A 69290-nucleotide genomic window follows, 5' to 3' on the forward strand; every position below is an offset into this window, starting at 1 on the left:
GCAGTGGACTTGGTAGTGTTAATTTAATGGTTGGACTCAATGATCTTAAGGGTCTTTTCCAACCTAAATGAGTCTGTGGTTCTGTGAAATATACATAGGTAATGTTTTGTAGTTCTGTTGCACAAAACTATCTTTGTACTTTGTGTTCCCAGAAAAGAATAATATGCAATAAAAGGGACCTGTCTAACAGAATGAGATTATTTAACTGGTAGGCTTAAAAAGAGCTAGCAATTGCTTCAGTGTAGACTGGGAAAAAGAAGAGGTTCTTCTCCATCATATGATACGGAGCATGTACTTTACCACATTAGTGGAGTCCAAAAAGGAGACTAGGACATTGGACTTCACTGTTGGTAAGTCCACTTCTGGGGTCTAAAGATGTTTTTAAGAAAAGTGCATGTATTCTTGTTTTTCTCATAGTGCATCAAAATACGTAATGAAAGCCAACTTCTCTTATTCTGTTCCTCTTAAGATACTAGGATCTGGTCTGTAAGCTATTTGTGACTGGTGTAATCATGGAGTCCTGTGGGTGACACAAGCAGAAAAGTGCTGCCTACTACCAAGAGAAATTAATGTGCTAGAAAAGTAGGCTTCAGGTTTCTGTGGTCAGCCAGAGATCTGGTTAATGCTGGTTTTGTAGAATGCCCTAAGAATATGTCTATCTGAAGATAAATCACTCCCATCTTCCATCAAGACTGGCTTTTTAAGTCTAAAATGTGATTTGATACGTTTACAAAAACCCATTAAGATGTGTTGAAAATCTCACAATCAAAATGATACTGTTAAAATATTTGGTTTATCTTAATATTCAGTAGTATATGATTCGCTGCCTGGATGAGTTTTTATTTTGCCAAATGAATCCATGGTTTTGTTCCTTTGCCAGAATAAATCCTTTGAGCCTTTATCGAAGTGAAAGGGTAATAACCTGCTAAACGGTATGAAAGAATTAGGCGATAAAGTATTACAGTAAAGAATGAATTTAAGTACACAGTTCTCAAATTATACCTTGATTTTAAGTGAATACAGAGACCTTACCCAACAGTGATTTGATAATTGTTGTAAAGTATTAACACATTTTCTTTATTTCAAAACATCTACATGAAGTGTATTTTTAAATTATACATTTTAAAATTCAGCAAAAGATCAAACATCGAAATTAACTATGCTGACTAAAAGCATATATTCTGTAATGTGAAACAGGCTGTGAGTAATAGGAACTAGATGGAATAGGAATAGGATGTCTACCCACCAAAGTACAGATAACTGATTTACCTTGTAAGCTCTCAACAGCTGGAAGAAATAAATTTATCTAAATACTAACCAAAGTAGCTGGAAACTATAAGCACCACTACAAATTTGTATAAATTTTAAGTTTTAAATTATCACATAATGTTTGCATAATAAATGCAGGTCTCTGATATTTTTATTTTAACAGTCTACAGGAATTTTGATATAGTTGTGTAAGTCCTATCTACCACATAGAATTTTATTATGCAGTCTGTTTATAGTTTTTATACTTAATGCACAGCAATTATAATGATACTGTGGGGCATGGGGAAGACAATGAAAAACAAGGGCAGAGCATGTTAAGAATAAAACATATGAAATTTAGCCTTAAAACATAGCTTGAATGAGCTCTGACAGAGCTGATATGGCTGGTTGTTTCCTGTGCCAGGAACTACCGTGGAACCCCACCAGGAAGTGTGTTACAGAGCAGGATCACATTACACCCTTGTTTTATGGTTCATTTCACTTATTTAATGCAATTTGAGAACCTGCAAAAAAAAGAGCACTCTAAAAAGTGTATGTTTAGTATTTGAAAATATGTAATTTCTTTGACTCAAGTAAGTTGGGTTTTGGGGACAACTAATGTGCTAATGCAAGGCAAGGCAAAACAGTATGACCATGCAACAGGTTGTATAGCAAAGGCGAAATGTTTACATACTCATGAAATGTAAAGAATGATGCCATTTATATCTGTCCGCTTTTGCTGGTTTACTTTAGTATACCAACAGTGTGCTACAACAACGAAAATCATAGTAGTTTTCCTTTACTACTCCAACTAAATTTTAATACAGTACAGCGGTTTATTAAAATTATGTAGACTAAAAGCGTTGTTTAGTGTTCCATCTGATTTATAGAGCGTGGTAAAACATTCCAAAATCTTTGGAAAGAAGGAACGTGCTACAGCCTGTATTTGGTTTGACAAAGCTATGTTCATACGAAAGAAGAGTGTTTAACATGCTAAAGAGATAATGATTCATCAGTTCTGGCAGAGGAACTAATTTTTGTTAATGTAGTACTTAAAAATGTGTGGAATGAGCAGCTGGATACCACAGTTGTGGCGTGCCATATTAAGTCTCTGTCTGTTTTCCCCTACAGTGATCTCAGTATGAACAACATTACTAAGCTGCCCTCAAACCCCGTGCACAATCTCCGCTTCCTGGAAGAGCTGTAAGTATCATTGTGTCCTTGATGGGCATAGTCAGCACTAGACACATTCCTGTGTTTGTCTCTCATACTTACTGTGGGAACCAGATAAAACGGTGCAGGAAAGCTGTCAGCCTGACACTTTTGGCACATGCGGAAACACTTAGTTGAAAAAAAAAACCCAAACCCGATTGCTTGTGATTCTGGAAATGAACTTATAAAAGAGTTACCGTGAGGCTACAACTTTTCTAAGCAAAGACAGAGCCAAACAAATTAAAATTTTTAAACAAGGGCTGTTTAAAAGAGCTGGATTGCTTTTTGGAAATAGTTAAGCAGCAGGATATTAAAAGTTTGAATACTGGCTCATGTTTATTAAAATCGCAACTAAAGCCATAATCAAAACCAAAACCTGCTGCCTTATTCTGACTGTGTCAAGGACAATTGAGTGCACATTTCATAGTATCAAATCTTCTTGTCCTAATCACTTTTAATTACTGTTTCCTTACATTTAGCATCCCTGAAGGCTGACTGTAAAATGCGGAATCCTGCTAGAAGCTTAGTTACGCTACCTAGTATATTCACTGAGGGGAAAAAGTACACTGCAAAAACTAGCTAATCAAGCACAACATCAAAAGAGGAATGCTGGTTTGAAGTGGTGGTGACTAACCAAAAGTGAAAAGTATTGTGCATTCATGAGACCTGGATTTGGCAGTGACCCTAGTTATAATGGCCCAGGCTTAAAAGAAAAGTTAGGTTCCTGAGGAGTGATGGAGACTCTGTAACTGATGCACCATCAGTCTTGTGGGAAAACGCTGACACCTGCATTTGCATGAGTACCTCTAAAAACTGATTAAAAGAATTGTCTAGCCTCTTATGAAATGTGGTTTATAAGCTTTAAAAAGGGAAAGCCTCTTTTTTATCAAAAGTTTAACTGCTAACATATCATTAAACCCATGTAAGATATGCAAAGTCATGGTGCCACCCTTCATGCAAAGTCATGGTCTACTTCAAGCTATGAAATGTGTAGAGTCATCTGCAATTTAGGTGGGTATTGCACTGAAAAATTTTGGTGTCATTGTTAATGCTCATTTGAATTTGCCACCCGGTCTTTCCAGCTGGCATCCATGAAAAAAAAAAAATCCATTTTGGTAGTGCTAACTTTGAACAATACCCTATTTGCAAGGGGATTTTCCTTTCTTGCCTTGTTATTGTTACTGGCAGTATTTGTATTTAGAAGGCATTATTTCTTTTAATTCTCTCTCTTCCTTTATTTCTTTTCTTTGGTTATCATTGTCTGTATTGTTGGTGGTGCAACTTTCAAATAACCTACAGATATGGACATAACAAGGAGGGATGTCACACAAATGTTAAGAGTATCCGGTGCATATGAAGTGAATCATGTAACAGAAACCCTGCTTGCAGATCTTTGCATCATGTTCATGTTTGCTTGTCCAATCTCCTGCCAACTGTAATAACCCTACTGGAAGCTTCCAATCCAATGATTTCTCTCCACTCATTAAGGAAAAGAAGAACAAAAGTTTGGGCTTTTCCTGAAAGGAAATTCTGATACATGATGCCAAGTTACCCTCGCTCTTTCATTTTACAGTCCAAAGTCAGATGACCCAAATAGTGAGACATATGCCACTGGTTGAGAACTGTTCTATTTCATCTTCCTGATCAAGACCTTTGAAAGTGTTCTTACCTTATTCTTTTACTGAGCCTACTTTTTCCACTGGAAACATTAAACTGTTATCCTTATAACCTTCTGTTCCAAATTAAATAATTCCACTCCTTCATTGCTGGGAATACCAGAAAAAGTTATTTCTTTATTATGTTATGTTTTACATTTACACAGTCAGCTCCTCCATTCGTTTCAGACAAGCCGATCATTTCCATTTTCTATTAATTCTGATGCTGTTTTGTGAAATCGTTCCAGTTTGTATTTACTTTTCAAATAAGAATAGAAAGCTGAAAGCTTTGAGGAGGTAAGGCAACTGATTACTTCTTAATGTAGATTCAAACCCATTGTGCTGAGGAACTCTGTGGTGTTCAGAGGCATGTAATATAATTCAGTCTAGCATTACATAGATGAAATGTATAGACAATGGAAAGGGAACTGAATATTAAATTTTGAAGTAGAGGGTAATGGCCATTGTAGTTCCCATACTCCCCTTATGCTCATTTCTGAGCAGTGATTGTGCATATGAAAATTATTTTGCCCATCCAGGCATTGCCACATGATATCTATTCCCAGCTTACCTGGAAATTCTGTGTTCTGTTTATGTGGCTCAGTTAAAGGGGACTATTGCAAAATAAAACTTGGCCCATAATGCAGACATTGTAAAAATAAGATTTTATGAGGTCTTTAGACCAAAGCAATGTTTTCATGAAATGCATCTTAGAAATGTCTATCTGCTCTTTGAAATACAACAACAGCAGGAGCTTAAAATACATATTTAGAGTTTTTTAGTGCTGAAAAAAAATGTTACTAATCCCTTTATTAGAGAGGCCTAATTCAAAATCTGATAAAAGCTAGCAATTGTTCCACTGAGTTTTAGCTTAGATGTTATGTGTGGTTTGGCAATACTGGTAAGTCATTACCCCAGAAGAACTGATATTTTAATAAGGCAGTTAAACCAATTGTTTTGACTCCAAAGCAAGGATCTGTTCATCCAGTTCTGACCTTCTAGGCTGTCCCAACCAAGGTTAGACACCTCTGCAAGCAGAATTCTCACAATCCTGATGATCATGTCTGGTATTTATCCTTAACCAAAGACTTCAATCACTGAAGTACAGCATATTGAAACTATGCTGTATTTTTGAGGTGCATGTTCCTCCAAAAATTTTTGAAAACATTGTGATACTTTGAAAACTGAACTGTTCTAGTTCCTAAAAAGTTTAGTTTTGAGCAAGATCTTTTATTTGTGAAAATGATGGGCCTTTCAGTCCTAATTTTGTCTTAAAGTGCACATGATGGAACTCCCACCCAGAAAGATAGAGGCTTCAGCTGCTTGATTATCAGTAAGTTGCTCTGCATGAACTTGTACAATATCATTAAGTCAAATTCTTTATTATAAATTCAAAATAACTGCAGATATTTATCAGTATGACTGAATGAAAGACTCAATCTCATGTGGAGTATTTCTAGACATATTATTCTACAAGATGTGTAAAATGCCCATATTAATAGAGCAGTAAGCTAGAGTAACACATAGAAAAAAAGATTTTTTAAAAAATGTAAATAATTATCTAGGGTGGGACTCTTAAGCATTTAGCAGGCAACTACATCTGAGTGTAGAGGTATCATTCTGTGATTACTAACACTTCAAAGCAGTGCCTGCAACTATTTTATTTTATAAATTAATGTCTCAATGAAGAGTGAGGAAGAAGGCCAATAATAATTTAAAACTATTTGAATCAGATCTAGCTACAAGTATTTCCAACTATATATATCTCCACACATACATACATATGAATGTACGTAAATATATGCATTTACACACACACATGCACATATATAAGGCTTTCATTTTAATTTTAAACATGGTAACACTCCACAGATAAGCAAAACTCCAAGTGATTTTCAGTACATTGCTATTTTTCAGCAACTTAAAATAGGTGTATTAGTAAAACAACACCAAATGACTGTTTTATAACAATTATTTTACCTACAGAGTAAGACAGTTCCGAATAACTTTGATTTCACAAAATCAAGCAACAAAGCCACCTTAAATTAGTTGCAACCTACATACAGGTGCAAGAAAGTTTACTGACACCATGTTATTTCTTAAAATAACCTTGAAGAGAATTAAAAGTGTTTACAAAGTTATTCAAATTGATCATGGTATTATTACAGTGGTTACTCAGGCAGAAGTGTCTTTAAAAGTGCATTTTACTGCAATACCGATATGCAGAATTACAAATACAATACAAAACAGACGTATTATGTGAATCTCAGCATAATTTGTGTGGAAACCCCTTTACATTGCAGAAGTGGTCAAGAGGCCACTGTATAGTGAAAATGAAGTTCTAAATTACCAGGCACAATCCATTACCATCTGTTCTTGTTTATTGTTTTCCCATTACTCCTCTCTCTGTTTGCTCTTTCTACCTATAAAGAGGTTTTCAAAGCTGTTAATGGGAATTAGGTGGTCTTTTCCCCACTGACTTTCCACAGTGAGACTGAGCTCTCTGGTCATTTACATCTTTGAAAACTGAGAGGTCTTGTACAGCCTTTATTTTTGTGCTGGTGTGGGCTCATTGTGGCTAGCACTGAAAACTCATTCTGTACTTTTTACTATTCTGCAAGCAAGTAGAAAACATGAAAATGCTGCAGCCATAGTCTAAAACTTTTTGGAGAAAGTGGCAATCTTGTAATTTACTTCAACAATCTTTGTATAGGATGCTTAAATACAGAAATCTTACCCAATGATTAATCTGCATCGATTTAAAAACCTCCAAGGCAAAAAAATCAAAAATACCTGCAGCTGTCATGCACAACAACAGTAACAATAGAGTATAATCTAGTGGTCTCAAACTGTCCACACATGCTTCCTTCTGACGTCACTTAAAAACCAGTTTTACAGTTCTTGCACTGCAGGTTTTAGTGGAGCCGTTCCTGGTGGAAATTGGCTTGTGTCACCTCCCTCAGCTCAAGTTTCAACAACTTTCACTGCTAAGTGACTTGTGGTCTCATAGGTAGTTTCAGAGCTGCACGTAAGTTGTGAATTCAGTTTCTTTATGTGAATTGTGAATTTGGTTTCTTCACTTCATGCCTGCATGCATGTAGAGGCGATATGTTCAGACTATGTTCAATATATGGTGTTTGTCAGTGAGGAGTACCTGTCACTAGCCAGGCAAGCAGCCCATGGCATATTGTAAATTCTGTTGCCATAAGACAGACTTTGTTAATAACTCAGGGCTGTGGCTTCTCAACTTTGCTTTAATACAGCCAGGGATGCACTCAAAGTCCTGACAGAGGGAAGCGCATTAACCATATATTGGTAAAAACAGTGAGATACTTCTCTAGTTATCCCTTTGGAAGCAATTATGGTAGTTTTCTCCACTATTTTTTTGCTTACGCAGTTAATTTGATTTACTAAACCAGAACAAACCCAAATTCAGAAGATTCTTGCTATACAGGATAACAGCTTATAACCTTTACAGTCACAAAGAAAGGGCCCTGATGTTCTGGAGCTGTCACCGCTTTTCTTGCTCTCCCTTTAATGCCACCAAAGCAAGTAACAACAAAGAACTCTTCTATGTTGGATGTGTCAGCCTGGCACTCTCCAAACTTACCTTTTTGCTGTCTTATCAAGAATGACAAGATGAGGAACAAAAAAACATCAGAGCAAATGCTTTACAAAATTAGAGCTGCCTACATTGCTTATTGAATAGTTTGTGCTGACAGACAATTATTCTGGAAAAGTTAATGCAAATTGCACGGAGCAGCCTTAACACTGGCACTGCTGTGCATTTGTGGTGTAAAGGGGCAGAAGGGGAGAAGGTGTCAGAATGAAGAAAATAAAAGAGAAGTGAAAATAGTAAGATATGCCTATGAGCAGAAACAAGAAACTTTGTCAGTGCTGCTGCATTACTCTTACTGAGCTCATGTTGAAGTTTAATTTTGGCTTTTAGATTTTAAATGCTTTCTGGAACTTGTAATTTATTATCCAGAAATATTAATTAGGAACTAGTTTAGAATATTAAAAAAAAAGTCATAGGAAGAGCTTTTTATGTTTTGCAATCAATACAGATAGTGAAATTATACTTAATTAAGCTCGTGAAATGATGCTTTATATCTGCGTTTAAACGTGCTATATATCTGTAGATCCTGGGGCAGGATTTTAATTTAAGTCATACACATTCTGTGTGTAATGCAGTAGCAAGTAGGCAGAAATAATTTTCTTTTCTGCCAGTGGAAGTTCAGTCTGTTTGTAGACTGCTTGATTTCAGTGCAGTAAACACTTCTGATACTTACACTGTTCAATATTCCACTTGCTTAGGATTATGGGTAATTCATTCAGCCAGTATCCCATTTATATCTAATAGGTTCACAAGCACAATAAAAGCAACTTCTTCTCTCCAAGTTGTTTTTTTGAGTTTCCAAACAAGAGTAGCAGTAATTTCTCCAGTAATTCTTCAGTGTTGCTTCTTTTACCACCCAGGGAATGCTAGTAAACTCAAAACCTGGTTCCACACAGTTTGTGTCCTTTGCCTATCACACGGGAATAACATAAAAGTTAACATGCTTTTCATTATGGATAGTTTTATTATGTTGTGTTGTACTGCAGTACACTTCAGCCAATTCCTGTTATTAATGATTATTAGTAGTTCTTATGCTTTCTAGTGGCACTGGCACTCCTAGGATAAAGCCAGAACCAGCATCAGAGTTGTAAATGACACTTTGAAGACCCAGCCTAGGAAGTGTGATGCCTGTGAGCCACCATTTGTTGCTCCATCTTGCTGTAACATTTAAACACTGAGAAAGGAATTTTAACAAATTTAAGATTGTTCTGGGAGCAGTGATTTGGTGGCAGCATTCTTCAAACACAGAAGTGAAGTTTTGTTTCTTACTGGTTATATCCTTCAGATCTGATGCTGGGAATCAGCATATTTCCTGACTGATGTTGAAGCGCCTTAAAACAGTAGGCCTTGCTGCAGCCAGAAGGCATGTACCTGGCTGGCTGCTTAGCAGAAGGGCCCTGCTGGAGCCCTGTAGAAGGCAAAAAGAGCAAAACAGCTTGTTCTCAGCACTGGCCATGGCCAGCTTCACGAACAGAGAGATCAGTTGTCTTTAGCAATTATTGGATCACACTTATGCCAGGTGCGGAAAGAGTCTCTGCCTTTTATAAGTGGAGAAAGAAATAGTACGTTTTAGACCATATCCTTAGCTGACAAAAATCTGTGATCTGTTTTATCAAAGCCAGCTCAGGATCAAATACACGCTGATTTCATTCCAACTGCTTGAGGTCAGTTGGATTTATTCCAGTTTACACCCTATGAGAATTTGGCATATGCATTTTAAAAGGCAATTAGGCCCTAAAGCAAGAGCAGACTATGTTATGTTTGAATTTCCAACTAAACTGTAAGTAGCAATAAATATAATATACTGCACAATTACGACTTGCACACTCCCCTTTTTTAAAGAGATTATCTTTTCGTTTTCTTCTTTGATCTCTCTGAGAATCAGATTTTTTAGTATATCATTTGACCCACATTTCTTTTTATATTACTATAATGATTACAGTTTTAATTAATGTGACAGATTGAAACATTTAAAAGATAATTAAAACAGAGTCACACTTAAATTCCTAGTCTCACAAAGTAATTCCTCAAAAACATTTTGAAAGATAAATGCTGATATAATCCATTAATTAATAATTAATACAGTAATTAATCACCCATTAATTCATACATTTATATGGCATTGGCCCAAGAATAATCACTAATAAATATAAATTAAATTCATCTCTTGAAATTTTAGTTGAGTTTGGGTAAGTGCTTGATGAGTATCCATCTTGTCAAAGCTTTTTTGATGTAAGAAGCAAGAACATTTTGTGTTACCTATTTATAGATTTATATATAAGCTGAAGAAATTGTGGTCATAGAAATATTTAAATTATGTATTGGCTACATATTTATATAGTTGGACTAAATATATGTGGAGCTGTGTGTTTGTGCATCTTTGATTAAGTTTGACTGGAAACAAAATTGAAACAAAATAATTCTTCCTTGAACAGAGGCATTTTTATATCCAGAACAAGTTGTTTTAGAAAAAGATTTGGAAATGTATGTTTTTCTGTTATAGTTCCGTGTTGTTGCTTCACAGACAGCCATTTCCTTTGTTAGAAATGGAGATAATAGTTTTAGGACTGGTACTAGTGCTATTGGTACAATTCCTCAAAGAAGAGGTAAATTACTGGCAAAGACCATACTGAGGTAGGATGCAAATAGGAGTCCTATTTATACTTGTGTCAGCACAAATTTTTCCAGAGACATCAATGAGACTAGGATTTCACCACGGATCTCTATCAGTTATTCTGAACAATTACAGCAGTTGAAGAGGCGGATCAGGCTTTTAAGAAAGAAGTTTCAAATTACAAAAGAGAATTTCTTATCTCTGCCCAAGGTATAAAAGAAACAATTCACGTTTACATGAATTTTAATGGAGTATTCTGCATGGCATACTAGTGCTTTAGCACCAAATTCAGGAAAGTTAATACCACTTGGCAGGAGAACTGTCCCACCTGTTGAGGCTTTTCCCTGTCTTGGGCCTTTGGTACTTTCAATTTCTATTCAGAAAAGCAAAGATTTTTTTCACCAGTCTCTAGGTTCTTCTATATAATTCCTGGTCAATTTTCTGTCTGGAGGGTCTGTTAGTTGTAGTAAGTAATGTAGCAAATAAGGAATGAAACATCTGTTTTTGAAGAAAACAGTCAAATATAAAGCTGACTGAGTTGTTACATTATTGATGTTAACCTACTCATCTTTAATATACCCACACACATACATATATAACCAAATTAATGATAGCATTCTTTTAGCATGTGCAGTCTTCGCTCTCCTTCCTTAAATAAAATCAGCAAACTAGTTAGTGAACAGAAGTAAAATGCAGAGTCAAAGGGACATCAAGGCAAGATAGTAGCTCATTAAATTATTTTTTTAAAAATCCCTCAGTATGTTTGCACAGTTGAAGGATGATTTCAGATTGCACTCGCAATTACATTCTGTATTGCAGTACATGTGGACTGATTAAATGTAATGCAACACAAGTGATGCAATGATATATAACAGAATCTGTTTTAAAGGGCATGCATTGGCACTAGTCTGGAAACATGAAGTCAGTCTGGTATTGCTATTGTAGTTAACTGGCATAATAATGATAGTTCAATATGTTTATCATAAATTTGAGTGTAATGCAGTTCTACTTTATCTGATCTGAAATAGAATTACAACATATTTCACTGGCTTTTCACTTCATAACAGTGGAGCTTGACTTTTTACACTGCTTATTCCTGTCACATGTTGAGCCACACCAAGATCCAGAGTGCTGTCTATTCTCCTACATTTCAGCACCTTGCAAGATTTGATCAGTAACTTGTTCCAGAAAATTCCATTGTGCTAATCCTGTTGGAACACGGCATGAATATTAATTAATGTATATGTATGCTTTTTCCCAAGGTGACTAATATCTTCCTTTCATGTCTGTCCTATAGGTTTGATATTACTAGATTTTGAAATGAACTTTACAGGTGCTTGTTCAGCACTTGCTGGCCTAGATCTTACTCAAGGAAAGAAGAAAAGCAGCCACTACCCATGTCATATTGTCACTATCTGCTGTAGACAGTGAATGGCAGCTGGGTTAGAATTGCCACAGCTTCATTCCGCAGTCAGTAGAGGTGTTTTCTTTATTAAATGACACAGTTGATTAGCTATAGAGAGAAGACTTCTTAGTGGTTCAAGTCTACCTTCCATCCCAGCAGGTAATGAGGAGACTTTTGGTACCAGGCAAGGCTTGTCATGATGCAGAGTACTTCCACGCACAAAGCAGTTTTGAGTTGGCAAAGAAAAATTAATGTACTAGAAAAGAAAGGAAAGGAAATAGCTGACTGTTCAGTCACAACTTCATGTTCATTTGCTTCTTCCTGAGGAATGAAGTTGTTCTTTTCAAACACAAGCAACAATCAAAGGAAAACAGAAAAAGTTTCTGATCATTTTCAGAGCTTTCTGTGGGTGTCTCATTACTGTGTTGTCTTTGGGAATGTTCTCCTGACTTGGTAACCACAATTTCTCAGAACTATGACACTGCAGGAGAGGTTGGAATACGCCAAAGCGGTAAACAGATGGAGAGCACTCAGAGGAGACCCAGATACACTTTTTCTTAAATCTCACCATAGACCATGAACCTGACCTGCAACACTGCAGCTATTCCAAAAGTGAGAAGAGGCTGCCAGCTGGGCCAAACTACATTTAAAGATATTTTATAAATTGCTGCGCTTTGAAAGTATGGAGGCAACATGCTTTTCTCTTAGTTCATTTATTTTGCAGCTTTTAGAAAGAAACATGCAGTAGGATAAAAACTTAGTCTATGCTTAAGCCCAAAGTATCCTACTATCTTGATTCCAACAGTGGCAAGTAGCAGGTACTGAGGGAAGCATGTGGTAATGCTTCCCCATAAACTTTTCAGCCTTCATTAATTTGCAAGGTTATATGAAGCAGCATAAGTAACATATAGTTCTAAAATAATATAGCTCAAAAAATATGATCCAAAGTAGCTAATGCAGTGTACTTTTGATTACTTTTTCATTAAAGAGATGTGATGCATTTGAGCCTGAATGTACTTAATGAGATGTTTCTAAAATAATATCAGAAATGCTGGAAATAAAATAAATAACTTTTAGAAGTTGAAATTCAAAGTTTTTCAAACAATAGATGCCAGTCATTTGGTTATGTAAGTGCTATAAACAAGCTAGTTCATTCCTGCTCTCAGAAATCATTAACTAAATGCTGAACTATGGAGACAAATAGTATGTCCATCCTCATCTGTTCAGGGAAAGCAATATTTACCCATCCAGACTGAAATCACTACCCAAAGTCCATCCAAAGTTCAGTAAAATACTGGGCAGCTTCCCTCAAATAATTTAGGGTAATGGAAAACAAAATCTGTAGTGTCAACAAGGGGATTAATTTTCCCCAATGCCAAGACTGAGAATAGAAACACAGTAATAGCAAGAAAAACCCACAAGGAAGGCATTAAAAATGGTCAGGAACAAATAAGCCAAACTTAATGAGCTTTGCAGCGTGCCTTGAAGTACTGTGTGCTAGCATTCGTCCAAGAATATTGAAAGAATTAGACAATGATCCCAATGAATAATTTTTGCTGATTTTTACCAAATACCACAATACTGGCAAATTCCAAAGGGCTGGGAACATGCTACTGTTGTGCCAGGGTTCAGAAGTCATTTCATGGAGTGTCTTAGGAATAGATAGGTGGTTTGCCTGAAGTTGGTTCCACTGAAAATCATGAAGAGAGTGTCATGAGAAAGAGTTGAATATGGTGACTGAAAGTCACACAACAGACATAGTCCTCTACTGAAAAATGTAGGGCTATATGTGATAAGCATGTTCTTCTGCTGCATAAGCAGAGGAGTATCATATAAGATAGTATTAATCACTGCCTGCAAAATTAGTGAGAGCTCTTTCCAAACTGAAAGATATTCAAAGCAGAACTTCAAGACTGACCTGAGATGTGAAAAGCCTCACAGGGAGTAAATGCAGAAGTTGTGTCTACCAAAAAGAAGATTAACATATGGTTTCATCTGTCTAAACTGTTTGTACATGACATGTAATAATTGAGAAATTGTGATCTACAGGGAAAAGAAGCAATATATAAAACAAGGGTTGGAATCTGAAACAAAAAAAAATAGAGGGAAAAAATTACATCTCAGTTTAACAGTGCATGTAACTATCACTTGGAACAGCTCAGGAGCATGGCTCAGTATCCCTCACTTGCAACTGCTTCAGATGTTCCTTCAGATGCTTCAGATGTGCCTTCAGATGTTCCTCTGAAAGGTGTTGGAGCTGGGTCTATGTGCAGAGGTCAGGCTCTTAGGGTGGTATATCATGGGTCACCAGGTGACACAAATGGACCTGACAGTCAGCTTGACAACAGTGTACTCTGAAAAAACCTTCTCCTGAAGACAGAAAAACCTGGCCACAAAAGGAAACAGGGAAAAAAGTTCCATGGAAAAGTTTGAGCCATCAGAGACTAGCTCAAATACAGCCCAGTGCACTACAGTCTCACTAAAACCATCCTGAATGTCAGTGAGACATGTAGCATGTACACGCATAGGTGTGTCTCTGTGGTTAGGTATTTCTTTCTAAGTATATTATATATTACAGGTACCATAAAAATGTCTTTAAAATTATGACAGTCCATTTTCAAAAAATGCCAAACATGAAGGTTACCACAGAAAGCCATGATGATGCTCTGAAGCAGAGAAGAGTGAGTATTGCACATTGAAACAAAACTTTAAAGCTGTAGAGTGTCCCAATTAAATTGCCACATTCCTGCATTTGGAGTAGGGAGGAGCATGCTTGGTAATTGCCATAGTCCTTCTCCAGGAGCTCTTAAACAGGTCTGATTTTCCTAGCTAGCCCATTTTATGAAGAGTATTCCAGTTCAAACAGGCTGTGTGAGCAGGTAGTGTTTTTGGCAGTTTACACTGTGACAGTTATGAAACAACACAGCTGCTCTTTAGAAGGAATGGTGGCCTGAAAGAGCACCAGCTTGAGTCTTTAGACATGTGGATTTAGTTCTCTGCTCTTTATCAAGCTTTCCATATGACACTCAAAGCAGTAACTTACAGCTGTAAGTCAAAGTATCAATACCCGTACCTACTTTTTTTCCGGTAAAGTTTTGCAGACTCCTCACTTTCTGGTTCATGCCAGGCTCACTTCCAGACTTATGTCCAGTCACATCATAAAAATAACAGAGCAAAAGGGTGCTGTGGGGGTGAAGCAGTCTTTAGTCTTTCCAAAAAATAGTATCATAAACTGAAATCAGCATTAGATAGGTCCTGAGCCTCTACTAGTCAATGAACCACAAATGGCATTTACTTTCAAGGACTCAGTCTGGTGTGCCTAATCTAGCGCACACCTGCTTGATCCAGCAACAACCCTAAAGTCATTGCCATTTTCTTTCAAAATGAAAGCTGAAGCTGAAGAAGCCACTTACACACCTAAAAAAAATAGGTGCAGCCTGTGATGCCTTACCTTGGAGCAAGAGTGAGCCAGGTTTGGTTCACTCATCAGCCTGCAGGAATTCAGGTGCATGTGCCCAGTTCTCAGATGTCTGAACATCAGACTCCAGCATGCTCCAAAGTGAGAGACAAGCTCTGCAGCTTTGTCTGACACTGAGCGTGTCTGCAGAGCACAATTAAATTCATTGAACAGAGAGACTGAGCCACTTGCTTGGGAGTTACAGGTCATGTCGCTCAGCAGGTGTGTGTGTACAGGGAAGAGCCTTTTCTACAAATTGAAAATGCCTGAAAAGTCTTTGGAGCTGGGATCTGGAATCACGTTTTCTTTCTTCATGGCCCAATTTGTATTTTTATTTTCCGTATGAAAGAGATGTCTAAAGAGAAAGTGTGCTCAGGACCCTGTGGTTAGCTTGGGGCAACTAAACTCCAAAGGGAGACAACATTTAAATGCTGGATCTTTGGGATTGCACTCACAAGCACCTGGCCTTTTCCATTAACAGTATTGGCAACTCTGACGCCTACTTCAGTGCTGTAAGTTCCTCCCTGACAGCTTGGTGCCTAAGGCATTTTCTGGATCTAGTCCTGTGGTCTTTCCTAAGGGGCCAGAGGCCAAATCAAATATCAACTCTGTTATCGCATCAGCTGGTCTATGGTAACTGTCTGCAATTTTGGTATGTGATATCTTAGCTGATGGGAAATACCAATTCCACTTTGTCTGCAAACAGAAGTGGGTTTACATCATATCAACCTGCATTTGTTGCTAGCAAAGAGCAGACACTATGGCTTTACTGGCACGGAGTAGCTTGGCTGGGAATCTGAACCCTGCCAGTCGGTTTTCCAGCTAGGTTACAGGTATCATAGCACATTCATGCTGAGCTGCAATGTCAGGAGGCTAAATGAAAGATTCTCTGGAGTTGCACTGATGAGGAACATGGAAATGCCATTATTTCGCATCAAATACATGATCTCTTTCCTAGGCAGAAACCTTACAGAATGCAGTTTAGGCTTTTTTTCAGAATAACACACTTTGCAGAGGTATTTATTGTACTTACCTAGGTCTGTAAAATACTTTCAGGCATTCTGAGAAGGAAGATGGTTTAGAATAAGGAAAAAAAGCCCTGCCAATTTTAGCAAATACACTTTTTGCCAATTTATTACATGTCTGCTCACAGGGAAAACTGTGATTCCACTAGTACAGCAGTTTTATGTGTAGTTATTTTAAAATTAACTGTGGTCATTACTGTGTGGACATATTTTTATATTAGTGCAAATGAGTTAACTGTTCACAGATGTCATACATGCACAATTCCAAAAGTGCATGCCTGTAAATCCAGTCTTGTTTTAGTTGCTGAGATTGCTCTAGTCCTTAAAATGAACATGAAGAATTCAATGTGCATTCTAAACCATAAGTTCTAGTTGCAATGAAATTGCATTTTGTCTCAGTAAATCAACTGTACAGTTAAGGGCTTCCCTTTTTTTTTTTTTTCTTTTAAAAGTGTATCAATGACAAAACAAGGCTCTTAAACTACTGCCTCTGGCATCAGTTGCTCAAACATAGTGGTGTTGCACTTTTTAACAACCAAATTAATTCCACATGAAGAGAAAAAGTATTCACTCTTTCTCTTTTCCTTTTTCAAACTTTGCAGACGTCTTGCAGGAAATGGCTTGACATACATTCCTAAGGGAGCATTTGCCGGCCTTTTCAGTCTTAAAGTGCTGTAAGTAAACTGTGTGTTGTTTGATATATTTCTGATTTCCTAAATGCTCCAGGGAACTAATTAACCAGTGAAGTTTTGATCAAGTAAATTACATATTTTGATCAGCTCATTCTGAACAGTTTAATTGAAGTAAAGATACATATGAACATCATTAAAACTTTGGTTTTTTTCATATAGAAAATATCCTAAACACAAAGATTGGAAAACATTAATGTCATTCTAAAAATAACTTGCTCATCAAGTAAATGTCTCTGTACAGTATCAAAGGTAAAAATTGGTTCAGTTAATAGTTTCTCTAATTGTCTCAAAAGTTCTGATTTCAAGTCTAAAAATCGTAGTGAACTTTTCTTGATCACACAAAACTGAGAATAAATTGCCTTTTCCTTTTCTTGAGAGCCAGGGGGAAAAACCATTATTATAGAACACCATGTAATTTAAATGCAGTTCGTATTTCGTATCTTGTTCTTTGTCGTGTAATTGCTATAATATAAATAATAAAAATTATTACAAACTCCTGTATTATTTGGAGCAGTAAGAAAGTACATATAGTTACTAAAATTATTAGCAGATCACATCTCACAAGATTTATACTAGAGGGGATCTTTGCCTATGTAAAGTTCACAGAAGCTGTATTATTAGCAAGAACGCCAACCTCCTAGGCAGCATCAAGCCAAGCCAGATGCTACTGTAAGAGTATACAAAGCTCTACTGAAAAAATACATAAGTGGGAAAGAAGCATGAAGAGCTTCCCACTCCATCTACTCTTAAGTTGGCCATCTGTAGCTCTTGTTGGCCTAAGGAGATTTAGGCCTGCCAAAAATGATTTCATTTACAATGTCCCATTGAGTATGCCTTATTTTGAAGGCAGCATGTACTACTTCAGTTTTACCCACATAGAATCCTTTTATATATGTAGGAGTTGGTCCAAACAAGGATGTTAGGCGGTGTGAATGAAACCATACTGAAAGGGAGGAAAAGATTCCCTTGGAATGAAAAGTGATTTTTCAATCTTTGCAAGCTAAATGATGTGATATTTCAGAAAAGAGATTTATCAGGTCATTGCCAACAACCTCCCATTTGAGAAAATGTATTTCATTGGGAAAAAATTCAGCATTTTTACAGAGATAAAATTTTATTCAAACCTAGTCATAAACTCCTCATACAGCTAAAAGTTCTGTTTGCCATAGTAGTATTTTCCTGAGTAAGGATTTCAAGAGTCAGTCCTTCACAGCTTTATCCAAATAAGAAACTGAAGCACTTCAGAATGAAAACAAAATCAGTACATGAGGACGATTATTTTGCAATCACTGGAGGCAATTAGGAGCTCAAGCCCTGTTGAAAGCAAATTAGATTTATTCTTTTAACTTCCTCAGCTGCTTTGAAAATCCTGCTCAAAGCTGATGTGTACCTGTGAACAAAGCTAACATGCTACAGGTATTTGTTTGCTTTGAAGAGAACTGGCATTTGACAGCAGCAGGGGAACAAAGTATTTGTATAGCTTTCCTTTGTTTGTAATCTTGAAGTACAACCAGTACAAAGGAGGTAAGCTTGGAAGAAAATCTACAGTAGAAAGAAATTATCTTTGCTGTGTTGATTCTGGTTTTTTTGCTACTCAAAATGTAGGATGCTGCAGAATAACCAACTACGCCAGGTTCCTACTGAAGCACTCCAGAACTTGCGCAGCCTGCAGTCTCTGTGAGTATACTTGATAAATCAACTTATAACCTTGCATAAACAATAACATATGATTGCCTATTAATTACCTGTTAATATAGCTTAATAATATGGGGAATCAACTTTTTCTTTTAACTGTCTTTGAGCTGCTTTTCAAGAGAATTGTATGCTCAATTAAACATCAAAAGTGACGGATTTCATTTTGGTAATTTCATTACACCAGCAGCGTCTTTGCAGTGTTATAAACTGCTTCACCATCAGAGAAGACACTCCTTGCCCTACAATGCTTTCTGTCTGTCAAGAAGGATATAGTCCCTTGAGCACTGGTCTTTCCCATGGTTTCTTGTTAAGATTCTTTACAGGGGAAAAGAAAGAATCCCAAATTACTCCCTTGGGTTTTTTTTGTTTGGTGTTATTTTTTTAAGTTTTAAGCAGTATGGAAAACACTATTAACTTGTGAAACAAAATGTACAAGAGGATGCTTAATTATATTCTGTGCTTCAGGCAGGCCTCCATATTTATAGTTCTTGCTTGTGCCATGCTGACTCAGTCCACGAGCTTCAGTTTTAACAGAGCTCCTGCCAGAACTGCTAGACCAGGAGTGAGGACTGGCTGCTTCGTGGTATGAATGAAATTATTTTGATGTGCTTCTGCCCCGTAACATAGGATTGATTGTACCAAGTTTTGCTAAGAACTGACCTAGCCCAGTATCCAGTCTTCAACAGCAGATGCCTAAGGAAAACTAGAAGGTCAGGCAAAGAATATAATAATACATCTTTGGTAAACTGTCTCAGCTGCCGGAGATTTGCACGCAAGGATTCACTGAGCCTATTGTGGCTTCTTTGAATTTCATAGCTCTTACAGAATTTTCTTCTATGAATTTGTATGTTTGCTTTTTGAGCCACTGTAACACTCATGATATTTTGTGGCAGTCTACTGACTGGCTAGCCCTGTGTAGCATGGTGAAGTACCTTGTATTATTTACATGGAACTTCCCATCACATTAGATGTCCCCTAAGTGCCACATCAGGATAGAGTAGAAACAGCAATTCCTTATTGATGTACACCATGTTTTATAGACCTCTGTGGTATCTCCATTAGTCGTGTTTTTCAAATATAGACTGTTAAATTGTTTCTCATGTGGGAGCTGTTCCCTTCCTCTGGTCATCCTTGTCACTCTTACTGAACTTTTTTCAGTTCTTCTGTATTTGATTTGAGATATAACTCAAGGAGCATTCAGACCCACACAGCATGTTTGAAGTGTTTGCACACCTTGGATTTATAAAGGGGAATTATATTCGCTCTCCAACTCCCCAAACTTTGTTTTGCTTAGTTTTTTAACCTTTACTGAACAGTGAGCTGTTATTTTGATATGTATTGCAACTGCAGGACTCTTTCTAGCATGTTAGTAGCAACTCAAGAGTCTGTCCTGTAAAGTTTGAATTGCAGTTTCCCTAAGTGCCTCACTTGACATGTATCTATACCGAAATTCGTCTGCCGTGTTCTTGTTCAGTCAATTGAGCATTGTGAGTTCCTTCTGCTGCACTTGCATTTCATGTTTTGCAACCACAAGGCCTCTCTTGCTGTCTGTTGAGACTGCAGGACGCAGTAAATAGAGTATATTTCTGAATTATCCACAGAATTCCATTGTTGCCTGATACCAAAATAATTACTAAATTTTCTAAAGGATCTACTGATTTTGTATGTGCTTCATAAAATATCTAGATAATTAAAGATAGACAGACAGGTTCTCTGGACAGGGGAAAATGTCAGCTAACTCTTCTCTGTGCTTTAGTTGACCACCTTATATTTTCACAGAATTACTTTAAAATACAATTATTTTCCTAGAAAGTTCCAGGATCCAAATATGGAAGTCAATCTGGAAGTTCAAATAACTATCACAAAAAAATGTTGCTACAGTATGCAGTGATCACCAATGTCACTGGTAAAAGTCTACAATGACAAGGATAGAGTGAGCATCTGTACTGAGCTATCCAGTCTGGTTAGAGTTAAGGAGTATTGATTGAAAAATGTACTATGTTGAACGTGGTCTTCTTTTGTGTATAAAGAAGTTCCACCAGAAGGTTAACATCTTTTGCATACGTTCAATTCAGCCAAAATCTGAAGAACATAATTAATTAAATGAATTGATTTTCGGCAAAATTATATCATCTGTGTATAACTTGCCACTACACAGACACACATTATGCTGTATTTGGTACCAGGTTCTTATGTCCGTCCTGAACAACATTTACCTCCTTAATATACAAAGCATTCGTTAAGGTTTCTAAGGGTGAAACAGTCCTAAGAATTAATAATCTTATAATTGTTATTTGGTCAGTGCCTTTTTTCTTTATTGACCAGACACAGACTGAAATATCTCAGCCGTATACTTTTGAGGTTACAGTTCTTTCCTTTGATCTTTTAAAAAGTCATGAGAAAATGCTGGTCTAGTGACTATATTAGATTTTCTTTCTGCTAAACAAACAAAAAAAATCTTGCTGAGATCACATCACTCTATACACATTCTGAACCAAAACACGATAAGCCAAGCAAACAAGAGTTCCTTTGTTGCTCTGAAAGAGACTGTTGAATTTTCAGCCCAGTTTCTAAACAAAATGACAGTCTCACTCAGGCTTTGTTGCAAATATTTTTTTCCTTGAGTGAAGAAGTTGAAGAAGTAAACCAAACACAGTTTGTGCAATCTATGTAAAGGACCAATATTTTGTGACAGAATTAAAACAGAGGGAGAATAGGAGTGGTCAGTGGAAACATTCAGACAGCTGTGTAGCAGACCCAAGATGGAATGATACGGGTTTGTACAGAAAAGCTACTATCACCTGAAAGACGATCACCAGCAAAAGAGACCTCTTTGAGGAAAAGAAAACTATTATTCTTTTGTTTGCTTAAACGAGGTTGTGCCTGTCAGATAAAGGTGTGCACAGATTCAATTTCTTGTTTCATACAGCCTGGGAATTCTCTGTCCGCAAGGTGATTCTTGCATTGGTTTCTGATTTACAATAGGAATTATTTCTTGAAACCTTTGAAATAGCAGGAGTCTTTTCAAGAGTGTAATTAAGAGGTTAAAAGCCTTCACAAAAGTAATTCCTATAAGATAGCAGCTTCTTGTATTTATTACGTTTAACTATGCAGGTGGCATGGTTCCTGGAAGCCTCATTAACCCTTTGCTTTAGGTTAGTATAGAAGCTAAAAGCTGAAAACAGGTGACAGGACTCAAATCTCTGCCTTTCATGGTTTTACTCGGGAAAGGCAGTCATGTAGACGTGCAAGCCATACTAAATACCTTGCCAACTTAATTAATGTGAAGGGGATTATCTTAAAATCATTTTTATATAAGTAAACATATATAATTGTGATTGTGTACTTGCACAATGTATAGATATATATATGCACATACAAATTGTCCATGTTCACTCATAATGCACATTCATCACAAATTTTTGCAAAAAAACACTGTTTGTGGATGATATGCTCTCCATATTTTCTAGTTCCAGGCTCAAAAATTACAGTATAGGTATCTATATTGATAGATACATTAATCTATGTGAAATGGCCTGTGGCACACAGAACAAAAGCTGATGTACTGGAGGAACGAGCAACAGTTTCTTCCACTTTCTTGTCCAAGTTGTAATATTGCTGGCATGCAGAATGATGTGACAAGTTTGAGCGATAAGTGTTCATAAATTTATTAAGGCTTGACCTACCTCTAGAACAGATTGGTCTTCTTCAGACAGCAGACATTATTCAATAAATACTATAAAATGAGAAATGGGCACCAAAAAAAATAACCAAAAAACCCTAAGATTTGTGCATTTCATCTTCAACGGCAAAAATCTATGAGAAAACCTTTATACTGTTGCTTCAAACAAATGACAATATGGGATTTTCTGTCACTAAAGCAAAAAATAAGATTAAACAATATTAAAATCTTCTCAAAGACATTTTGTAAAAGTCTTTGTAGTTCGATAGTCAGCAGCAGTGACGTGCTACTTTGATCAATAAATGAGTTCAGCTTCCAGAGCTTGGACAATGATTGCATAGGACTCCAGTTCCATTTGTGGTAGGAGGATTTAAGGAAGTAACCAGAACACATTGATTTTGAGATGTGGTTTTGATCTCCAAGTTCAGCAGAACATCTTCAACATATTATGTGGGCTATAATTTTCCTCTGAAATCTAGCATGAATACAAATTATCTGGATTACTAGTCCTAACAATTCAAATGGTGTTTATTTCCGTGAAGCCAAAAATGTGATATGTCTGTAGGTACTACGATTGAAAGGGATGAACACACCATCACTGATGTGTCACAGCTTAGATCTTGGCAGCAGGGTTTGAAGTGTCACTTGAATGCTGTCTTCCCTGTTACTTACCTTGAGCAAATGTATTTCTTTAGAATCAACTACAAGCAGATACTCTCTGAATTTTGTGTTTCCCATGGCATCAATGTCTCCATTCTGCTTTTAAATCAAGAAGCCTTTTGGTGATTTTAAATACACCAATAGTATAGTCCAAAAACCTTTTACATATGTATATTGGTTTGCTTTTCAAATATAGTTATTAATTAACAGCTTGTTTTCTGTCCAACTTTTTCATTTAATGTATATATTTGTTTAAATAGGTCTCTTTTATGGTCTAGTGTAAAAGCTGCTAGGCATCTGACTCTTTCTGTCTTCTGAGCAAACTCAAAAGTGGGTTTTTTTATCACATTTGTAATGGACAGACAAATTTCTCAACCTCAGAAATGCTAGCCAAAAATCATCCTGCATGACTGAAGCCAGCTAGGATGTACACCATATGTGGGAGGAAGACAAGAAGCCACTGTTGGAGTGGTTAGCTCACACTAGATGTCCGAGGAAATCCTCTCAGGCACCATACAGCCACAGACTTGCTACAGCCAACCTAGCAAAGCAAACAGGGTGTCAAGAGTGCTCCCAGGCACCGACCATGACCGTCTGTCCTGCTGCACTGCCAGCAGGGTCCTTGGCACACTTTTGGCCTGTGCCAACTAACATTTGCCTGAACTGTGTCCGGGGACCATGTGGCAGTTTGCACGTCCCTGGGACCGTCCTTGGTAGGCGCTCTGCATACAGCCATCTCGTTTGGGAGGCTAGAAGAGGTCACTAGCATAGCACCGGCCACTCAGAGCCAGTTGGCTGCAGAACCTGGGATCGTTGCCAGCCGCACCAGATGAGCCAGTCTAGCTGCAGATTCCTGATCTGAGTCTGCAGCCAGGTTCCTAAGATAACCCAACAGCTCCTGCTGGACCCTACTTTTTCCCACCTGTAGGGATTGACGGGAACCAGTATCAGAGCCAGTCTTTGTATACAGACAGCATTGCAACTGGCTGTTTATGCTTTATGCAATGGCTAGCATCCTGGCTCTCTGTCTTGAATGCAGGTTTACCAAAACACCTGAGCAGCATGTTTGGCTATGAAGAGAAATGCTAAGGATTGAAACTCACAGAGCTGTGGAGACCTCCCCCTGTAAACCCACTGTCCCATGAGCAGCAGGGCAGAAATGAATGCTCCTAAAGTGTGACTTGTGACTTTTCTTTTTTGGTCTTGCTGTTATCACATGAGGTTCTCTGTATCAATCCTGTAGAAGCCCATACAAGGGCAGAGCTGAAAGTGAGCTGTGGGAACTGCTGTGCTGGTATGTTGTGATTAAGCTTTTACAATAGTCCTAGCATTTTCCCCTGTGGGCTGAAGGGGATATCCTGCATAAAGGGCCATGTTTGAAAAAACGTGGCTTACAATAGCCAGATATATTCTCATTATATCCACCTTTCAGTGCCAGTTTTGATGTCGCTTGCCATTACTTAACTAGGGTTTTAGCCCAACTCCTGTGAACAGCCTGTGAGGCTGCAGGTGACCCCTCCCTGCCAGTTGTACCCTCCTCGGACAGGCCCTGTCCCCAGACTCTGTCCGTCATTGCTCCGTACCTTGTGGAGAGGCTTGTCAGCAGCTCCCTGCACAACAGAGCCAGGTCAGGAGAGGAGCAAGGGAGTAGGAAAGGGAGGAGCGCATCCCTTCTTTAATCTGCCATATGCACTTACTTCTGTGCCTCCCCTGCCTGTTACATATAGCCCCTTTTCATTTGGTTTTACCTCTCCTACTTTAAACTTAAATGTCAGAGGAAAGGTTTTGTCCTTAATTTCTTTATCTGTCTTTGTGGCTTTGCTCTTCTGTGGTCCCTTTGTTGTATTCAGGCCCTCATCCGTTGTAAGAAGAGATAATCCATGTAATAGCTGTTATTTCAGAGGAGAGAATGACCTGGGAGAAATCTCTCTCCTGATCCCATATCTGTTTACAATTCTATATGAATATGCTCTTTTCATAATATATGCACATGGTTGTAACATTCGCAATATGTCACAGGAAACATCAATAGGATACAGTCTACATATCTCAAGCATTTACTTTGAAAGGTTTGGACATTTTAAGTGAGCTCATGGTGAATTTCATACTGGCTGCTTTATTTACATGCTGCCTATCAGGAGAGATCAAGCTTTTCTGTTTCCCTAAATTGGCTCTCTCTGGTGCATAATAGCAGCTTTCAAACTCACCACATGTTATCTATATATTTTCAAGTATAAATAGGGTCATGTTTGTGAGTTAATGGGTTTAGTTCTGGAAGTGCCAAAACTTTGATCAACACATGTAAAACAATTGGCTGAAAAAAATTTTGATCAATGCTTTATACATCAGGGTGCATTATGTACAGTATGACAGGAAACATAACCACTGCTGAAACCTTTTAATATCTGCAAGAGGGAAAACAGCACTTGAAAATGTTAAAAAGATTAGATAACAAAAGAGCACCTGAGGCAGTATTTCTTACAAGCACTTGCAGGATATGTAATTCAGTTATAGAACGTGCAGCACAATCCATTGTAGCTTCTTGATTTCTTCTAAAGTTTATTTAAACAATAATCCAACTACCTAGAATCTCATTTATATCACAGCAGCCCAGTTTTTCTTTCTATGTTGTCTATTTTCTTTATATAGCACAGAATTTATATTTGGAAACTTTAGCTATAAACAAAATCAGTTCCTTGATTTGCTACCAAATACTGGTAAGGTAAAAATCCTGGTCTGAATTGCCATTGCAGCCCCAGGGTCACATATAAACAGCTGCCTGTTGGCTTTGCCATGCAGCCAGGCGTCCTGCGAGTGACTCCTCTGGAGTCGATGGCAACGTCAGAGCCGCGCAGGCGAGTTTCATATTGAACAAGATGTTAACCGTAATACAGTAACACATTTAGGCTGAATAAAGTCTCCATTCTTTAATCAGTGTAACTGTCAAACTAAGGCAACTGTAACTTCTTAGTTTACATACCAGCATCACCCAGGGAAGAAATTTACTTCTGACTGAACACAAAAAAACCTCATCAACTCATTCAAATTATACCTTGTTTGAAAACACAAGCATAGCATGGTTGTTGTCTGGGGAATGGGGGAGGTACAGCATGAGTATTTCTAAACATTCCCAGCCTCACCCATTTGTTGACAGACTCTTGAGTTATTTTGGAAGCTCTGTCTCTGCTGCCTGCCATGTCAGTTATTACATTGAAAATTTAATTGTACAAGGGCTTTGACACTGAACTTTATAAATTTGTTCCAACTGACCTTGTCTCAGTTATTTGCCAGCCTGGCACGGAGCCTTAGCAGTCATTATTTGTTCTCATGCAGTAGGTAGGAGCAGCATGGAGCAAGCGATAGAATGGACCTGACATTTTAACATGACTGTAAATGAAGAAGCAGCTTTAAATAAAGAGATTAGTATGCCTGCCACAAAGAGTATTGCATTTCTCTCAAACAGACCAAATTTAGGTTGTACAGAATTACTTCTTTGTACCCTGGGTGTGTCTGTTTGTTCTGTAATGTTTTCAAACATCTATTTAAATTTATTTCTGTTTCACCATGCACTTAATTACTCCTATGTAAAGACATCTTCAAGAAAAGCTTTAGAGCATGGCTTTCATGTTCTGAGCAAGGTACAAGTCACTACAACACATTAAAAGCAGAAAAAGTGTATCAAAGTACAGATCACCATTTGGATGTTTCATGAAGTTTCAGAAATCTGAAGCACGGTTTTAAATATTTCCCTGTAAACATCACAATGGGAAAGCAAAACAGAGCAAAAGCAAAAGCCAATGAATAGATGACATAATATTTCTAGCGCCACATCTGCAAAAGGTTCAGTAGATTTAATCCTTATTTACACAAGTGTGAGAGTGAGGTATCACCTGCAAATTCTGAAGAGGTACAACATGCAGTTGAGCTCCCTCTGTTGGCTCTGCAGCAGCTGAAATGTATTTCGTAATTTCTTTTTCAAAATAAATATATCTCATTTGTAACACTGATCTCCATTTGAAAATAATTCTGCTCCACTACTAGAAAACATGAATTTCAGTGCTCATTAGACTAATTGGAATAAACAATATATAAGAAAAGGTAAAATGGAAATAGAGTCTCAGAACTCAGTTTTATTTTTGGCCCTTGGAATGGGTGTCTATCACATGGAAACCCAATTCAACATACAGCTCAGAGATTTATAGGTTCTGAAAGAGAATCTCTGGGTGTGTTTCTTACCTTTTTTTATTCCACACTTTCAAATAATTGGGAAAGGAAGCAAATTCTTACCCAGTATGTAGAGAGTCTCCTCTGCTCAAAAATGATCAGTGTGTGCTCTTCGTGAGTTGATGGCTCCAAATCTACAGAGAGCCAACTGACAATAACACTGGTAATCATGACATGAGGTCTCAAGGGTGAGGTTGCAAACAAGATGGAAATATGGAATCTCCGGGAAATGAAAAATGGATGTGGCAATCCATGCCTATCCTTTAGGTTTGCGTTCTTGGTGATAACTCCTGATATCTATTGTGTAAATCCACTGTTCTTTTCTCAGAGTCAGTTTTCTCTATTTCTTTTTCTTCTAGACGTCTGGATGCCAACCACATCAACTATGTGCCCCCCAACTGCTTCAATGGCTTGGTCTCCCTTAGACACCTGTGGCTAGATGATAACTCTTTGACAGAAATTCCTGTGCAAGCATTTAAAAGTTTGCCAGCCCTACAAGCAATGACACTGGCACTGAATGAAATTCATTACATACCAGACTATGCTTTTGGAAACCTCTCCAGTTTGGTAGTTCTGTAAGTTTAATTGATTGTTTCTTAGGTACAACCTCTGCTTCTTTGCATGACTTTGACCATTTTGTAATAAATTAGTTGGAGATGCAATGTTTAGATGTTGCCTGAGACAACCATTAATAATTAAATATTCCCCTAGTGCCTCCTCAGTTGGCAAATGATAGGTAAAAAGAGAGACATACACAGGTTAATTAAATGCCTGTTTTGTCTTACATTCTTGGTATTAAATTGATATTTGGGGCTGTAAATCTGCAATTTTCCTTCTACATTTGAAGCAGGCTTGGTGATATGCCTTTACCAAGAGATCAATTCCATTTGTTGCAGAAAATGCTCTGTTCGAAAAATAAATTCTCTGGATTGTATATGCACTAAAAACCGAAATTTAAAAAAAACTATCCTGGATAAACAGATGTCTTACATCTTCCTATTAGCATTTGCTAAATCACTTGTTTTGATCTAGCTTAAAAGTTTCCATCTCCAGTAAAAAAGCTATGTAATGAAATTTTTAAAATCTATCTGGTCAGCAAAACAAACAGGAAGAGATGAATTGTGTGCCCTCTATGTGTATACTGAATGAGAGAAGATTAGAAAAAGGAAATGAACTGAAAGCTTTCTGGGTGACTTGGAAAGAATGCTGTCCAGTAGAAAAAGTATGCATTTCCCTTCATAGAAAGTATATGTAGGTTTGTATTTTGTTTTTGTATACCAGTTCAGTTAAATGAAACATGCATAGCTTACACCAAAATCTGGAAGGAATACTATGGAGAGAGGTTTCAGCTTTTTATCTTCTGGGAATGTACCAAGTGGAAAAAATTCTAGACTGGCTGGAGAAGCTGAGGAGAACTGAGGTGGAAAAGTTATTTCAGTACTTACTTTGGAAGATGTTAGCAGCATTAAAGAGAGAATAATATATTCAAGCTTTACAAGCTGTCTGAATCCATCATCTGTAAGACACTTCACATATTTTAGCATATACTAGCCCCAGTGTAAGCATCAAACCTGGCACATGCCAGGGTTCTCTATTGACAGTTGCAGTCACCATCTCTGCCTAGCGCTTAATATATTCATATAAGCAGATAGGGCACCAAAAATGGAGGGTAACAGCTGCTTTGTGTTGCAAAATTTTTGCCTCCTGTTTACAGTAGGTATCAATCTCATTCAAGGTAAAGAGTGGATGGACTTGTCATTTGACTGAGGTTCTAGACTTATCTCAGTAATGCTGAAGACAAAAGACTGTCCTGAATGTCATTCTCTAGATGCCCATCAGTAATATAGTGATAAGAGGACAGTTAAGAAATGCAGTAGAAAATTATTTCTTTTCATGCCCTCATTGTTTCTGCTCAGTTAGGTTTCCTTTGCTTATTTCTAATCTTCCAGGCTTCATATTGATTAATAGTTGAAACATTCCTTGTGATCTACAACATCTGATATTTTTGGCTCATCAATAACTTTATGTGTCCTTCTGCTTTCTTTCATTTGCTGCTCTATTCAGTTTGGCAAATTTTCAACTCACTGCAGAAAATGCATGGTCAACTGGAGCAGGTTTGAAGCTCTGTCATTAAAGATCAAACATAATTGTAATTTGGAGATGCACTCTTCATGCTAACTAAGGCATTAGAAGTCAGTGTAGTCATTAAAAAAATTGATTAGGTTTCTTCTTAGGAGAGGAAAAACCCACTGAACATTTGCATTCTGCCATCAGAATCCCTGCCCTTTATGGACAGGTAGACTCCATTTCTGTAGGTTCTGCAGAAGATTCAGGGAGCCCCTGGTCTTTAACATTATTTTCAGAGCAGAATGAAGCATTGAAGGGGAAGTACTTAACAACCTCTCATTCACAGCCCTTCTTTTAAAGTGCTACTCCCATAGTTTCCCTGCACTACAGGAGTGGAGTGTCAAGAATAAAATAAAGGGAAAAATCTAGGGAAAAGGCATCCTTTCTAAAAAAGTAACCTGAAGTGGCTTCAAGTGGTATCTACTCACATTGATGAGCTTCACACAGAGTGGTTTTTTTCCATGTCTGTCTTAAAGACTTAGAAATACTCAGCACTCTGAGCCTTAATGCAGGGCAGTTGGTTGAAATGTGTAACAAAATTGCTCTCAATTGCTAAACATTCGAGAAAATAGTTGTTGATTTTTACAGCTTCAAAGGAAGGCAAGTTTCAGCACTTTTAAGTCTGGTTAGTTTACTCACCTCAATGAAGCTATGACCTTTTTGTCCTATGGCTTTGTGTCTTCTTTCATTCTGTGAGTCTAATGCCCCTTTCCTGTCTGCTGTATTATCTGTCTCCTCACCTGCTCCTGTTCTGTGTCGTACCCTCTAACACCCTCTGAATATATGTCTACCATACATACACCTCACACCCCACATACAGTTTTTAAGGCAACCTGTTAATTAACCGCCACTGAGAATATGTCTATGGTTTCCCAGTATGCCACATGCAAACCCCAACCTGGAACTCCAGGTTATACCTTTTTTAAACAGTCCAGGTGATTTTAAAACAAATCCCTTCTATGAAACCAAATGGAAGCCTGCATGGGTGGGGCCATATTGGGAAAAACTGGGGAGAATGGCAGAGGTGCCTGCTATATACGCTCTTGCAAAAGCATGACTTGCGTATCATCAGTGCTGCCTGAAAATAAGTTTCTTTTGATTTAACCATCAAAATGTTTTGCTCAAGTCCAGTGTGTGCAGTGTGCTTTCCTGACTGTGTGCTTAATGTTCCCCTGCAGACATCTCCATAACAATAGAATCTACTCCCTGGGAAAGAAATCCTTTGATGGGCTCCACAGCCTAGAGACTTTGTGAGCTGACCTCTTATTTGTTTCCTTTTTTTTTTCAGTGTTTTCATTAATATTCTGGAAGAATAAAAATAGCCTAAAAGCCAAATGTGGGGTTTTGCTTGCCTAATCGCTACAGGATCTAAGTGATGGATTACAATGACTCTATGTAGCAAATCCTATTTTTTACTATAAAATAAGCTTGCCTTTTTAATAAGCACTGTCAATTGATAAACTGTTTGAAGGGCAGTTGAAAACTGTACTGAAAAAGAAGTGGATATTCATTAACAGTTACATTTGCCTAGTTTAGTGCTAGTTGTCTGTCGTGTTTAATCAATAAAGCTAATAGCTAGATTGGGAAATTGTCACATTGAAAAACTTTAACATTAAGAAACTGTTTTGCCATTGAGGAGGATTATAAAATTTGATAGCTTTCTTCTTTTAATCCCTGGAAAAAGCAAAAGTGCCAGATAGCTAAATTATGCATATCTTATGGGGCGAAGAGGAATGTTTCTCTTTCTTTAAAGAACTCTGATAGAGAACAGCACTGGTAGAGACTGAAATTTCTGTAGTTCTGTTCAGACCAATTCAAATTTCCTTGAGTTTTCTAATCAAAAATAATTCTACAGAAGAACACCAAACAGGAATGCAGTGCTGATATTTTACTACAGAGTTAATCGAATAAAGATGTTGTCTGCTAGAGTAGACCACAGACCCCAAAAATGCTACAGGGACAGTAAAACCTTGCATATCCTTCCCCCTTGGCACCTGCCAGAATCAGCTGCATCGTTTTCAGAGATTTTAGATCTTTCACTCAACCAGGACAGAGGCTAAAAGGCCCGTTACGAGGAACAAACAGGCAAAGTTTGAAATATGAATAATGGTAGTCTAAAGGTGACTGTTTGCTTTCTCATGCACAGAACTACATACTGCCCACTTTCATGTTTCATTACAATTAAAAAGCAAGACATTTTGGGCTTTTCTTTTTATCACTAGTTTTGATTACATTGATCCCTTGGCACTGAATTGCAATTCTACAATATTGACTTTTAGCCGGCTGTGAGTTGAGAGGAAGTCCCTTAGTGTAGCACCGGAAAGGGGGCTGGGAAAGCGAGAAGGAAAATGTAATCATTTGCTTTGTTTTTTTAAGTGAGATTCACATGGCACTTGGTCAAAAATGGGGAAAAACAGAACAATGGAAGAAGTAATTGCAAACCCAGTCCCAGCCACCTGGCACGAGAGAGATGAAAAAATAGAGGACAGTCATGAACCAGGGAATAAGTGTAGGTGCAGCCACTTTAACTGCAGTGAGAGGATGTAGCACTTGCCTCAAGCACAGTAATTGCATACCGTGTAGACTGGTCTCCAGATCGTTTCAAGATCATCTGGAGATCTCAGTGTAAATGGTGGACGCTAGCTTTAAGATCATTTGTTTGCATCCATGCAAAGCTCTGGAAATCACATATCACTGGAGGGCAAAACCAAGCCATACACGCCTGTAATCTCTTTTTGTCAATAAGCAGGAGAGAGAGATTTAAAAGCAGGAAGGAAAGCCTTGTTGAGTTCAGACAGGAGTTTCCTGCCTGCATTACTTCAGCCTGATACTATTTCAATTTCAATCTGTTGTAAACTGTGATTTGTGTTTTGCCTGTTTGAAAAGGGTTTTGCTCAAGTTTTTCAGACTATATTCTTCACAGGGTAGTGTCAGAGAGCATCACAGTAAACCGGCATATCTCAATTTTAGTTTCAGGTGTCTCCTCAATGCTAAAGGGTGTACATGTCATGCTGAGGGCAGAAGTAGGCTTATGGTCCATTCATCCTACCAGAATAAAGTCTAATTACCACTGCAGCATGAGTAGCTCTTCAAGCAAAGGTCACTACGCTAGCTAAACTACTGTTTTTACCATTTGTGTGGTGAGAAATATTCTCTGTATGAATATTGAAAAATCTTACCGACACAGTTTATGATAACGTTGAACTTAATGTATGTTTTCCTACTTGTTTCAGCTAGAGGAGTATTGTTTTACCCATTCATATTTTACCCTCCAAACTCCAGTATCTCTTATTTTTACCACTTAACCATTGGGAAAAATCTTTTCAGAGATTTTTTTCATCAGTGAAAAAAAACCCCTAAAGACTAATACAAATAGACAGTGAGTCAGAGGCAAATGAAACCTTTATAGTGTAAAATGCAGCTTACCTTACAGAGTTGTTGAATACTCTGAAATTTTTTTTTCCATTAGTACTTTCAAGTAATGAAAAGAATGGGCAATTTATAGAACAGCAAATCCCTTAGTAGTATCTGAATCCACTTATATTTTCTTTATTGAAGAATATCTGAGATATAATGAAAAATAAGATGTTTATAAAAAATATAGGAATAATAATGTGCCCTAAATAGATTTTGCTGGAAAACGTGCATATACTTTTGAGGATTTCCTGGCTTTTGGCTGTATGTATTTATTCAGTGCGTGGGATATGATATTTCATTACAAATGCCAACAGTTCTGTGTTATCTGTTATGCAGTGTATAACGTAACTAATAAAATCTATTTTCACGCAGGGATTTAAATTACAACAGTCTGGATGAGTTCCCCACTGCTATCAGGACACTAACAAACCTAAAAGAACTGTAAGTACAGAGATCATATTAGGAAGGAGGATGTTTTGTCTAGTGTGTGATTTTTTTGTTAGTGCTGGTGATTTTATCAGTAATCCTCAAAAACTGATATCCTAGGAAAAGCTAATAAACATGCCAACATGCATAAAAGATCAATTTCAACATGCACTTTAGAGCATTCAAGTTCTGACAATTTTTACTTTTATACTGCATTGTGCAGTGGGGTTTATGAGGAACTTCATCCTTGAAATACAGTAAATAATAAACACAGTTCATTCACTTTGTGTTCTAAACACAGCGGTTGGATTTTGCAAACAATGCAATATATCACAATCTTCTAGTCTAGGAAGAAGGTGTGGAACCCTTATTAGTCCATGAGATTTAAATGTCTTTACCTTCTTCCCTCCCTTCCTCTCATTAAATTAAAGCAGTTTCTTTCCAATATGAATAGTCCTTTGTAATGCTGTACATAAAACCCTTCTGGATGCACATAGTTTGCATTTTAAAAAAAACAGTGAAAATAAACCAGCCAAGTTTCCAACAGCGGAATTATAAGAAAATGAATGAAATTTTATCCGCATAATGTACACATGATGTACACATCAATATATATATTCTTCATATCACTATTCTTCATTATTATTATTCATATTATTATTCATATTCTTTCCATCTGAAATATTTAATGTTACTGGTACCACTGGCATAGATGTTTTAAAAACTAGGTTATTGTATAGTAGTTGGACATAATTCTACCCCTGCTTTATAACAAACTGATCTAAAAGCCACTTTAAGTAGCTACCTGTGATTTTTTCCAAAGCTGCGATCTCCAGGCAGTGTTGACGCCAGCTCAGCACCTCCAGTGCTGGCAAAGAGTGCTGCTCTGGAGGACAGAATGGGGCTATGAGTGTTCTCAGCTGCTGTTACGTTTGTTGGCTAAAATAACTGGTATGAAATCCAGTGGCCTTGAAGGATTGCCTTTTTGCTGACCTCTGGAGTCAGCAGCCAAACATGGATAAATGCAAGTTTGCAGTAAATGCACCTTGCCCAGTCCAGCAAACTGCCTGATGTGCATGAGATTACTTACTGACCCTGTAGGACTTCACCTTTAAGTATCAAGCTTCTTTCAGATAAGCTCCTAGGTGGAAGAAATATTTGGAGTGTGAAATTGCAACTTGGCATCCCAAATCCATCACAGTTCATGAGACCATGTGCTTCAGTGCTTTGTTTGGGTCCTGGAAAATGATCTTATTAAGCACAAGGTGTCTCCCATGAGGTTGTTCTTGCCCTGCTGTTCTCACCCAAGTAGAAGACAGGGCCCACAGAGGTTCAGCTCATTTCAGGATCACTTTAGTAAGGGTGTTTCTGGGTAGGACCGCATTTCTCTCTCAGAATTTGTGCCTGGACTGAAGACTCAGACTGTGGCATTTGTCTACAGCTTAGAGGCATCCAAAGCAGCCAGTCAGAGCTGGAGATCTGCTGGCAAGTGGCCAGCAAGTCAGGGCCACGTCTGGTTGATGGTACAGGGACACCATTGTCCCAGATGCTCTGCAATTCAAGGTCTTAGCTGTAGGAGTAGCTATCTAGATACTGCCAGATACTGCTCTGGGAAGTAGTCATGCCATGTCCTCAGCTTTTCTGCCATGCAAAGAATCCCGTTAAGGACAGCCACAAAACCAGCCTGTTTACTGGTTATAGATTATATGGGATGCTGATGTTGCTTGGAGTCTGCATCTGCATGGATGCTGTTTTTACTGCGTGCAAAAGGACTAGGGATTTAGAGCCTTGCTCTGTAGCTCATCAGCAGTTACAGAATGCCTAAACAAGTCAAACCAATAATGTGGGACCTGTTCAAGTAATGGCCAAGTGTGCTTGCATCAGTGAACAATTTGAGGCTTTCTAAATGCATAAATTTAAGCTGGAAAACGTTTTTCATACCCGACTGAACTAATGGGAGTTTCCCACACAAATCATCATTGTCCTTTTGAAATCTTAGTTGTTTCTTTTGTTTTTCACAATGGAGAATTACTCATATGAATAAAATCCAGTAATTAATGATGAGACAAAGATTTGGCCCCTCTATCGAGCAGGCAGTACTACATTGGATAGTTTGTTCATGTCCATGTTTAAGATATTTCAACAAAAAGGTGGTTGTGGGAGGCTCACATACTACAATATAATGTATGAAATAATTTACTTGATAAACTTATGCAATCCATTACTATCCCAGCAAGATAAATAGTTGCAGTTTAACAAGTATAGGGGAAAATATATACTATTTTTTTGTTATTTATTTATTTATATTTAACTATTAATGTTATTAGTTCATATACGTGTATGACTGTGTGTATTTACATTACATACATAAACACATAGATTCATAGATACATGACTTACAGCTATGAAGCAGTTTCCTACTAAGGGTGTCTGAATTTTAAAATGCCATTTTGCAGTTTAATTAATCTGAATGATTCTGTTCATTTAGAAAAGTGCAGAATTCCAGCTATTTCGTTGCTTTTCTCTTCTTTTGCTTTTCTCAGTTCTGTCTTATTCCAGAAAACAAGGGCATACTTTTACATGCAGACACTTCTCTTATTACAAACAAGAAAATTTTTTATGCATCATGATTACAAATTGTGCCTTCACTTTCTTTTTTCTTACTGTGCTAACCGTTTTTCCTTTTGTAGGGGATTTCATAGCAATAACATCAAGTCAATACCTGAGCGTGCATTTGTGGGTAATCCATCACTTATTACAATGTAAGTGATAAGAGTCTTTTCAATGACTCTTCTTATTCAGAATTTGGAACTACGTATCATATTTATGGCTAATTGTCAAATAACTCTTCTTGTGAACGTGCTGTGTAGTACCTCATTATACAAGCAAACAATCTCTTACCTTTCCTATTTTGTGGAAAGAATAGCAGTTTGCATGCCCTGTTTAAGAGAAGTGAATAGTGATCTCTGGCCTTTGACCTTTTATTTGAACTATTTCTTCTAAGTCTCTTAGCATTACTGGCAATGTAGAAGCCAGCAAAACTTACTCTTGATGGATTCCAGTCTGAGTTCCAGTTTTACATGAGAATGCATTTAACAGGCAAACCTCCAAATAAATTGTAAAAAAAATGTAAGAAAAATAGTGACTTGAGCAATATTATTCTATGGACAAAAGCAGCATGACTTTGAAAGTGCAAGGGAACTTCTTCTGAGTAGGTGAAGTTCTGACTGCTTCACCTGCTAACCTTAAATTTGTCTCAAATCGTAACAAAGTTCTTCATATTTGGATTTCTATCTTGGCAAACCTGGGAGAAAGAGGAAATATTTTGTTGACTGGCTTCTGGCTTTAAAACCAAGAAAACAATGACTACCTGAATATTTAAAATAGGAAATGTGGTTGATGGATATAGATTAGTGAGTGAGAAAACCCCAGAGGTGCACCTCTGCTACAACCAGAGGTGTACCGTATGTAATTCATCATAGAGGCTTTACTCATTTCCTTATAGTATAATCATGTTATATATCAGAAATCTTTAAAAAAAATTCATAAAATGTCTTTTTATCATGTTTTTGCAGACATTTTTATGATAACCCTATCCAGTTGGTTGGAAAATCTGCTTTTCAACACTTACCAGAACTCAGAACTCTGTATGTGTTTACTTTTGCATTTTAATTGTCTTTATATATTGCAGTATTACGGTTGTCCCACACTTTCCTCACCACAATTGTATTGAAATGATGTCTTTATATTCCAGAACTTTAAATGGCGCTTCACAGATAACAGAGTTTCCTGATCTGACTGGGACTACAAGTCTGGAGAGTTTGTAAGTGCGAAAGAGTTGGTTTTGCTTTGTTTTGGTTTTTTTTGGATACTGACTTATTCTAAAGAATGTTTTAAAAAATAGATTTGTTTTCTCATCTTTAAAAAGTTGTTTGTTTTTATGAATACTTTCAACAGGACACTTACAGGAGCACAGATCACCTCTCTCCCCAGATCAGCTTGTGACCAGTTGCCTAATCTCCAAGTGCTGTACGTTTCAGTAAGATTATTAACATTACATTAATGCAAGAGATTAATGGATAAATGAAATCATTATGATTTCAGAATTACCCAATTGCTGCTATTTCTGTGTATCACATTACTTCTCAGGAATTCAGCTCAGGAACTTTACTCAAAAAGTTCACAACCTACTTATCAGTCAGGATTTCCCATACGTTGCTGAAAACGATAATTACTTTGCGTATTTTTAGGAAAGGGTAAAATGGTTCTTGATTTTGTTTAAAAAAAACATAACTACCTTATTTTCATTCATTCTGTCTTTCTTATAGTAGTCTGGGTTCTTTTTCCTCACTAATGCAGATAATTCAGTGAAGTGAATGGAAAATATAACTAAGGAGTGCAGATTTGAGTCCTCGTTATGCTCTTTTTTTTAGTTTCTTTTCCAACCAGACATAAGTAGCTGACTGAAATTTTAGTAGACTATTCCTCGGCATAGTTGGGCCATAGTTTTTATACTAAATAGCCAATACTATTTTAGCTTGGAGAATTCCTTGGAGTTTGCTTAATCACTAACGAAAGTAATCATTGTGTCCGCTTCTTTGAGAATGAGCCAACAGCACTTTCCTCTACGTATTACATCACTAGGAATGTATTTGGTATTAGTTCTCTGGCCAACATTGAAATAGCACTAATTATAGCACATTATTTGAATACCAGTGTGGATGTCATGAACATTTCCAGAAAAAATTAAGTTTTAGTTGATGGACTCAAAATAATCATTTCCAGAATGATGAAAGGCAGAAACAGAGTCTGTTGCCAGAAGAAAGTCTGCACACAGGCTTAAGTTTAAATATGTCTTATATTATTCAAAACCAATAAATAATCTCAAAACAGAAGGCAAATAAATACAATAGTAATTAATAACTTGTACAGTTCATAGTAGAGTAGGACTGTCCATTGGAAATTCAGTTTTATTTTTGAGTATCACCCTGTATTATGAAAGCTGATATTCAAAGGGTGGGGAACCAATTTAACAGCAATTTCTTGTACTCAGTTGCTCTTTCCCCATTCCCATCAGATTGGAAGAAGCCTGCTGAGCCCACATTTATGTTTGCACATTAGTTTTGCCTCTGCTGTGAAGTGTAATGGTGTGCTGAACCCCAGAAATTACTTGGAGACTGCAATCTTGAAGAGACTTCCTGACTCAGATACATGTATAAACACTACAAGCGCAAACACTGCTTTGAAAGACAATTTGTGTGCCTTACCTAGCCACCAGTACATCCAGATGTGAATATATTAATGTAGACAGAGGCTTCCTGGGTGTCTGCGCACCTCTAGTAAAGTTGCATGTGAGAACACAGTCCCAGCAGCCCTCGAGAGACAACCCTTAGCACAGCTGGGTATGCACCTCAGCACAGGAACCAAAACCACTTGCCCTCTGCTGCTGCCAAGAGCCTCATGTTTTATCAAAGTGAGAAAAAAAATCCTTAAAAATAAACAAGTAAAATATTTCCTGGAGCTCTAACAGAAACTGAGGGGAGAAGGGTTTCGGCTTGGGTTGTCTTTGGTTTTTTTCCCGTGTGTGAAGAAAGAATATCAGTATGTACCAGATTCAAGCTGATAACATAGTGTTAAGAAGACCTAAGTCACAAATCTATATGTGACAGAATAGACACAGTCCACCAGACATACCAAAAATCTTTTACTTTGGCTTAAATGCCTCCAGCTCACTTGAATTGTCCTCTGTCATATCTGATTTTGACCACAGAGTACCTGTGAAAAATACAAAAACAGAGAAATAGAAGTTGTAATCTTCCCTGCTGTAACAAAAAAATATACATATATTGATGGTAGTCTTTGTGCATAGTAAAAGCATAGCAGAATACCTTAAAAACACACACGGTCATTACTTGCACCACTACCACAAACCAGATACAGAATATTCTAAGTGCCCCTGTTGGAATAGTAACAGTAAAAATAAAATTTTACCAAGGAAGTAAATGGGTGGAGATGAACCAGTTTTAAAGAATTTGAAGCAGGAGTGAAAATTCTCTCTTAAATTACAATACTGGATAACTGTGGAAAATGATGTTTTTCCTAATTACAGGCATAAGCTTTTTTTTCCATATTCTTTCCCATTCAGTTTTCCCCAAGCAAGATGTATATATAGGATGAAACCGCTGGGTGATGGGGGTGGGTGTTTGATTCTTCTGTTTTTTCCCCTCCAATTTCTGCAAATTGCCTGTGCTTGGTTTTGATTAGTTGTATTATACTATAAATCAGTCCAGATGTTTCAGTTATTCTGTAATTTGTTGAGTTTTGGCTCAAGTCTTTTTAAGGTTTTTTTTCCTCCATGTAGTGATTGATTTCAAAGTTAGTTCCAATACGTTTTTTAACCACTTCCCTCAGTTATAAGATATAACTGTCTAAGGATCAGAGGCAATAGTGCTTAATTAAAACTATAGAATGGAAAGCTGATTACAGTCCATTGTGATTATTACAAGAAAAATACAGGACGTTTTCTGAAAAAATATGAGTATATGTACTTAATAGATTATTTTAAATGTTTGGGGTTTTTAAAATGGAATTCAAACATGATGGATATGAATATGAAGACTGTGAAGCAGATCCAGTATTCCATATGAGCAGATGGCCAATGTTGTTACTGTGCAACACTCAGAAGTAGTCTACTTTTCAGGCAGGAAATCTTCAGACAATGCAAGGAATTTGCAAACGTAGGATACAGAGTTAATACATCTTGCATTTTCCCCTTCTCTCCCCTCAGTTAGAAATCAAAATCTAACAGATGAGAGATGGTAACTGAGTTTGCACCTTTCTATTCAGTGAGTGTAGATAAAACCAAGTTATTTTAAATTGACCATGAAGGTAGACAAAGATCTTTTTCTTTTAACGTTACTTTGATGTTAATCTTTTCTTTTCTTGTGTATTACAGAGATCTGTCTTATAACCTGCTGGAAGATTTACCCTGTTTTACTGCATGTAAAAAACTCCAAAAAATGTAAGCATCAGACTGTCTTAAAAAGCCTAAAAAGAGGCATCTATATACAAATCTGTTTAAGTGTCATTAACTTGGTTATTGCTGGCTTATTTGACATATCCCAAACACGTACCCATACACTATATTGAAGTGGATTATAAACACAATATAAAACACCTTGAAGTGTCCTTCAAGTGCCTTTGAAACTGAGGAGATTTTTATTGCTATTTCAGTGACTTGCATCACAATGAAATTGGTGAAATCAAAGCAGACACATTTCGGCAACTGGCTGCTCTTCGGTCTCTGTGAGTACATCCCTAACAGCCATTCACCTGTGTTCTCAAAAACATGGGGTATACCCTGTCTGCTCACTATCTGCCCCAAAATGTGCTTGTTTCTGGTTTTATTTGATCTTTCATCCCTTAGGTCATAACTGTGAAAGCAGAACAAACATTGTGAAGTTTAGCATCTGCAGCAATGAATACAAAGATGTAAACTTGTAGCTATATAAGCTGTTGCTTCGAAATATTTCGCAGTCAGACTAGATCACAGAATCACAGAATCATTAAGGTTGGAAGAGACCTCTAAGATCATCAAGTCCAACTGTCAACCTAATACCCCGATGCCCACTAAATCATGTCCTGAAGTGCCACATCCACAAGTTTTTGAACACCTCCAGGGATGGGGACTCCACCACCTCCCTGGGCAGCCCATTCCAGTGCTTGACTGCTCTTTCAGTAATGATTTTTTTCCTAATAACCAGTCTAAACCTCCCCTAGCGCAACTTAAGGCCATTTCCCCATGTCCTACAACTAGTTACATGGAAGAAGAGACCAACACCCTCCTCACTACAATCTCCTTTCAGGTAGTTGTAGAGAGCAATAATATGATCATTGTGAGTCCCTTCCATCTGAACTATTCTATTATATTCTGCTCTCTCAATTGAGAGAGATACTGAGCCAGAGCTAGTATGTCTTGGCAGGTTCATGTAATAATCAGTTTTAGGGAGCATGAAGTCTTTTTTATAGAGAACAGTGTCTTAAGAAACAGATTCTAATCATGTGTCAGTTTATAGTTTTCACACAGATGCATATGCTAGCAGAGTAATTTTGTTGAGAAATTACTCATGGGCGTAAGTTTTTGCAGGATCAGCCCCACACACGTTTTTAAGAGTTGCTTTCAGGTTTTTTTTTCAAGTGTGATGAAGATTGAGATTAGGAAGTTAAGCCTATTGACAATGGATTTTCTGTTCTTAGTCACATCGTGAGGACTTCTTAGAAGTAGTCCATATACACCACCCTTCTTTCCACTGCCTTGGGAAGCTGAGAAACAGACTGAACATAACTGTGTCAGACTGCAGAAGGCATTAAGAAGTTCTAGAGAAAGTTTTCAGCTTAATAACTAACATAATTAACTGACTAACATGTTTTAAAAACTGAAAAAAGATTTTGCACTATGAGATATACAGAAGCTTACTGAAAATATTTGCATGTAATTAATACCTTTTTTGTATTTAGGCCTCCTAATCAAGTGTTTGAAAACTTCCATATTCACTCAGTGGGTATGTAATTTTCCACTCACTTTTCTTGTAGGGATTTAGCTTGGAACAAAATTAAAATTATTCACCCCAATGCCTTCTCCTCTTTACCATCTCTGATCAAACTGTAAGTATTTGTGTATCTTCTACATTCAAATTTTCACATTTTTCTCGCAAGAGCATACAGAAAAGTTAACAACTTAGTGCCCCACTCAGCAGAAATTTAGGCTTTCTCTATTCTAATCTTCTGGTCTGTTGAATTCATATTTAAATGCCTGCTTTCCTGTGGTTCAACTCCCATAGGTATTATGGCAAAGCTGTGTATAGTACTGTGTAATCAGAGTGATTTGGGGTCCATGAAGCATATTAGTGTATCTGCCTTTGTTCATTCAACGTGTTGCCAGTTTAGTCTCTTTTAGCAGTGGGGAATATTTCTTGTTGTGTATCAGGACTAAGGAATTGGATTCAAAAATTAAATAAGAAACATTTTCCAGTATATATCTTTATTTCATCATTCCTCATTTGATAGAATAGATTTTCTTCTTTAGTAGCTTCAGCAAAAGTAGTTAATGGTTAGAACATCAGTAGTCCAGCTTTGCAGGCCTTGTTCACAAACACTTCTCAGTCCTTACTTTTTCCTGTTTCCCACTGTCATTGTAATGCCTCTTCATGGTGAATACCTGAGACACTGGGTGTATGGGAAAGACGAGAAAGACAATTTTTCTGGAGTCATCCTGCTTCATGGTTGTCACAAAGATACACTGCTGGGCATCTATTCACAGATAATCCAGTAACTGCTGGGAAACCCAAATTTGGAAAGGGGTATTTCTGTTGATGTGCAAAGCCTCTGAATGGTGCACTGAAAAATATCCATAAAGAGAATATTGCCTATGGCATCTCTTTCTGGGGGTCCTCCACAGGACTTTCCTACAGAAGAAAGGGTGAGGGAACATCATGCTGCCAGCAGTAAATTGTAGCTTTGGTCAATAGCACAGAACAGTCAGGGAGGGTTAAAGAAAAAGCCCTTTAACTTACATGCAGCAACACAGTGCACCAGTGTTCTTCAAAATGCTAGTCTGTAACCCTGGTCTCACTGCAGTCAGTAGTCATTTCTCCTATTGCAGCAGGACCAGAATTTCACCTTTTGTGAACCATGTTGTGAGCAGGAAGACACGCACATACACACATGCACCTACACTAAACCAGAAAGGATAGAAGACCTGCCCTGTGAGCATACCTCTTATATTATGTCTGGCCCCTTAAATTTCAGTAACTTTGCTGTTAACCCTTGGGCATAAAAACATTTCAGCAGTATTAGGCTCCCCTTCTTCCTCCTTCTCGACTGTTGAACATCTTAAGTATTGCAGTGCAGATAATTGTGAAGAGAACTGAAAAAGCTTATAGAATAAATTGAAGAGAGAGGGAGAAACAGGGCATAGAATACCTCTGGGCTTCTCCCTCTTTCATTACTTCACCATTTCTCCTTCATCACAGTCAATTTTTCATTCACTGGTTTTACTTTCCCGGTTACATATCCATACTCTGTGTTGTATTTCTTCAGTTTCTCAGACAAACCTCAGCTTAAAATTGTCACCTTCATCTGCTCCAGCCTAGACCCATCCTACCCTGAAAATTGCATCTTCCCGGTACACCTGACCTGTGGAGCTTTCAGGGCAGCTGTGCCCTCTAGCACTGGAGATCTTTTAAACTGTGGGAAGCTGTTCTGGTACTGGCTCCCTTTAATTTGAACAGTCTAATGAACAGATTGTAAATTCACTTGCTAGTCTCAAAAGTGGCACTATGAATATTTGGAATCAAAATTTGGCAACAGGGACTTAGCTAACTGTGAGGTATTACTGTTAGCTTTCTGCTAGACACATAGGTGCATACTCCTGAATAGTGCTGCAGATTTGCTCTGCTGACTGGGGCCTCTGTTTAATGAAGTCATTTTTGATTGAGTTATAAAAGTCTTAACCTCTTTATCCAATATGATACTTCTAGTGCTGAAGAAAAAAAAATGAAAGTCCATAAGCTGATTTTTATTTGCTGTTATGCAGGGATGTGTCATCCAACCTTTTGTCTTCTTTTCCTGTGACGGGGCTACATGGTTTAACTCATTTAAAATTAACAGGAAATCATGCCCTACAAAGTTTGATATCATCTGAAAATTTTCCAGAACTCAAGTGAGTATATCATTAGAACTAATAAGCCACATTTGTGTTCATGTGCAATGGAAGGTGTGTCAGTGTGTAACGCATGTTACTTCATATTGTCAGTCTTTGATCTGTGCTATTAAAACTAAAGCAAATATGATAAAATTGATAGACTTCTTTTATTATGCTCACTTTTAACTGAAGAAACTATGAAGGGTTTTAAAATATTAACCCCAGTACTTGCTTAATATAAGCCACATCTGCTTCCTGGTGATATGTTTCAAAAGCTGTTAAATCAACATTGCTAGCAGCTTAGTGATATGTTCTTCTACTCAATGGTGCTTACAGAACTTCCATTATATTTAATGAGAACACAGAAAATATCAAGGGAAGAATATAGTTCTTAAGTTCCAAAATATTTGACCTCTTTTGTTTGAACATGTTTTTTTCTATAATTTTTTATTGAGATTCAGATAATACTTTGACATTATTACTAAAACATATTGATGCTAGTAATTTTCTGCTGGATGCTCTGTGATACAGGAAGGAAATGTTCTTTACAGAGATTGTCTGCAGCTCTGTCTGTTACTGGATGACTCCAGAGAAATCACAGTAGAGAGTTTTGCCTCTGACTTCAGGGTATTTGGGAGTGTCCCCTAAGTCTCCTTTGGTTTTTATGTTTTAATTAGAGGATGCCAAGTGCAACTTGTTTTTTTCCATGTTTTACTCTAAAAGGTTAAAATTTGTAACAATTGAAAAGTGTGCACATAGTTACAGAATTACAGAATCATTGAGGTTGGAAGGGACCTCTGGATGTCATCTTTTCCATCACCCCCTGCTCAAGCAGGGCCACCTAGAGCTGGTTGCCCAGGACCACATCCAGACAGCTTTTGAACATCTCCAAGGAAGGAGACTTCATCCTTATGTCCTTACTAGATTTTCCTTTTGCACTGGAAAAGTCTCAATGGGTCTTAGCAGGCAGACAACTCAAGGAGATGTTACCACTAATGAAAAGGACTGGAATGCCTGGAGTTATCAGCAAGGGAGTCATGAGTAGAAGTGCGGAGATCATTAGACCTCTGCATACACTGGAGGGATCCACACTAGAACACTTCAGTGATGGCATGTTAATATAAACTGAGAGAAGAGCTGCAAAAAATAATTCCAAGATTAGGAAACTTAAGGAGTTAATAAAGTCAGTATTTGTACCATGTCACAGAGGAGATTGGGCAGTTACTTCAGTAGCTTAAGTCTTTAAAGAAAAAGGTATAAAAGTATTATTAATATATCTAGAGTTGATTAACATCTGTAAGAACAAATTATATCCAGTCAGGGGAGAATGAGGTAAAATGCTGACCTGAGTCTGCAGGACTTTTACCATGAATCAAAATGAGGCCAGGACTTCACACTGGATCACTGCACAGACAATGCATGAAGCACCAAACTTGAACAGAGATCTAAAACAAAATGAAATTTCACCCTTTGTAATTGTTGGAACTAGACACTGGTTACAACATTAAAGACAAATTCCTGTATAAAAGCTTCCTGCTCATCTAAATGGGTCATTGCTGTTCAATACACAGACACATCAAAGAGCTGAGCATCCTCTGCCCCACCTTCAGCAATGGCAAAAGAACACTCTACAGAGCTGAGCCCAATGGCAAGCTATGAGGAAGTAAAGTCCGGCTGCCAACCACTCCTTCCTTCTTTATCTGATGCTTTGATTCAGTGCTGTAAAGAATTCAGTGATTTGCTCCATCCAGCATAACTGTGCCTTCCTATTCATTGTGAACCTCACACCTTTGTGAGGTGGAAAATGATCTTATGTTCTTCACTGCTTAATCTAAAAACAGAAAAAAAAGAGGCATTTCTTGCTGCAGGAAAAGTCTCTGTTATCAAGGATACAGATATCATCAGAAAGATAAGTAGTATATAAAAATAAATTTAGCCAGTGTTTCTAAAAGTTTAGTTTGACAAAGTCCAGATCTAATCACACACTTCAAATAAGCCCCAGCCATAAAAAGGACTGCTTCCAGCATTATATGGCTGAGAGTTGCTGCCTTTTTTTGGTTGTTGTTAAAAGTAGCTTTTGCAAGAAAGAAATTCCTCTGTCACCAAGAAGAGCTGATACTAATTTATCTGCATTGCAAAATATGCTTTATCCTCTAAGTTCTGGAGCCCAGTCATTCTGTGCAATTACGCTTTGCACACAGCTTCAGAGGCATTCGCCAATTTGAGGCCTATATGTACATCTTAGTAACCCAGGGGGGGAAAAAACCCAAAACGGTTCAAGTTTATCAAAGGATGCCAGAAAGATCTACAGAAAGGATGAGAAATGGGATTCTTCCTCTTTAAAGATAATTTAAAAGCGGTGGGGTTTTTTGACTACTTCATCAAAGCAGTGGACCAAACCAGTCTGAGAGGTCCACATTTCCAGTGTATGACAGGTCAACAGGCTGGTAGAAGCCCAACAGCATCTGGAAGTCCATCATTATTATGTACATAGAGCTGTTTGAATAATCAGAGAATACACTTCTGTCAGTCGCTTGAGCCTGAAATATCCACTAGCTGTTTATTTCCCCAGCTGTATCAATGTCTTCCAAAACGTCTGAAGTCACAAGCTGCAGTGATCATCTTGCAGAACTGTCACTGTTTCTTTTGATAAGTTTTTATGTAGTTTTTTGTGAGGATTTTTTTCAGAAAAAGGGCATTTCTAGTTGGGAACTGGGATTGTTTTTAACCCAGGTGACTAGCTATGTGTTAGTCCAGTAGTCAATGGATTTAATAATAGTTCATTAAAAAAGGGTTTCTGGGAAATATACTCAAAAGTATTTAATTGAGATAATCTTATTTTAAAAGATGGCATGCACAGAAATGAGTTAGAAATCAGATATTTTAATCTGCTGGCATGATAGGTAGATCTTGGTTACCATGAACTTTTATTGGAGTACCTTAAAATACCTTATGTAGCTTTTTGCACTGGGTACAAGGGTACAGATTATCATTGCTAATTCCCAACAGAAATGTAAGTACATAGAATCTAAGTGCCCCAAAATGCACTGATTTAAAAATCACTTTAGAGCTTAGGATCCCATTTGTTACCCTTGGTACCAAGCTTTTGGCTGGCACACAAGTTTAATTCCTATTGGCACTGAGCCTGATTCAGACTGATTTCTTTGCAGATTTCCAAGGGGTTTAGAGGTTGCTTGAAACGCTCATTAGGTTAATTTACATGATTAACATTTTGAAAGTAATCTGATAGGAGGATATAGTTCTATTTGATTCCTTTTAAGTTAAGTCAGACTAACTTCTAATAACTTATTTGTCTTTGATTTTTTTGGTTTATTGGGCTTTTGAAATTAAGTTGAGTTGTTAGGTTTTTCTATGTGCTATTGGCAAAGTGTGCAAAATAAATATCTCTGCTTCCAGAGCATAAAATATATCTAAGGAATAGATATATTTTAGATAGTCTTTAGAACTCGAATATATGTAGTTCTTCCCTGCTACCCCAGAATGTGCACATTCCCAAATGAATTAAATTCAAAATGTACTGGAAATGAGCAATTTTCTGAAAAAGAAACCATCAAAATGATTGAAACTCACTGATCTGTACTCAGTTATATGTTAGAAATACCAGTGATCTTAAAAGAGTTAGGAGTGAGCATCCAGTGTCCTGCAACAACTGTGCAAAGACAATTAATAAAGTAAAACCTTCTCTTCAGTGGCACCTTTGGTTTAGAACACTGCTTTCTTGATCTGTGCACAAAAGACAATCTCATTTTTGCCATCTTACTTGAATGTGGAAAGAGGTGGATAAAGTTTCAATTCCAGAAGCTCTTATTCTCTCCAAACTGGAGAAATTCCATCTGGGAAATGATGTTTTGGTTTTGCCTGTTAGGCAGGTAGATGAAGTTGTGATCTTTGGATCTGCTTTTTTGAAAGAAACCATTAAGAAAGAAACATGGAGAAACTGTTGAGTTACACTGTAAAATAAGTCAGAATCATAAAATAGAAATACAGCTCTGAGAGTAACATTCATTCAACTGCAAAGCACATATCTCCCACTTTCCTATCTCCCATGAAAATGTATAAGAAAACTTCATTGTGCCTTTACTAAAATTAACCTAGAAATCATTTGCATTTCTGATGTGGAATTATATCTGTGAGTCTTCATTTTGTATTATTATGACTGATTTTTACCCACAGATATTTTTACTTTCAGTCGTGGTTATTTAAACAGGTTCCTCTGTGCTCACAGTAGAGGAACAGTACAATCCAGTAACTGGTGCTAAACCAGTATCATGGCATGCTTCCTTATTCTTCCATAGGGTCATGGAAATGCCTTATGCTTATCAGTGCTGTGCCTTTGGAGCTTGTGAGAGCCACTACAAAATCTCCAGCCAATGGAACAAAGATGAGAATAGCAGCGTTGATGACTTTCACAGGAAGGATACTGGGTTTTTACAAATTCAAGGTAACCGGTATCTTTCATTTTTAAATCTGTCTGAAGGCCGTGAGCAGCCTGGGATGTTAAACAAATCTAGGACTTTTTACAGTCACAGAGTCAGCCACTCCCTCTCTCTTGCCTAATAATATGTTATTCTAGCATTCCTGTGCTTAGCAAACTCATTTTTCAGGTCTGCCTTTCAAAAATCTCACTCACTCATCTTTCCATCTAAATAATAACTGTAATAATGTGGGAAGTGAAGTCTTCCCTTTCTTTGAGAGACAGGAAAGTGGTGCTGCTATGTAACCCCACACAAGAGCAGGCCAGCAAAGATCCATTTTTTTGCCAGCCTTGGAAGTAGTAACGCATCCTTGGCTCTCCTGCTGTCTACATGCTTCAGGATGAGTCACAGAGCTTATGTGGCTACTTTGGCATGGCTGCCGCTATGTTTTCCCAGCACTTCCTGGGTACCAGAGAATGCATCTGCTCTCCAGGACAGAAGACTGCTGTATTTTTCTTCCCCTTCAGCACAAGGTCTGTTACTTGACCTGTTACATAGATGCACATGTACATGTTATACCAACCTGCTGCTTTCTGTGCTGTCTCCACTTCTGCAAACCAGTAAGTCTCAGAGTTCAGGGCTAGCCCCAGCAAGAGTGGAGCCAAGAATACATGGTAGAGCAATAACATAAGCAACACAGAAACACTTGAGTTAATTCTTAATAGCCTGATACAACAGCAGAATCTATATTTTAAACTCCTTCCTAGGCAGTCATCACACTGCAAATTGTGTAATGCAGAATGTACCTGTAAGTGATTATTTTCAGAGAAGTGACAGTGCCAACTTTTTAATCCTGACTACAGTAATTCAAAACCAAGCAGGCATATGTCTGCTTCTGCTCGCAGTTTGGCAGGCGAAGGGACAAGACCAGGCCTTAAATAACACAGACCTTTTGCAATTTGTACTAAAAGACATTTTCCTGAAAATTAAAGTATTAAATCTGGGTATTTTCTCCCCTACAGATGAGCGTGACTTTGAAGATTTTTTTCTTGACTTTGAAGAAGATTTGAAAGCTCATCATTCAGTGCAATGCACACCTTCCCCAGGTATGAAACTGCCATGCAGATAGAGTGATAGAATCACAGAAAAAGACTTTTTGGTTGGAAAAGACCTTCATGATCATTAAATCCAACCATTAATCCAGCCCTACTAAATCTGCCACTAAGCACTACATCTACTCATCTTTTAAACACCTCCAGGTGCAATATTTGAGATGCGGTCTTACTAGTGCTGAGAACAGGGAAGGATCACTTCCCTACTCCTGCTGACCACACTATTATGATACAAGCCAGGATGCCATTGGCCTTCCTGGCCACCTGGGCACACTGCTGACTCATGTTCAGCAGATTGTGAATCAACACCCCCAGGTCCTTCTCCTCCAGGCAGCTCTCCAGCGACTCCTCCCCAAGCCTGTAGCATTTTCATGGGGTTGTTGTGACACAAGTGCAGGACCCAGGACTTGGCCTTGTTGAACCTCATGCAATTGGCCATGGCCCATTGACCCAGCCTGTCCAGGTCCCTCTGAAGACCTGTCTACTCTCAAGCAAATCGACACTCCTGCCCAACTTAGTGTCATCTGCAAACGTACTGACGGTGCACTCGATTCCCTTGCCCATGTAATTGATAAAATTATAAACAGAACTAGCCCCAAAACTGAGCCCTGGGAGACGCCACTTGTGATCAGCCACCAGCTGGATTTGACTCCATTCACCACAACTCTTTGATCCCGGCCATCCAACCAGTGTTTTACCCAGTAAACTGAATGCTTATCCAAGCCATGTGGAACCAGCTTCCCCAGGAGGATGGTATGGGAAACAGTGTCAAAGGCTTTACTAAAGTCCAGGTAGACAAAGCCTTTCCCTGATCCACTAAGTAGGTCATCCTGTCATAGAAGGAGATCAGATTAGTCAAGCAGGACCTGTCCTTCCTGAACCCATGCTGACTAGGCCTGATCATCTGGTTGTCCTGTACATGCCATATGATGACACTCAAGATGACCTTCCCTGGCACTGAGGTCAGTTTGTAGTTCCTGGGTTCCTCCTTCCATTCTAGCTGGGCTCTTTGTAGTTTTTTCCCTGTGCAGCCTCATGGCAACCTTGTAGTCCTGAGTTGCCTGACTCTTCTTCCAAAAACTCTACACCCTCATCTTTCTTTTGATCTCCAGCAAAAGTTCTCTGTTCAGCCAGGCTGGTCATATTCCTCAATGGCTCGTTTTTCAGCACATGGGGACAACCTGCTTTTGTGCTTTTAAGATTTCCTTGAAGAGTGTCCAGCCCAGTGTCCCTCCCAAGGGACTCTGCCAACCAATTCCCTAAACGCCCAAATCTACCCCCCTCTTCACTATAATTTCATGATCGCTGTGCCCAAGATGGCTTCCAACCATCACAGCCCCCACAGGAGCTTCCCTGTTTGCAAACAGCAGGACCCCTTCCCTTGTTGGTTCCTTCACCAGCTGTGTCAGGAAGTTATCTTCCACACACTCCAGGAACCTCCAGGACTGCTCTCTCTCTGCTGTGTTATATTTCCAGCAGATAGCCAGGAAGTTGAAGTCCCCCACGAGTACAAGGGGAAGCAAACGTGAGACTTCTCCAAGCTGCCCATGGAATATTTTATCCATCTCTTTATCCTGGATCCAAGCACAGTATTACTAAATATTCTAAATTCAGAACAAACTCTTGAATCTGGCACTAGGATAGTAACATGATGTTTTGCAACAACTTGATGAAATTAATACAAATACATTGCACAATAATATACAATTTTCTCATTGAAGTTCAGAAAACTATTGAGATACCAAATTAATCTATACATGTAACAAAAATTTCACCCAATCCTCAGGCAGTTCCTCACTCTGGGTCCCTTTTCACAGGAATTTGTCTCCTTATCCAGGGAATGAGAGAGCAAAGACTCTGTTCTACCGAGACACAAATGATAAAGGGGAGCAGAATTTTTGCCTGCTCTGTCTTTTGCAAAGCTGAAGTAATTCTTCTGAACATCACTGAGTTATCCTACAGTTGAGGTTCGTGAACAGCATACAGTTCAGTTCAGTGCCTAGGAAATACCAAACACCACTGTGTTGATGTACACAGTCCATCACAAAGGACCCCCAGCACTGTCATTTTCTTTATAGTGCATCGCTGGCTTCACAGTGTGGCAGAAGGGAAAAAGAAATACATTGATTGAATTGCCAAGCTACAGGCCACCAGTTCCACTGAAAGCTTCCTTTGAGGTGGGGAAAGAAACATGTTTTTGAAAGATCACTGCTAGCTTTAACAGCCATGGGCATGAGTTTTTGCTTGTTTGATTCAGCAAGCATTTTCCCTATCCGTTCTTCTGTTGTGAAACATGAACAAAAAATCCCCAAGTGACAACTAGTACTTCAGCATTCATTCCAAGCCAAGATTCTTTTTTGTAACAACAAATGATATTACCAACTTTTTAAAAGTTATGTAAAGAGGAATAGAAAAGGCAGGAATCCGAAGAATTTAGAACCATTTGACCATCGCATATTCTTCTCTGGCCTAAACGTAACTATTGAGTTCACAAAAACATCATTGTCTTCAAGGCAAGTTATCAACAGACCCAAGAGAAAATTGAGCTTCCGTGCTGGTCTTTCAAATGGTATCTTAGAAAATCTTGCAAACTGACACCATAGGTGCTTATGCCTACATGATGGCAACAGCTGTAGTCACATGGAGTGCATCTCAGCTGTGGGGTTTCTGTCATCATGGAGAAGCACAGGCTGTAAAAGCACAGACTGTAAAGGACTTGCTTTGAGAGAGCATAGCTGGCTCGTACTAAGACAAATAATGTTTCTCAGACTGAAGAGCATTCAGCTTCAGCTGCACAGCATACGCACCTCAGTTCTATGAGAATACACAGCAGGATTCAACCATAATGATCTGACTTCAGCCACAGGTCATCAGAAGCCCCTGCAAAACAGCAGCACTTCCAAATGCAAAGACAGCGTCTATTTTCTTGGACTGTGTTATAAGGCAGCCAAAGTGCATCTGTCCACATACTTTATATCACACTTCACCAGGTCTCCTTAGCAACCTTTCCTAGTTTAGTGACAGCTTTTTACACACACTGACAAACATCACAGAACTTCATGTAAGTACAAACTGAACATTCACATTGCACTTGGACTGCTAGGCAAAATAAGAAACCCATAGATTATTCAGGTTGAGGGACAAGGAGTCTTGTGCACCAGTGATGCAACATGCATACGAGCAGTGTGTTACCAAGGTCTAAGATTACTCCAAAGGAAGTAACTTTCCAACTCCCCTTTTGGACTGAAATTCACTGCTTGACTGTGCTGAGAATATGCAAGAAGTACAACATTATTTTTTAGTTTATGTGGGTTTCCCCTGCCCTTTTTTATTTTGTCATTTCAGGTCCCTTCAAACCCTGTGACCATCTGTTTGGTAGCTGGCTGATCAGAATTGGAGTGTGGACCATAGTGGGTTTGACCTTTACTTGCAATGCACTGGTGTCTGCTACGGTTTTCAGATCTCCATTGTATATGTCCTCCATAAAACTTCTGATCGGTTTAATAGCTATTGTAAATGCCTTGATGGGGTTGGCCAGTGGAGTACTGGCTAGCGTGGATGCATCAACGTTTGGTAGCTTTGCTCAGTACGGAGCACAGTGGGAAAGTGGGATTGGTTGCCAAATAACTGGCCTTCTCTCCATTTTTGCTTCAGAGGCTTCCATTTTCCTCCTTACCCTAGCCGCGCTTGAACGTGCATTCTCTGTAAAGCACGCTACAAAGTTTGAAACAAAATCCTCCATTGCTGGTGTAAAAATGGCCATTTTCTTTTGCTTTATGTTGGCACTAATCATTGCAGTCATACCACTCCTTACTGGGAGTGAGTATGGGGTTTCTCCACTTTGTTTACCACTACCATTTGGAGAACCCACTGCTATGGGCTACGTGGTAGCACTGGTATTGCTGAACTCCCTTTGTTTTCTGGTAATGACTATTGCTTATACAAAGCTCTACTGTAGTTTAGAAAAGGGGGAACTAGACAACATTTGGGATTGCTCTATGGTCAAACATATAGCCTTGCTACTTTTTACTAATTGCATTCTTTATTGTCCTGTGGCTTTCTTATCTTTTTCCTCCTTACTAAACCTCACTTTTATCAGCCCAGAAGTGATTAAGTCAATACTGCTAGTGATTGTCCCACTGCCTGCATGCCTAAACCCACTCTTTTATATACTTTTCAATCCACACTTTAAAGAGGACTTGGGAAGTCTGCGAAAGCAGACTTTGTTATGGAGGAGATCAAAACACGCTAGTCTGATCTCTGTGAATTCAGAAGACATAGAAAAACAATCTTGTGACTCAACACAAGCATTGGTAACCTTCACAAGTGCCAGCATATCGTATGACATGCCTACCAGCAACTCGCTAATGCCATCATCTTATCAAGTGACAGAAAGCTGCAGTCTTTCATCAGTCGCTTTTGTTCCATGTCGCTAATTTCAGTGGCAGTACAGAAAATATCTATGTTTACAAATTTTTTAATCCCAAAAGTATGGGAGTGCATGTGTAAACAAGATAGAGAGTGTCTCTGAATTGTTGTTACACATGCCAGAAAGCAGACAATGACAAAACTTGCAACAGGCTGAAAATCCAATACTTGAGCCTTCTCAGCCTGCTTCCAAAATGCTGGGATAAAGAGAGAAACTGAAAGCTGCTGCAGTTGGTGCATTCATATCAGCTGCTCTCTTTTAAAGTAGCACTACTCCGAAAGGACATCAGTTGGTCAAGTGTGAAAATAGCACATTAAATTGTTAAGCTTTTTTTTTCAAAGCATCACCTGGTACAGTTTGTTTTCAGGGGTTGGGTTTAGGTTTTTTTTCCTGTTTATTGCAATTTGGTTTTTAAAATAGCTTTTCACTGCCATGATTGTTTTTATAAGCATCTGTGTATGGCCCTCATTCAGCAAGGTATCTAAGTGGAAGAGTAGTCCTGTTGAAGTCCTAAAGGTTTCTGCAGAATAGGCTTTGATGACATTCCATGTTTGATTTCATTTAATAATTCATTTAATAATTTAGCTGATTTGGGTTTGGTTTTTAGAAGTCATTTGACTTGACAAAGCATTTTTAATTGTCAGCTAAACCTACAAAATGAACATGGCATGAAAGAAGTCAATCATGATCCTGTTAAGTGCTTAAAATGTAATTGTAAATGGCAAGCCATTGTCGTGTGGATATTTTTCTGGTGAGGTTCTGCACAGTTTGGTCCTGAATTGCTACCATGCCAATGGAATTACTCACAGAATTACTGATGATAAAATTGGCAGATGACTCATAGAATTTGAGGGTGGAAAATGCCACATAAAAAGTCATCAGTACAAAAAGACTGGTATGCTGAGGGCAATTAAAGGACACCAAAGACACTCACTTAGAAACATTCATTTAAGGTCATTTGTCCAGGAACAGAAACTAGTCCTGCTCATGGCGTGATCTCTGTCCTGTGAAGCAGTGATTGTAGATAGCCTCTAGTTCATGGCCACTACTCAGCTGAAGATTTAGAGGCCACTGTGTCCTTTTGGCTAAGGACAGCCAATATCCTTAGCCAAGGCAGTATCAAGTGGGAGTGAAGAGGTTGTATGATCTGGGCTGATGCAAGCACTACTGGGATATTTCAGACAGTTCTTTCATTCACGTGCTGTAAAGAACATTGTGAAATTTAAAAGAATATAAATGTAATGAATTTAAAGCAGCTTACAAAAGAAGTTATTTGATCACAGTTTGCAAGTAGCTACTTCTGGGAAACAGAAGTTTGAGAGCAGAGGACCACTCAGTCAAGAGGAGAAGAATCTGGCAAAATCAACTGGAAGGTGACATTAGGGATATATACTGTAGAAATAAAGGTCCAAATTGTTGACAAGGGTGGTCATTAGCTAGGGGAACCATCTGTCACCAAAAGTATCTGAGTTCTAATTGGATATATTGCCAGAAAAGGCATTGGAGCAGCAATTGGCATTAAGGGACTTCTGATAGCTTTTGTTTAGACTAGATTAACACAGAGTTCCTCTCTGGCTTTAAATCTGTTAATACTTTGCTGAATCAAGGCATGTATGTTTACACATCAGAAGCATCCCAATTACAGAGAAGAGACTTCAAGTCTTTGCCAAGTCTACTGTCAAAATATGTCGGACAACAGAGCCACCCACCTTAACTTCCCTAGAAGATCAGTCTTTGACCTTGGCCAAGCCATCAGGGGATATTCCTGTATTCTTTTCTCAGAGCTGGTACCTTTTGCTCTAGTGAGCTGATCATTTAAGACAAAAAGTGCTCAAGTTTACTTTTTTTTGTCATTAAAAATAGCTCCCTGAGAAGTAACATTTAATAGCCCAGTACTCACTGCTCAGTTAATGGCCACTCAACCTCCAGGTGAATGAGACTGATTTTTTAACCAAGGTTAGAGTAGCCCAGTAATTAAACTAATCAGTTACAGATGATCATCTGTTACTCTATATAAAAATTCCTGGGACTCGGAGGATGGATTTTCACAGTGAAAAATTTGTTGCCAACAATGGGTATGCCTTGATTTTCTTGTCCATTCACACTGGCATATTTTCAGTTTTGCAGTTACAGATGGCATCAGTTGACTTTGGCTGACATGTTCATCCTTCAGGAAAAGAAATGAACCAATGCTGAAATTATGTATGATAAAGTCAGCTGAGGACTTATCTTAATTCTTTATCTCTTGTGGCTTTTGAAGCAGTGCAGCATACAGCTGGAGAATGATGCCTGAAACCACTTTGGATTAAACGGAGGATCAGTCAACCATTGCACAATACCTATTACCATGTTTACTTAGCTTTAATTTATCTGGGGTCCATCTGTGCTGCACTGCTTAATGTCAGTGAAATTCCTTTCAGCTCACTATATTTAAGAAGTTTGTAAAGTGATTTGAGAAGCAAAATAATGTTATAATTCTAAAGACTAGTTAAAGAAAGCTGCTTTTATCAGAACTTTTTTAGCTTGCAGAAAGTCCTAAAGGGTTTGTGTCTTATTTTTATAAGCATGTTTGAAATATTTTGATCAGATATTTTAAACTTGAAATTGTTACAATTCATTTAATAGATTTTTTAAAGTAAAATGTGTAAATATAGAACTGTATTTATTATTACAGTGAAATGCAACCCCAGTAAAGGACATGAGATTAAGCCCTGTACAGTTTCATATTGATATTTGCTATATTTTCTGCTCATATATATTACTAAATTCATTATGTGTAAATAATATAATGTAAATGTGTAGTGATTGTAAATAGGTGACATGCTTTCTTTTCTATTAGTGTTCCAAACATATGTAAGTTGTAATAAAAATGTGACTAAACAGTAAAGAGCATTTAATCAGGACCTAACACCTCACAAAATCGCGTGCATCCTTAATTAATCCTTCCCAAGTTATTGTAATGCTTACACTAACATCCCCAGATGTCCAAATTTCCTGGCAAAGTATCAATTAGAGGTTGCGTGTTCTCATTAGGTCCTCAGGGAGCAAAAAAAAATGAAGAACAGTATTTCATTTCAACACAGACTGTCTTTTACCTAAATTTCACTCACAGACTCTTATGAACAGATCCTGCTCCCTGTACACACTGTCCGTGTCTCAGTGGTGACCTCTCGCAATTGCCACATGTGAGACTGGCACCTCCGAAGGCGTGACAAGGGCGTGCATCACGTCAGGCAATGAGTTACCAGCAGGCTTCAGAGTATATTGGACCACAGGAGCGATGCGGTGCTGCTGCTTCTGGTGAGACAGCAAATTCTCCCACTTTGCTTCCTTCTGTTCTCTCCAGTCTCTTATGTGGCAGATGAAGCAGATCAGGGGAACACCAGACCAAACACCAATGAAGTAAAATCCCTGAGAAAGCAATCGTTTAGTCAGGGATTCACTCCATACGGTAAATAACAAATTACAAGTTTTAAAAAAGGAATTAAGATGATCCTAGATGTAAATTGATTTTAGCAGGGAGTGTAGAGGTTCTTGGTGTAGATAAGGAAGCTGGAGTGGATGGGGGCATTTCATCTGGAAAGACCAGTGGAGAAGAAGTGATTTTGATGGTTGAGTTTGAGAATAGTCTTACTGAGGTCAGACAGAACAAGCAGTTAATGGGTATGAGAAAGGCATTAATTATATGTAGAAGGGAAAAAAGCAGAAGCATGACAATGATAGGATAGTGGAGTGCATAAGCCAGGGAGGAAAGAGGGCTTTGAGAGATGGGGTGCAAACAGCAGAGTTTTATGGTATATTAAGAAGGGTAGTGGAGGTTTTTGAAGGATGAAGAGTTCAGAGTGGATACAAAAGGATGGCAGCAGTGTGATGGCTGAGATTGAAATGGTACAAAAACAGGCAGTGAAGGTGCTTTCACATGCACTCATTTGCACCAGGCAGCGCTATTAGAGCTGAGAACCACAAGGGAGAATGAAATTGTGTTATTTGAGGAGGGAAATACTATGACTTGAACATAGAAAGGAAGAATGGGTTGTTCAGTGAAAGCTGCAGTGCAGAACGGAATAAAAGGCATCAAGGTTATACATCTTGGTACATGGAAGAAAGATTTTTTTAATAATTTATATATCAAATAGTGAGCAGTAGTGCCTGTGGTCACAACTTTGGCGTTCTGGGCAATGTCCTATCACACATAAGTACGGGTGACTTCTCCCTTAAAGCACTTGTGCCACAGAAAGGTTGTGTTACCTGCAGTAACAGCTGAAGGAGAGTGTACAGCTGCCTCATGTGACAGGTTATCTAAGTAAAGCAGCCGGAGCATGCCACCTACCCACACTGCTCTGGCACAGTGGGTACATGACTGAGTTTTGTCTGGGAACTCAGCCCACAGGGAAGCTGCAGATATGTGAATGGCCAAGGAAAGAGAGCTGGTCAGAGATACAAGTGAAAGCCATAAAGAAAATGAGGTCACCTGTGAGAAAAATAGATGGAGATAAAGGCCGAGCCTTAGCAGACACTAGCAGAGAAACATGGAAAATACTGCTGCAGGAGAAATGCTGCATCAGATGAGCATGTGGGTTCAGATCTCATTCCCAAAATGAAGGAAAACATCCCTGTGTAATCTGGTGATCATACTTGATCTCAAATTGAGACCAACCACTTGCACAGTCCTTGCTGTTGCTGCTGCTGATCCATCTAATCTGTAACAGGAATTTCAGCTTTACAGTATTGTGCAACACTTATGTCCTCTGACTGTTTTATGAAACACTGGAACAATAATCGCTTAATCGGACATTCCCCTGTCATCACTTTAAGTTGCTGTATGAAAGCTAAGATCTTGCTGAAAACCTCATTACTCAAGCACTTAAGAAAGGCTCAAATAATTAAAAATGTTTGTAGCAAAATTAATGTTCTTCCTTCAGGAAAGCACTGGAAGACAAGTGGAAGCAGAAGAGTAAGAATATGAATATGGAAAGCAATAATAAAAGACCAGAGCTAGGATCACAGGAACAACAGTGTTAGAAAATGCTTTCCAGATCTGTGAGACACAGTAATGTGCAGATGCTCAGGTGCTGCAGGAGAACGTGGTCAAACTTAAGCTGAGCTGCCCTACTTCCACCAGCAAAGGGTGGACCAGCATCTCCACCAACCACAATAAGCACCAAATGGTCTCTTTCAAGAACGTGTGCCAATCAAGGGACAAATCTGTCATTCACAAACAGTTACTGCAAAAAATAATGTATTGCTTAGTATGTAAACTAAGCCTAGGACATTGATTCAACTCTTTTTGTCTGTCTTTGCTTAAAGAAAGTCCCAGCTACATGAGATTAGAAATTTTAAAGAAAAATGCAAATTTAACCATGCTAATAGATAGAGTAGAAGGAATTTCCTATGTTATCCCTACCACTTGCAAGCATACTGGAAAGAAAAGACAGTATCAACATTGAGAACATCTTGTTCACATAACGAGAATCACAGACTTGTGCTCCAGTGACTCTGGAGACATAGGAAATATGAGTATGTTCCCTCCATAAAACAATTTGTTGTGCCATTGTCAAAATTATCTAAGGGTCCGATCTTAGCCATAGGAAAAAACAAACATTAGGAATATTCCTCTTGAGACCTGGCCCACAGCCAGGATTTCTAAAAAAACCCAGTCACAGACAAGGAGTCCACTCAAAATCCCCATTTAATCTTTTCACAGGTGGCAACATTTTCCACTTGTCAAGCAAAAAATATGCCTTCATTAACAAGGGAAAAAACTGTCCATCTGTGAATCTAAAGACTTCCACTAAGTATTATGTGTGCAGGTACCAAGAGTCTTCTCCAACTGGCCTTGAAAGTCTCAGGACTCCAAAACTAATGCTTGAAGGAAGTTTCAAACATCTCCTTTTTCATCTAGTGTCATTCTTTACATGTAATCATTGTTTTGACAGGTGTCTGCAGTTATTAATTTGGTTCCATGCATAACAACAGCTTCTCAGGACTATCTAGAGATGTCACTTATTATCGGTGCTTCCAGTTTATGAACTGACCTTTTCCTGGAGAAAGGAGCTCTCCTGGCCTTCTACAAAAAAAGTAATTGGGGAGATTGTTCTACTGAAAACAGAGGTTCATCTCCTGTAGGAAGTACCACAGCCTTCTGTGAAATCCTCCTAGGCCTCTTTTCTGCTTAACTACGAAAATGAACTCCAGAAAGTGTGTGGACAGGGAATGAATTCTGGGATATGATATCAGTGCTAAGCCTGCAACACTAACAAATGCCTTGGCCCTTCCCTCCCTGAACATCATCATCAGTCAGCAAACGAAAGAGGAGCCAAGATCATTGTTCCAGGGAAGTACATAGAAGAGATTATTGATGAGAACATGTTTAAACCATGGCAAACTAGCTAAGCGGAAGAGCCAGCTTTGATTCACAAAGTGGGAAAATAGGTCCCTGACTTAATTGAATGCCCTACTACAGATGCAAAGCATGAGGGGTTTTTGCTTTTTTTGATACATACTTGTCCCAGTATACACACAATCCTCCATGTTGTTGGAATTGCCCATGGGTTTGGTTGGTGGTTGTTGTTTTTTTTTGCATGGGAGGAGGAGGCAACTGGCAATATAGAGTCATAGAAAGTGTTGGGATGGAAGAGGCCTTTAAGGATCATCTGGTCCAACCTCACTGCAGTGAGAAGGAACATTGTCACTAGATCAGATTGCTGAGAGCCCCATCAAGCCTGACCTTGAATATCCCCAGGGACGGGGCTTCCATCACCTCTCTGGGCAACCTGTTCCAGTGATCTACCACCATCATATAGAAGATCCTTTTCCTAATATTCAACCTAAAGTTACCCTTTTCTAGTTTAAAACCATTACCCCTCGTTCCATTGCTACCTGCCGTAGCGAACAGTTGTTCCCCAGATTTGTTATAGGCACCATTCAGGTATTGGAAGCCCTTACCAAGGAACAAGGAAACATTCAGAGAATGTCAGAGAAACTTTCTTTTGGAGTGGGCTCCTTCAGAGAACATGCCCTGGCTCTCCAGTCTGAGCCCTCCTGTTGGAGGCTTTTGTCTGTGCAGTAAGTGGTACCAAAACATCTGCCCCAGGAAATGCCACTCCTGGGACTGGATGCTGCCTCCGTGGCTTCATGAACAAGCAGCTTTGCAGCTGAAAGTTCTGAGTCCTCCTTGTTCTAAACTTAAAAGTATGACAAGTACTACTAGATTTGCCCATCTCTAAGACAGAAAACACAGAGAGGTTGTATAGAGGTTGAAAAGTTGAATTTCACTCTTGGAAGAAACAGAATAAAAGATAACCTTTGAAGAAGCTGTAGCAAAAGTATTTTAAAAAATCTCATAGTCACAAAGTGCCTCATTCCAAAAAGCAGCAAAAAGAAACTGAAATGGCAGTGGGCCCAGGGGAGGATTGGACAGTACCCTTTACTGGTATTGCAAAAAGGGGAAGAAAGATCTCCAGTCTTAAATGAAGAGATGTATGTGCATCCACAGTATGCGAATATTTGTGAAGCATCTGTCAAATAAAGAGTATAAAGGTGTGCAGAAACAACACATTTCCATGAAAAAACACCTTTATACAAGGGTCATTAGAAAACAAACAAAACAATAAATCATTGTGTTTTATTGGATTCATTAAGTGTTAAGTTTGGTGAACTGTCAAGCTACTCAAATACTTTTTCTTTCTGTTCACTCCATTGAAATAGAAACTGGTTATATTATCTTGTACAGAACTGAAATACAGGTCAAAGTAAATTACCAGTATTAATTATTTAGTTCTATCCCTGAATACTCCTTTTCCACTTACAAGAATTGAGAGGCTTTCCTTTGAAAACCATTTTCTCTCCTTTTCCCATACTCTTGACACTGCTCCTTACACCACACTGCTGGTGTACGCAGGCCTTTCCAGGTCTTTAATCTCTTGTTCTCTGCTGGGAGAGTTTTACAGCAGTAAGAAATCTGTTTTGTGAGCCTTAGGTGAACTGTTCTCAGTATTGATCTCTCCCTACTTTTATTATTATCTGTGCTAGGAGAACACTTTGGAGCTTTGGTCATGGACCAGTATCCCACTGCTCTGAGCACTGCATAAATACAAAAGGATAAAGGCTGCTTGGAAAATCTCAGGGCTAAACTCAGAATGAAAATATGCATAAACAGAAGGGGAAAAATTGGGTAAGAAAGCCCACAGGCCTTTCCAGTGTGGAATTTAGAGGCTTTTGCAAGGACCTTCTGCACTTCAGTGGATTTTGGCAAGTCTTTATTTCCATACCAAATATTCCTTTTTGCACAGTGGAACTTCTCACATTTGTGGGAAGTGAACAACAGCACGGTCCTCTTGCTTTATGGCAGAGCGAAGCATTTCTTATCAAATCTGGGACCTCATAAATGATATGCTAGGTCTGATTTTTTTTTTATTTTTTTGAGAAGGTAAATAAGTGACAAACAATAGAGCCATTGTCCACTAAGTACCATTTTTACACCAAGAGCCTTTCATAATGACAGCAGCATCATAAAAGTGCTTTGATCTACGAAAGATCAAATATCTTTGTTTCCTATTAACATAACTTTCTTTCCCAATGGAGCACAGAGCATTCCTGATAATGGCACTCTATTAAGATAATTAGAAAAAGATTGTTCAGCTCTATTTCCCCCTTAGAGCTCCCTGGCAAATTTCTCCTTTCGTGTCATTCAGATTTTCTACCCCAAATACCTCTGACATAAGGAAAAAATTTAAAAGTTTCACATTTATGGCTCAGATGTTTAGGCTGCCAATGTGATGTTAAGCAGCCATTAAAAGATTCTGAATTCTGAAGATTTTCTGACTCGTGCTGAAAATTAAGCCATCACCTTTTAAATGAAAAAATATGTTTTTTTAACGTGTGCAAGATTGTAGATAACTATGTCATAGACCTTTTAATAAAGTAGCATGAATGTGCCCTGGGTTTGTTTGCAAGGGGGGCATCAGAAAGCATTACAGGAAAAGCTTGTCCCAAGGGATTTGTGGGTGTAGCGTGACCAGAAGCAGAATTTGTAGGGCAGATGACAGACGGAGGAAGACACTTGCTAAGAGAGCGTTCTCAGACGTCCCACTGGAGACCTGGATTGCTTGCCTTGCCTCGCCATGTGATCGATACTCAGGCTTTTGCCTCTTCTCTCAGAGATGTAGATCAGAGGTTGCAGCAGTGGGGACCAGCCAAGGAAGTTGGTTTGGTTTCACCAGGCTCCTAGTGCCACCATGTGCTCAAGTGTGCCTCACTGCCACTGTCAAACACTTATTTCCCTTCCCAGTTTCTGGTCATCCTGCTTCTGGAAAGCTTGTAAGGACAATTTGAGGGAAATACCTGTGCAGATTTTGGGAATTCTGGCAGAAGAGATGCTCCCAGGCTCTCCCACATTGGTGGTGGTGGTGGAGACAGGCACAGTGCTGGCAGTGCCCTTAGGCTTCAATGGTTTTCCATCTGAAACACAGCATCCTTGATCAGCAAGATGGTTGCCAGTTATGGCAAAATGCTCTGAACTGCAGGAAAGAAATAATCAATGAAGAGATCAACTGATAAAACTTATCAAAGGGCTCCAATGTTGTAAGAGAAAAGGATATCATCGGCCACACTGAGGAAAACCATGTCAGGAAAGTCGAAGGTATAGAAAACAAACCACAACCCAGCAGATCTGGGAAAAGGGGGACTAGTAAATTATACACAGAGGACCCTCATGTCCATAAAGAGTGTTCAGGAAATCAAGGAAACTACATCTGTTGGGACTTACTTTTGTTCATATCTATGCATTTATTATTTAATAAAAAGCACATATTCCTGTTTGCTGCAGCTATCTAAAAAGGTAAGATTTAAACCCAAAGTGTTTGGAAGGTTGGAGATGGGGCAGGGATGTCCTGAACCTGTTGAAGTATTACAGTTTCTGGTTCCAAAATCTGAAGCCAGGAGGCTCCGGTCAGTGTGCTTGGCTTTATGAGCTCCTCTGGCTCTAGAGTACCAGCACACAACCTGGTTTATGACTCAAGATGCAGTGGCTACATCTGTACTGTGAACAAACAATCTAGGGCTATTCTCTGCCCTCAGGGCATAATCCAGGTCTACATGCTCGCACACCCTCCAATCCCTGTTTTCCTCAAAACAGCATGGTCCTGTCCCTAAAACATATTGGGAACACCTTAATTCTGGTGGTGGTGTTGTCTGGTCCACCTTAATTCACCAAAAAATACCTGCGACAGATGATGCATGGAGAAAAAACATGTCAGGGAGCCTGTTAACAGCATATTGACCTGTTAGCCTGTGCTTGAGTCCGTATCTTGCCCAATCACACTAATGCAATCCATGTTCCTTGAGTTTCTGGCACAAATCAGATGGTGCATAGGGATAGGGTGCAGGGTTCAGGCTTAGCATCCTATCAGTGTGCCCAGCAGACTTGGAAGCACTGTAACCTAGGCATCCAGGACAATTTCTGACTTTGCTTAGAGACTTTCCAATCCAGCCCATTGCCCAATTGCCTGCAATCTACCAAATACAAAAATCAATTTTGGATAAGGTGCAGTAGCCCCTCAGCAGGTGCTTTGTGACTGGATCAAGGCTTCTTGACTCCAAGATTCCATGGATGATTCTCTATGCAGTCATTTGTCCCAATTAAGATTTAGGACTTCCACTCCATCAGAAGTCAGAGTGTGTACAACATAGGGAGTGAGTTCAGGTCCTAGTGTTCAACCTCTGGGTCCTTCACCCATCTGCACGTTGGGTGGGAGAAGCCCAGGCTGAAACAGTTTTCACTGCTCTGTATCAACAAACGCTTTTCATAACTTTAAGCCTCTGGACTGCTTAGTAGAATTGGACAAAAAAGAAGGCAGAAAGATATACAAATATAATAATCAGGCATAACCTAGATCAAAATCTAGGTTGATCTGATAAAGCCCTGGCTCAGGGCCTTCCAAAACACCTCAACATAGCACTCTGGAAGGATTATGCTGAACAAGTGATAAAAGCACAGACTTTGTGTTCATTGGCACTTCACTGACACAGACCCACTCACGTGCTGATTTCAGGCAAAAACATTGACTTTCTGCCTCACAGATGAATTCCACTGATCATTTTCCTATCTCACATCATGCCATTATAAATCCACTTACATTATTTATGGTGTGATATCCTTCCCTCTCCACACTGATCTCCAGACAATCCGTCAGATTATACTAGGATTTTACAACCAGAAAACACGTGGAAGCAGGGCTTCCTACTCACTGAGTCAAAACTGCTGCACTCAGAGCTGGTGCCTGAGCACCACATGCGAGACCCCTGCACCTTGCTCAGCTGGAACAAACAGACCCACTGTTAAAACAAGGAGCAGAAGTTCTTTGCAGTCTAAACAAGATTGTTGCCCATAATTCAGTCTTCGGCTTTATCCAAGTCTCCCACATTTTGCTTCTGACATTTTAGCTGAAAATACGCCATGGGTTGCTGGTTGAAAAAAGTTTTAAGGGCAAGAGAGTTTTCTTTTTTTGGCTGCCACTTTTTTCTGTATCCAGGGAGGAGGGGAATGAAAGAGGGGAGGAAAAAAGCCTAACCTTTTCTCAGAAAGAATTACTGTCATCAAGACATACTTGCTTTTAAGATGTTGTCCAACATCTGCTTAAAGAAAATACATGTCTTACACAATGTTCTTCCAGTTAGTGCCTTGTACTAACTGTGCTAACAATGCTTTTACCATATATTTGTGCTGTAGGGAGCACAGTAACACTCCATGAATACCTTTGGTTTCAGATCAACAGGGAATGAATGCACCACTAAGACCAACAAAATTCTCTTGATAATAAAAAACACATTATCTTCTGTAAATAGGCTGAATTGGTGGACAGGGAATGTTGTTGTGAATGACTGTTCCCAGCGTAGCACATGTATTTCAAAGTCCTTATCTGTATACTCTGAAGTTGTTGCCCAGGGAAGTTGTGAATGTTCCCTCCCTGGCAGTGTTCAAGGCCAGGTTGGACAGGGCTTTGAGCAACCTGGTCTGGTGGGAGGTGTCCCTGCCCATGGCAGGGGGTTGGACTGGATGAGCTTTAAGGTCTCTTCCAACCCAAACCATTCTGTGATCCTATGATTATGTGATTACCATAGCTTTCAGAGTCCATACTGGGTGTTCCTCCCAGAGACAGCAAAGACTGTCCCACTGACAGCTAGCACCAAGGGCTGGTTTGAGGCATGGATGGTGACCTCTGTAAACTCCTTCTGCAGTACACAGAGAGACAGAGGCTCCTCTAAGAGAATAATTCAAGTAGAAACCCTAACTCTGGTTCTTTAATGAGTGCCTCAGAGTAACCAGGTACACCAGAGTACTCTGCCCATCACTTTCTGCTGAAGACTTTGGCTTAGGAGGCAAAGAGGTGTCTGTGCTGTCCATAGAGTACTGGAGCATGCATCTGTCTTGCTATACACCATCTCCCGCATCCATCATCAAAACTACAGCATACCCTGCACTGCTGTCTTTAGGCATAGCCTCAGCTATCTTAAGACTTCTGTGAATGCAATTTTTCAAACCACTGAGTTTGTCCTCTGTGTAGGCAGGTTTTCAGTTGTTCCTCCGTTAATCACTATACAGGAACGATAGTATCATACCTGTAATTGCACAGTTCGGACCCACTGTCCCTTTGAAAACATGCTTCAGTGTTGATGTTCTATCTAGGGCCATGTAAGGGATGTACCACCACTCTTTTCTACTGTCCCAACAGGCAATTTTGCAAAGTTTGTCTTTTCTTGACTGTACAGAGATCTGAACAGGGCAGGCCTTGGTGGTGATCTTCCTACTAAAATCTACCCAACCATTCCTGGCAGGAAAAGGTGCCTTAACATCTCTTCTGGAAGAGAAAGGAAGTCTGCAGCAGGTTACAGAGGGAGAGAGAAGCCTCAGGAGGGAGAGGTGAAAGCTGATGGGAAAGGCAGATGTGATTATAGTGGACATGGGCTGAAAAATATGAGGTATTCCCACATCACATCATCATAACTAAAACTTCCTTATGCAAGTTTGTAGGAGCAGTTCTGCATTCCTACTCATGATGTATTGCCCCTGGTCAATACAAGATAAAACATCATTGCTCTCAAGACCTGTACTTATAAGTTCCCCAATCACCTTTCCTCAGCCACATGGTTTTCTCAAACTGAGTAGAAAAGGGACTGACCTCATTAAAAGGGTCACAAATGAGAGTCAGATTGACAGTTGTCATAAAAATAAAAAGCAGATATAGAAACGAATGAGGATTTTAATCTCAAAAAGTTCCTTGCAGATCACCTGTGGCCATCACATTATGTGGTAATGGGGAGAAATTAATTCAAAATAATTCCCTTTTTCAAAGAAGCAGAGTTTTCTCCAGCTCAGACTCTTTGAACCAAGTCACTTATACAACAGCGTGACTGTATTTTCCATGGTGTTTTCTGCCAGATCAGGCCCCACTGAAGCACTGAAAGGCTTCCTCCCGTTTACTCATAGTCATCATCTTAGCCACGATACGGTCACTTCTGCCAGTACCCCAGGTGCAGCACTGCAAACTTTATGATTGGATTTTACGCTCCCATTAACAGAGAGCAAAGAGACACATAGATAAGTCATTGCCAACAATTTTACAAGGTTAAGTTTCATTTACGAGCCATAGTCCACTTTATTATCTGCTACTTAGGTAGGACAACAACAAATAGTGGTACGCAATAAAAAGGAAAGTAGCAGTTAATGTTTAGATCTTCTTTTAAGCCAAATTTTGATCTTGGGTTCCTTGCAAACATTAAGCCCTTACAGATAAGGATAAGCTAACATCTCTGCTCTGTTCTTCAGAGCAACAAATATCCCCTGGCATGAAATACCAACCGCCTCTGGGAAACAGCCCTTTTCTGCTCTCATCTCATTCCTGACCACTCCCTAAAACCAGTGGTGGGGTGACCCCAGCCCCAGGTGAAATGGCAGGGCATGCAAGGACACCTGCTGGGTTTGGTGTAGGTTTCTCAGGTAAGCTACAGCTTAATTCTACTACTATTCTCCAACTATTTCTATGCACTATGACTACCTCAGTAACCTGCTTGGAACATCTAAAGGATCTGAAAGATGCTGAAAACTTTGGAAGTCAGTGCTGCTCCATCTTTCTTTGTGCTCAATCCAAGCTAGTTAGGGGCATGACCACATTTACAATTCCGCTCTCATTACAGAATGGAGATATAACTTCTATATGTTACATGTTAGATAGAGATGACAGAGATATTCAACCAACAGTATTTTCATTAGATACATAACCCACAAATTTATGATCTTCTAACTAAATACCACCAAGACATAGATGCTTACATTCATCTCGCTTAGAAATGAAAATGAGCATCAGTGAAACAGCTTGTGATTTCCTGTGGATATTTAAATGGTGTCTTTCAAACCAAGAGGATGGAGTTGTTTGCTCCACAACAGTTCAGGCAGCTAATGGCTATCAGGTGGAAAAAAAAAAAGATGCACTCATCCCTCAGCTGAATCGTTCCAGGACATAAATTTGGGTGATCAGACTTTCTCATTTATCCACATAAACCAGAAACTTTGATGATCTGTATCTCTGAATGGCATTTCATGGGAAACAAACTCAAATTACCTGTGAGGAGGAAGGGGCTTAGTCAAGGTCTGACCAGCTTAAGGAGAGATGCAGGTCCACGAGCATTCCAGTGCCTCAGGGACACAAACTCATCGCACAGACCTAGTGACGGGCAAGTGGAGGATGAAGTTTTTTCTTCTATCAGAAAACTTGTTCAAATCTATCCTATTAAATACCCTACCTGAGAATCTATTTTGCTGACTTCCAAATTCCTGAAGTAGTCTTCTTTATGGACCAAAGGAAAAACAAAACCAGGCAAGTCCACAAATGCCAGAAAAGAACAGAAGAACTAACCAACAGCAGGGCCAAGTGGTTCTCAGGAACACAGAGAAACCAGCTTCTGCAAGGAAAATATTTTCATTTTGTGATGCCTTTCTTCCTTTACTGATGATTTACCTGCTTCCAAAGGGCAGCTTTCTGTGATTCGGAAAAGTACAAACATGACAGCAACTGCAGTGACAGTGAATGTATCTTAAGAACACATCAGGACCATCAATTGCTTCCTCAAACAAGTTACACGTGACTTTTCCTTGATCATGAAAATTTCAACTCATCCATACATTGGCAGGAGAAATGTGCTCATGGTCATTCATTCTTCTGGGGCAATTGCACCTCTGTAACAGTCATCACGGTTTTCACTTTTAAAACAGCCCAGCTCAAGAGTGCTACAAGTCTGATCACTTCTGGTTGTCTCAGGAAGGCTTCCTTGGACACTTGCTACATAGCTAGAGTTTGGGGCGAGGAGGTGAAGGGGAAGTGTTACACGTGCTATAGTTACTATGTAAAATATAGATGTGGATACGTTGTTTTTTAAAATAAAATAAAATAAAATAAA

General features: G+C 38.7%; 1 protein-coding gene across 1 annotated transcript; it reads left to right on the forward strand.

Annotated features, from left to right (window-relative positions):
* Window positions 1–2362: 2362 nt before the first annotated feature.
* LGR5 (leucine-rich repeat containing G protein-coupled receptor 5) lies at window positions 2363–53844 on the forward strand. The gene is made up of 17 exons (XM_010194729.1): window positions 2363–2451; window positions 16838–16909; window positions 18533–18604; window positions 27548–27763; window positions 30494–30565; window positions 33105–33173; window positions 35849–35920; window positions 36734–36805; window positions 36913–36981; window positions 37116–37187; window positions 40114–40179; window positions 40392–40463; window positions 41751–41822; window positions 43753–43878; window positions 48177–48322; window positions 49319–49402; window positions 52754–53844. Exons 1-17 carry the CDS (start codon window positions 2390–2392, stop codon window positions 53842–53844), a joined length of 2505 nt encoding a protein of 834 aa, XP_010193031.1. The 5' UTR covers window positions 2363–2389.
* Window positions 53845–69290: the final 15446 nt, after the last annotated feature.

The sequence above is a fragment of the Mesitornis unicolor genome, unplaced genomic scaffold (assembly GCF_000695765.1).
Source record: "Mesitornis unicolor isolate BGI_N332 unplaced genomic scaffold, ASM69576v1 scaffold6151, whole genome shotgun sequence".
Classification (NCBI taxonomy): domain Eukaryota; kingdom Metazoa; phylum Chordata; class Aves; order Mesitornithiformes; family Mesitornithidae; genus Mesitornis; species Mesitornis unicolor.

Excerpts from the sequence above, each read along its gene's own strand:
- LGR5 (XM_010194729.1), top strand. The coding sequence starts at position 2,390 with ATGAACAACATTACTAAGCTGCCCTCAAACCCCGTGCACAATCTCCGC. Across the intron at positions 2,452-16,837 it reads CTCCGCTTCCTGGAAGAGCT|ACGTCTTGCAGGAAATGGCT; the intron begins GTAAGTATCATT and ends CAAACTTTGCAG. Across the intron at positions 49,403-52,753 it reads GCAATGCACACCTTCCCCAG|GTCCCTTCAAACCCTGTGAC; the intron begins GTATGAAACTGC and ends TTGTCATTTCAG.